General features: G+C 45.2%; 3 protein-coding genes across 3 annotated transcripts; all 3 read left to right on the top strand.

Moving 5' to 3' along the window:
• The first annotated feature begins 34255 nt into the window (after positions 1–34255).
• On the top strand, positions 34256–34666 carry LOC147088090 (histone H2B-like). Its single transcript, XM_085977909.1, has one exon. The coding sequence runs from the start codon at positions 34256–34258 to the stop codon at positions 34628–34630; it is 375 nt and encodes a 124-aa protein (XP_085834035.1). The 3' UTR covers positions 34631–34666.
• A 1293-nt stretch (positions 34667–35959) lies between these two features.
• Positions 35960–36349, top strand: LOC147088089 (histone H2A type 2-C-like). Its single transcript, XM_085977908.1, has one exon. The coding sequence runs from the start codon at positions 35960–35962 to the stop codon at positions 36347–36349; it is 390 nt and encodes a 129-aa protein (XP_085834034.1).
• A 16907-nt stretch (positions 36350–53256) lies between these two features.
• Positions 53257–53670, top strand: LOC147088088 (histone H2A type 2-C-like). The gene has a single exon (XM_085977907.1). It carries the CDS (start codon positions 53257–53259, stop codon positions 53644–53646), a length of 390 nt encoding a protein of 129 aa, XP_085834033.1. The 3' UTR covers positions 53647–53670.
• Positions 53671–72089: the final 18419 nt, after the last annotated feature.

Genomic DNA, 72089 nt, shown 5'->3' with positions numbered 1-72089 from the left:
CACTACCAGAGACTCTCAGATACAGACAGAATGCCACACTCGCACTACTGGAGACTGACAGATACAGAATGAATCCCACACTCACACACACTACCAGAGACTCTCAGATACAGACAGAATGCCACACTCGCACTACTGGAGACTGACAGATACAGAATGAATCCCACACTCACACACACTACCAGAGACTCACAGATACAGACAGAATGCCACACTCACACTACTGGAGACTGACAGATACAGAATTAATCCCACACTCGCACACACTACCAGAGACTGAGTGGTACAGAATGATTCCCAAACACTCACTACTGGAGACTGACAGATACAGAATGAATTCCACACTCACACACACTACCAGAGACTGAGAGATACAGAATGAATCCCAAACTCACTCTACTGGAGACTGAGAGATAGAGAATGAATTCCCACACTCACACACACTACCAGAGACTCTCAGATACAGACAGAATGCCACACTCGCACTACTGGAGACTGACAAATACAGAAAGAATCCCACACTCACACTACCAGAGACTGACAGATACAGACAGAATGCGACACTCGCACAACTGGAGACTGAGAAATACAGAATGATTCCCACACTCACACTACCAGAGACTGAGAGATACAGAATGAATCCCACACTCGCACTACCAGAGACTGACAGATACAGAGTGAATCCCACACTCGCACAACTGGAGACTGAGAGATACAGAATGAATCCCACACTCACACACAGTACCAGAGACTGACAAATACAGAATGAATCACACACTCACACACACACTATCAGAGACTGAGAGATACAGAATGAATTCCACACTCACACACAGTACCAGAGACTGACAAATACAGAATGATTCCCACACTCACACACACACTACCAGAGACTGAGAGATACAGAATGAATCCCACACTCACACTACCAGAGACTGAGAGATTCAGAATGAATCCCAAACTCGCACTACCAGAGACTGAGAGATACAGAATGAATTGCACACTCACACACACTACCAGAGACAAAGAGATACAGAATGAATCCCACACTCACACACCCTACCAGAGACTAACAGATACAGAATGAATCGCACACTCACAGACACTACTGGAGACTGACAGATAAAGAATGAATCCCACACTCACACACACTACCAGAGACAAAGAGATACAGAATGAATCCCACACTCACACACACTACCAGAGACTGACAGATACAGAATGAATCGCACACTCACACACACACTACCAGAGGCCGAGAGATACAGACAGAATGCCACACTCGCACTACTGGAGACTGACAAATACAGAAGGAATTCCACACTCACACACATTACCAGAGACTCACAGATACAGAATGATTCCCACATTCACACGACCAGAGACAGAGAGATACAAAATGAATTCCACACACACACACTACCAGAGACTCACAGAGACAGACAGAATGCAACACTCGCATAACTGGAGACTTACAAATACAGAATGATTCCCACACTCACACACACACTACCAGAGACTGAGAGATAAAGAATGAATCCCACACTCACACACAGTACCAGAGACTGAGAGATACAGAATGAATCCCAAACTCACACACACTACCAGAGACTGAGAGATACAGAATGAATCCCACACTCACACTACCAGAGACTGAGAGATACAGAATGAATCCCACACTGGCACACACTACCAGAGACTGACAGATACAGAATGAATCCCACACTCACACTACTGGAGACTGAGAGATACTGAATGAATTCCCACACTCACACACACTACCAGAGACTCACAGATACAGACAGAATGCCACACTCGCACTACTGGAGACTGACAGATACAGAAGGAATTCCACACTCACAAACGCTACCAGAGACTCACAGATACAGACAGAATGCCACACTCGCACTGCTGGAGACTGACAGATACAGAATGAATCCCACACTCACACACACTGCTGGAGACTGAGAGATACAGAATGAATCCCACACTCACACACACTACCAGAGAGTGAAAGATACAGAATGAATCACACAGTCACACACAGTACCAGAGACTGAGAGATACAGAATGAATCCCACACTCGCACTACCAGAGACTGACAGATACAGAATGAATCCCACACTCACACACACGACCAGAGACTGAGAGATACAGAATGAATCCCACACTCACACTACCAGAGACTGACAGATACAGAATGAATCCCACACTCACACACACTACCAGAGACTCACAGATACAGACAGAATGCCACACTCGCACTACTGGAGACTGACAAATACAGAATGATTCCCACACTCACACACACACACTACCAGAGACTCACAGATACAGACAGAATGCCACACTCGCACTACTGGAGACTGACAAATACAGAATGAATTCCACACTCACACACAGTACCAGAGACTGAGAGATACAGAATGAATCCCACACTCGCACTACCAGAGACTGACAGATACAGAATGAATCCCACACTCACACACACAGTACCAGAGACTGAGAGATACAGAATGATTCCCCCACTCACACTAACAGAGACTGAGAGATACAGAATGAATCCCACACACACACTACCAGATACTGACAGATACAGAATGAATCGCACACTCACACTACCAGAGACTGAGAGATACAGAATGAATCCCACACTCACACTACCAGAGACTGAGAGATACAGAATGAATCCCACACTCACACACAGTACCAGGGACTGAGAGATACAGAATGAATCCCACACTCGCACTACCAGAGACTGAGAGATACAGAATGAATCCCACACTCACACACTACCAGAGACAGAGAGATACAGAATGAATCCCACACTGACACACACTACCAGAGACTCACAGATAGAGACAGAATGCCACACTCGCACTACTGGAGACTGACAGATACAGAAGGAATTCCACACTCACACACACTACCAGAGACTCACAGATACAGACAGAATGCCACACTCGCACTACTGCAGACTGACAGATACAGAATGAATTCCACACTCACACACAGTACCAGAGACTGACAAACACAGAATGATTCCCACACTCACACACACACTACCAGAGACTGAGAGATACAGAATGAATCACACACTCACACTACCAGAGACTGAGAGATACAGAATAAATCCCACACTCACACACACTACCAGAGACTGAGAGACACAGACAGAATCCCACACTCACACAACTAGAGACTGACAAATACAGAATGATTCCCACACTCACACACACTACCAGAGACTGAGAGATACAGAATGAATCCCACACTCACACACACAACCAGAGACTGAGAGATACAGAAAGAATCCCACACTCACACACACACTACCAGAGGCCGAGAGATACAGACAGAATGCCACACTCGCACTGCTGGAGACTGACAAATACAGAAGGAATTCCACACTCACACACATTACCAGAGACTCACAGATACAGAATGATTCCCACATTCACACGACCAGAGACAGAGAGATACAGAATGAATTCCACACACACACTACCAGAGACTCACAGATACAGACAGAATGCGACACTCGCACTACTGGAGACTGACAGATACAGAATGAATTCCCACACTCACACACACTACCAGAGACTCACAGATAGAGACAGAATGCCACACTCGCACTACTGGAGACTGACAAATACAGAAAGAATCCCACACTGGCACACACTACCAGAGACTGACAGATACAGAAGGAATTCCACACTCACACACACACTACCAGAGACTGAGAGATACAGAATGAATCCCACACTCGCACTACCAGAGACTGAGAGATACAGAATGAATCCCACACTGGCACACACTACCAGAGACTGACAGATACAGAAGGAATTCCACACTCACACACACAGTACCAGAGACTGAGAGATACAGAATTAATCCAACACTCACACACAGTACCAGAGAGTGAAAGATACAGAATGAATCCCACACTCACACACAGTACCAGAGACTGAGATACAGAATGAATCCCACACTCACACTGCCAGAGACTGAGAGATACAGAATGAATCCCACACTCACTCACACTACCAGAGACTGAGAGATACAGAATGAATCCCACACTGGCGCACACTACCAGAGACTGACAGATACAGAAGGAATTCCACACTCACAAACACTACCAGAGACTCACAGATACAGACAGAATGCCACACTCGCACTACTGGAGACTGACAGATACAGAATGAATCCCACACTCACACACACTACCAGAGACTGAGAGATACAGAATGATTCCCACACTCACACACACTACCAGAGACTGAGAGATACAGAATGAATTCCACACTCACACACAGTACCAGAGACTGAGAGATACAGAATGATTCCCACACTCACACACAGTACCAGAGACTGACAGATACAGAATGATTCCCACACTCACACACTGTACCAGAGAAAGAGAGATACAGAACGAATCACAAACTCGCACTACCACAGACTGACAGATACAGAATGAATCCCACACTCACACACACTACCAGAGACAGAGAGATACAGAATGAATTCCACACTCACACACAGTACCAGAGTCTGAGAGATACAGAATGAATTCCACACACACACACACTACCAGAGACTGACAGATACAGAATGAATCGCACACTCACAGACACTACCAGAGACTGAGAGATACAGAATGAATCCCACACTCTCACTACTGGAGACTGACAGATACAGAATGAATTCCACACTCACACACTACCAGAGACTCACAGATACAGACAGAATGCCACACTCGCACAACTGGAGACTGACCAATACAGAATGATTCCCACACTCACGCACAGTACCAGAGACTGAGAGATACAGAATGAATTCCACACTCACACACACTATCAGAGAGTGAAAGATACAGAATGAATCCCACACTCACACACACTACCAATGACTGAGAGATACAGAATGAATTCCACACTCACACACACTACCAGAGAGTGAAAGATACTGAATGAATCACACACAGTACCAGAGACTGAGAGATACAGAATGAATTCCACACTCTCACACAGTACAAGAGACTGAGGGATACAGAATGAATCCCACACTCACACTACCAGAGACTGAGAGATATAGAATGAATCCCACACTCACACACACTACCAGAGACTGACAGATACAGAATGAATCCCACACTCACACACACTACCAGAGACTGACAGATACAAAATGAATCCCACACTCACACACACTACCAGAGACTGAGAGATACAGAATGAATCCCACACTCACACACACTACGAGAGACAAAGAGATACAGAATGAATCCTACACTCACACACACTACCAATGACTGAGAGATACAGAATGAATTCCACACTCACACACACTACCAGAGAGTGAAAGATACTGAATGAATCACACACAGTACCAGAGACTGAGAGATACAGAATGAATTCCACACTCTCACACAGTACAAGAGACTGAGGGATACAGAATGAATCCCACACTCACACTACCAGAGACTGAGAGATATAGAATGAATCCCACACTCACACACACTACCAGAGACTGACAGATACAGAATGAATCCCACACTCACACACACTACCAGAGACTGACAGATACAGAATGAATCCCACACTCACACACACTACCAGAGACTGAGAGATACAGAATGAATCCCACACTCACACACACTACGAGAGACAAAGAGATACAGAATGAATCCTACACTCACAAACACTACCAGAGACTGAGAGATAGAGAATGAATCCCACACTCACACACAGTACCAGAGACTGAGAGATAGAGAATGAATTCCACACACACACACTACCAGAGACTCACAGATACAGTCAGAATGCCACACTCGCACTACTGGAGACTGAAAAATACAGAAAGAATCCCACACTCACACACACTACCAGAGACTGACAGATACAGAATGATTCCCACACTCTCACACAGTACCAGAGACTGAGAGATACAGAATGAATCCCACTCTCGCACTACCAGAGACTGAGAGATACAGAATGAATCCCACACTCAGACTACCAGAGACTGAGAGATACAGAATGAATTCCACACTCACACACAGTACCAGAGACTGAGAGATACAGAATGAATCCCACACTCACACTACCAGAGACTGACAGATACAGAATGAATTCCACACTCACACACAGTACCAGAGACTGAGAGATACAGAATGAATCCCACACTCACACACACTACCAGAGACTGACAGATACAGAATTAATCCCACACTCACACACACTACCAGAGACTGAGAGATACAGAATGAATTCCACCCACACACACACACTACCAGAGACTGACAGATACAGAATGAATCCCACACTCGCACTACCAGAGACTGAGAGATAGAGAATGAATTCCACACTCACACACACTACCAGAGACTCACAGATACAGACACAATGCCACACTCGCACAACTGTAGACTGACAAATACAGAATGATTCCCACACTCACACACACACTACCAGAGACTGAGAGATACACAATGAATCCCACACTCACACTACTGGAGACTGACAGATACAGAATGAATTCCCACACTCACACACACTACCAGAGACTCACAGATACAGGCAGAATGCCACACTCGCACAACTGGAGACTGACAAATACAGAATGAATCCCACACTCACACACACTACCAGAAACTGACAGATACAGAATGATTCCCACACTCACACACACTACCAGAGACAAAGAGATACAGAACGAATCACAAACTCACACTACCAGAGACTGAGAGATACAGAATGAATCCCACACTCGCACTAGCAGAGACTGAGAGATACAGAATGAATCCCAAACTCGCACTACCAGAGACTGGCAGATACAGAATGAATTCCACACTCAAACACACTACCAGAGACAAAGAGATACAGAATGAATCCTCCACTCACACACACTACCAGAGACTGAGACATACAGAATGAATCGCACACTCACACTACCAGAGACTGAGAGATACAGAATGAATCCCACACTCACACACAGTACCAGAGACTGAGAGATACAAAATGAGTCCCACACTCGCACTACCAGAGACTGAGAGATACAGAATGAATTCCACACTCACACACTCTACCAGAGACTCACAGATACAGACACAATGCCACACTCGCACAACTGTAGACTGACAAATACAGAATGATTCCCACACTCACACACACACTACCAGAGACTGAGAGATACACAATGAATCCCACACTCACACTACTGGAGACTGACAGATACAGAATGAATTCCCACACTCACACACACTACCAGAGACTCACAGATACAGTCAGAATGCCACACTCGCACAACTGGAGACTGACAAATACAGAATGAATCCCACACTCACACACACTACTAGAAACTGACAGATACAGAATGATTCCCACACTCACACACACTACCAGAGACAAAGAGATACAGAACGAATCACAAACTCACACTACCAGAGACTGAGAGATACAGAATGAATCCCACACTCGCACTAGCAGAGACTGAGAGATACAGAATGAATCCCAAACTCGCACTACCAGAGACTGGCAGATACAGAATGAATTCCACACTCACACACACTACCAGAGACAAAGAGATACAGAATGAATCCTACACTCACACACACTACCAGAGACTGAGAGATACAGAATGAATCGCACACTCACACTACCAGAGACTGAGAGATACAGAATGAATCCCACACTCACACACAGTACCAGAGACTGAGAGATACAAAATGAGTCCCACACTCGCACTACCAGAGACTGAGAGATACAGAATGAATTCCACACTCACACACTCTACCAGAGACTCACAGATACAGACACAATGCCACACTCGCACTGCTGGAGACTGACAAATACAGAAAGAATCCCACACTCACACACACTACCAGAGACTGACAGATACAGAATGATTCACACACTCACACACAGTACCAGAGACTGAGAGATACAGAATGAATCACACACACACACTACCAGAGACTGAGAGATACAGAATGAATCCCACACTCGCACTACCAGAGACTGAGAGATACAGAATGAATCACGCACACACTACCAGAGACTGAGAGATACAGAATGAATCCCACACTCACACTACCAGAGACTGAGAGATACAGAATGAATCCCACACTCGCACTACCAGAGATTAAGAGATACAGAATGAATTCCACACTCACACACAGTACCAGAGACTGAGAGATACAGAATGAATCCCACACTCACACTACCAGAGACTGAGAGATATAGAATGAATCCCACACTCACACACAGTACCAGAGACTGAGAGATACAGAATGAATCCCACACTCACACTACCAGAGACTGAGAGATACAGAATGAATCCCACACTCGCAGTACCAGAGATTAAGAGATGCAGAATGAATTCCACACTCACACACAGTACCAGAGACTGAGAGATACAGAATGAATCCCACACTCTCACACAGTACCAGAGACTGAGGGATACAGAATGAATCCCACACTCACACTACCAGAGACTGAGAGATACAGAATGAATCCTACACTCACACACACTACCAGAGACTGAGAGATACAGAATGAATCCCACACTCACACTACCAGAGACTGAGAGATACAGAATGAATTCCACACTCTCACACAGTACCAGAGACTGAGGGATACAGAATGAATCCCACACTCACACTACCAGAGACTGAGAGATACAGAATGAATCCCACACTCGCACTACCAGAGACTGAGAGATAGAGAATGAATTCCACACTCACACACACTCCCAGAGACAGAGAGATACAGACTGAATCCCACACTCACACACACTACCAGAGACAGAGAGATACAGAATGATTCCCACACTCGCACTACTGGAGACTGACAGATACAGAATGAATCCCACACTCACACACAGTACCAGAGACTGACAGATACAGAATGATTCCCACTCTCACACACAGTACCAGAGACTGAGAGGTACAGAATGAATCCCACACTCGCACTACCAGAGACTGACAGATACAGAATGAATCGCACACTCACAGACACTACTGGAGACTGACAGATAAAGAATGAATCCCACACTCACACACACTACCAGAGACTGAGAGATACAGACAGAATGCCACACTCGCACAACTGGAGACTGACAAATACAGAAAGAATCCCACACTCACACACACTACCAGAGGCTGACAGATACAGAATGAATTCCACACTCACACACACTACCAGAGAGTGAAAGATATAGAATGAATCCCACACAGTACCAGAGACTGAGAGATACAGAATGAATCCCACACTCACACTACCAGAGACTGAGAGATACAGAATGAATCCCACACTCACACACACAGTACCAGAGACTGAGAGATACAGAATGAATCCCACACTCACACTACCAGAGACTGAGAGATACAGAATGAATCCCACATTCGCACTACCAGAGACTAAGAGATACAGAATGAATCCCACACTCACACTACCAGAGACTGAGAGATACAGAATGAATCCCACACTCGCACTACCAGAGACTAAGAGATACAGAATGAATCCCACACTCACACTACCAGAGACTGAGAGATACAGAATGAATTCCACACTCACACACACTACCAGAGACTGAGAGATACAGAATAAATCCCACACTCATACTACCAGAGACTGAGAGATACAGAATGAATCCCACATTCGCACTACCAGAGACTGAGAGATACAGAATGAATCCCACACTCATACTACCAGAGACTGAGAGATACAGAATGAATCCCACACTCACACACACTACCAGAGACTGACACATACAGAATGAATCGCACACTCTCACTACTGGAGACTGACGGATACAGAATGAATCCCACACTCACACACACTACTGGAGACTGAGAGATACAGAATGAATCCCACACTCACACTACCAGAGACTGAGAGATACAGAATGAATCCCACACTCGCACTACCAGAGACTAAGAGATACAGAATGAATCCCACACTCACACACACTACCAACGCCTGAGAGATACAGAATGAATTCCACACTCACACACAGTACCAGAGACTGAGAGATACAGAATGAATCCCACACTCGCACTACCAGAGACAAAGAGATACAGAATGAATCCCACACTCACACGACCAGAGACTGAGAGATACAGAATGAATCCCACACTCACTCTACTGGAGACTGACAGAAACAGAATGAATTCCACACTCACACACACTACCAGAGAGTGAAAGATACAGAATGAATCACACACTCACACACAGTACCAGAGACTGAGAGACACAGAATGATTCCCACACTCAAACTACCAGAGACTGACGGATACAGAATGATTCCCACATTCGCACTACCAGAGACAGCGATATACAGAATGAATTCCACACACACACACTCCCAGAGACTGACAGATACAGACAGAATGCCACACTCGCACAACTGGAGACTGACAAATACAGAATGATTCCCACACTCACACACACACTACCAGAGACTGAGAGATACAGAATGATTCCCACACTCACACACACACTACCAGAGACTGAGAGATAGAGATTGAATCCCACACTCACATATTGGATACTGACAGATACAGAATAATTCCAACAATTCCGCACAGTACCAGAGACTGTCAGATATAGAATTAATACCAACAGCACACACAGTACCAGTGAGTGACATGCAGGATGCAATTAAAAGTACAGATAGTTGCAGGATGAGTCTTACCAGTATCAGAAATGGAGAGATAGAAAATTATTGCCACGCATACACATACAGAACCAGAGATTAATAGATACAGAAGTATCCAACACTCACACACAATACCAAAGACTGATTGATAAACATAGAAACGTAGACGATAGGAGCAGGAGTAGGCAATTCGGCCCCTCGCGCCTGTTCCACCATGTAATGAGATCATGGCTGATCATCCAAATTCAGTACCCTGTCCCTGCTTTCACCCCTTATCCCTTGAACCCTTTAGCCTTAAGAAAAATATCTATCTCCTTCTTGAATATATTTAATGGATTGGCCTCAACTGCCTTCTGTGGTAGAGAATTCCACAGGTTCACCACTCTCTGGGTGAAGAAATGCCTCCTCATCTCTGTCCTAAACGGCTAACACCTGATCCTTAGATTGTGACCCCTGGTTCTGGACTCCCCGCCATTGGGATCATCCTTCCTGAATCTAGTCTGTCTGGTCCTGTTAGAATTTTATAAATTTCAATGAGATCCCCTCTCATTCTTCTAAACTCCAGCGAGTACAAGCCCAATCGACCCAATCTGTCCTCATACATCATTCCTGCCATCCCAGGTATCAGTCTGGTGAATCTTCGCTGCACTCCCTCCATGGCAAGAACATCCATCCATAAAGAATGAATCCCAATTTCACAGACAGTGCCAGAGACTGAAATGAATATAATTGACCCACAGTCAAACACAGTCCCACTGGCTGACAGATTCAGAATGAATCCCAAACTCTCACACAGTACCTGAGACTGACAGATACAGAAAAACGCCTCACCTACGTATACTATTTAAGAAAGGAGGGAGAGAACATGGGGAACTATAAACCTGTTAGCATCACATCAGTAGTTGGAAAAATGCTGGAATCTTTTACAAAAGATGCAATAACTGGGCCCTTCGACACTAATAGTAAGATTGGGCAGAGTCAGCATGGATTTATGAAAGGGAAATCCTGTTTAACAAACATATTGGAGTTCTTTGAGGATGTAACTAGTGGAGTAGATAATAGGGAAGCCTTACTCCAATTATATAGGGCCTTGGTGAGACCACACCTGGAGTACTGGGTACAATTTGGACCTCCTTACCTAAGGAAGCATATACTTGCCATAGAGTGAGTGCAACAAAGGTTCACGAGATTGATTCCTGGGAGGAGGAACTGTCGAATGAGAAGAGATTGAGTAAATTAGGCCTGCATTCTCTTGAATTCAGAAGAATGAGAGGGGATCTCATTGAAGCATACAACATTATTACAGGGCTTGATAGGGTGGGTGCTGGGAGAATGTTTCCCTTGGCTGCGGAGTCTAGAACCAGGGGCCACAGCCTCAGTATAAAGGGTAGGCCATTCAGGACTGAGGAGGAAGACACAGAAAAACATAGAAACATAGAAGATAGGAGCAGGAGTAGGCCATTCAGCCCCTCGAGCCTGTTCCGCCATTTAATGAGATCATGGCTGATCATCCAAATTCAGTACCCTGTCCCTGCTTTCACCCCTTATCCCTTGATCCCTTTAGCCTTAAGAAAAATATCTAACTCCTTCTTGAATATATTTAATGAAACATTCTCCCAAAAACAAACAGAAAACTATTGTCATCCAGACTCGAGTGGTCGTTGGCTTGTTCTCTCTACACAGATGCAGCCGGGCCTGCTCTGATTTCCAGCAAAAAAAATAGTTTTTTGTTTGTTTTTTGTTTTTCATACAGACCCCAGCACCTGCAACATTTGACCCCCTGTGACCCCACCTCATTGTTCTTTGATGTAATGTTTTCCTGACTGACCTGTTTGGACACCATTCACACCTTTGATTGCTGTGATTATCTCTCAGCCGAGGTGTGATAAAGGGCAGTTAGAAAGATTACCTGTAATCATCGGGCAGTATTCTCTGACTATATATGCTGTGCCTATATGCACTTCTTCACTTCACCTGACGAAGGAGCAGCGCTCCGAAAGCTTGTGATTTCAAATAAAGCTGTTGGACTATAACCTGGTGTTGTGTGACTTCTTACATATATAATACGAGCTCGGAACAGCGTTTCCTTAAATCTATTGCTCCCTGAACGAGACAATGGCTGACAAGAAGAAACAGCTGCCAAGAAGGGCGTTATGAAAATCGTCAAAAAAGCGCCTCCTAAGGGCGGGAAGAAGCGCAGAAAGTCGAGAAAGGAGAGTTACTCCATCTACATCTACAAAGTGATGAAGCAGGTTCACCCCGACACCAGCATCTCCTCCAAGGCCATGAGCATCATGAACTCCTTTGTGAACGATATTTTCGAGCGCATCGCGGGTGAGGCTTCCCGCCTGGCTCATTACAACAAACGGCACACCATCAGCTCCCGGGAGATCCAGACCGCCGTGCGCCTGCTGCTGCCCGGGGAGCTGGCCAATCATGCCCTGTAGGAAGGTACAAAGGCGGTGACCAAATACACCAGCTCCAAGTAAAACTCCACGCTGTCCTGAAAGAACAAACTGCAAACACAACGGCTCTTTTAAGAGCCACCCACAATATCTCTGAAAGAGCGACATAAACGCTTCTCCCATTACGCTCAAGTTAAACATAGAAACATAGAAGATAGGAGCAGGAGTAGGCCATTCGACCCTTCAAGTCTGCTCCGCCATTCAATGAAATCTTGGCTGATCATCCAAATTCAGTACCCTGTCCCTGCCTTCTCCCCATATCCCTTGATCCCTTTAGACTTAAGAAATATTTCCAACTCTTTCTTGAATATATTTAATGAACTGGCGTCCACCGCCCTCTGTGGCAGAGAATTCCACAGGTTCACCACTCTCTGGGTGAAGAAATTCCTCCTCATTTCAGTTCAAAATGGCTTACCCCTTATCCTTAGACTATGACCCCTGGTTCTGGACTCCCCGGCCATCATAAACATCCTTGCTGCATCTAGTCTGTCCAGGCCTGACAGAATTTTATAGGTTTCGATGAGATCCCCTCTCAATCTTCTAAACTCCAGTGAGTATAATCCCAATCAACACAATCTCTCCTCATACGTCATTCCTGCCATCCCAGGTATCAGCCTGGTGAATCTTCGCTTCACTCCTTCCATGGCAAGAACGTCCTTCCTCAGGTAAGGCGACCAAAACTGCACACAATACTCAAGGTGCAGTCTCACCAAGGCCCTGTACAACTGTAGCAAGACATCCTTGTTCCTGTACTCGAACCCTCTTGCTACGAAGGCCAATATACCATTTGCCTTCTTAACCGCCTGCTGCACCTGCATGCTTACCTTCAGCGACTGGTGCACAAGAACACCCAGGTCTCTTTGCACTTCCCCTTCTCCCAATCTATTGCCATTCAAATAATATTCTGCCTTCCTGTTTTTGCCACCAAAGTGGATAACCTCACATTTATCCACATTATAGTGCATTTGCCATGTTTCTGCCCAATCACCCAATCTGTCCAAATCGTACTGGAGTTTCACGACATCCTCCTCACAGCTTACCCTCCCACCCAGCTTTGTGTCATCTACAAATTTGGAGATATTACATCCAATTCCCTCATCCAGATCATTAATATATATAGTGAACAGCTGGGGTCCTAGGACCGATCCTTGCGGTACCCCACTAGTCACCGCCTGTCACTCGGAAAATGACCCGTTTATTCCAACTCTTTGATTTCTGTCCGCCAACGAGTTCTCGATCCAAGTCAATACCTTGCCCCCAATCCCATGTGCCTTAACTTTGCACGCTAATCTCTTATGTGGGACCTTATCGAAAGCCTTCTGAACGTCCAAATACACCACATCCACTGGTTCTCCCTTATCTATTTTACCAGTTACATCCTCAAAAATTCCAATAAATTAGTCAAGCATGATTTACCTTTTGTACTGTAATTATTTCATTTACAAGTGTGTTTGAGAACGTTTGAAGTTCCAGCTGTAGATTTAGTTTTGAATTCTCAGATAAGCAGTTTCATTGACCGGATCGACTTTAGCGTCGCTGTTGTATTTCCCGCCCAGCAAACTATGAACACGGTCCTTGGTTGCACTTTGCTCTCAGACCCGTTTATTTGTATTGGGGATGAGACTGGATTTCAGTCACCTCGTTCTCTGTCAAGACCATTTCTTTTTTTTAAAGCCAGTTGGGAGTCAATCTGTTTATTCACCGGAGGTTTGCTGCAGTGTAATAACCCAGAATGGGGTTTCTTAGAGACCAGAACGCGGTCAGTTTGAACACTCTGTCCCTCTTCACTTCTCACAGCAGGACTCCCAGATCTGGTTTCACTCCCGCAGCAGCGCCTGTGCAAAGGATCGATCGATAATCTGTGAATCTCACTTTTACACAGATTGAGCTGGAATGTGTCCCGTTACAGAATCAATGGGGATTGAATCCCGCCAGTGACAAGTTGAAATTGAATCCGAAATTAATCCTGATTGTAACAGCCTGGAATTTGCAAGGGGGAGATGTCATACAAAAGACATTTTAAAAATGTTCAGAAATCGTTGGATAATAGTGAATTTATTAACTTAATTCGCTGGTATACTGGCCTAGGAAAATATTGGCGGGCTGTTTGAAATTAAAAAATGGTTGGCGGTCTGCCTGTTGATGACAGTTATTTTTGCTCTCTTTTCATTGGCGGGAAAAGCAGACTGTGATTGGTCACCGGAAAACACCAATGAAATTCACCACAGATTGACCAATCACAAGTAGGCTGTCTTCATTCCTCCAGAAGGTATAAGAAGGGCAGATGTGGAAGGAGACTTTCATTCTTTCTCTGAACGAGTGAATTGTGGAAAGGTCTGGAAGAGGAAAAACCGGCGGTAAAGCTCGGGCCAAGGCCAAGTCTCGATCATCCCGGGCCGGACTGCAGTTCCCTGTGGGCCGTGTTCACAGGCTCCTGCAAAAGGGCAACTACGCTGAGCGTGTGGGTGCCGGAGCCCCGGTCTACATGGCTGCTGTGCTCGAGTATCTGACCGCTGAAATCTTGGAGCTGGCCGGCAACGCGGCCCGCGACAACAAGAAGACCCGCATCATCCCCAGACACCTGCAGCTGGCCATCCGCAACGACGAGGAGCTCAACAAGCTGCTGGGAAAGGTGACCATCGCTCAGGGTGGGGTGCTGCCTAATATCCAGGCGGTGCTGCTGCCCAAGAAAACCAGCACTGCCAGCCCCAAGAGCAAGTAAAGCGGATAAGATTCAATCTAATAACCCAAAGGCTCTTTTCAGAGCCACCCACTGTATCTGTGAAAGGGCTGTTTACTGTAATGTTCTGTGGCTCACAATTATCCCAAATCTAATTTAACATGTTAAATCTTAAATTCTACTTTGAATTTCAATTGCAACAGTTTTGCCCAGTAAGTTATCTATCCATCACTCACCTGACAATCAAACACTGTCATACCGTCACATAGTGACAGATACAATAGCTATCCTGTATTGATGAATATTCCTCACTCACATGCAGTACCTGTGAGTGAGCGCTGGTGCTTTTCCTAGACTCACCTGTCAATCCCACACTGACACAGTACCAGAGAGTGACAGATAATGTAGCTAGTGTAGCCTCATGAGACATTTAAAAATGTCACATTGTACTAGACAGTGTCAGATATAGTATCGTTTTCCACCAGCCAAGCAGACACTGACAATACAGGGGGTGACATATGTCTATCATATGCACTTTTGTCAATCCCAGAATGACACATTATACCAGAGTGACAGAGACAGTGCCTTTCCTATACTTCCTGTCCGTCCAACACTGACCCACTGTACCAGACAGTGACAGATACAGTATCCCATATTCAGCAGTGAATCTCACATTGGCACCTAGTACCAGAGTGACAGAGACAGTGTCTATCCCGCAATCAATGATCAACCACACTGTTCACACGAGAATCGGGTGAGCGCGTCCATCTGCTTTTAATGGTTGTTTGGAATTTTCAGCTTGACCAATAAATACTTGGCAATGGTTTTAAGCTGAACATTAGCACGGTGCTGACATATTTTCTCCCCGAAATAAAATGATTTCTGCTGAATAATTGTCTCTTGTTGCAGCACTCGCTTTCAGCCAGGAGATGGCACCAACCTCTAATAGTTTGGAGTGTGCGGATTGTGTCCACACATCCAGACCGCTGTGTGTATGGTGCTGTCCGGGGAGATGGCCAAGCACGGGGTGGCAAAGTACGCCATCTCCAAGTAAAACTCCACAATTTACTGACAAAATACCCAGAAAACACAACGGCTCTTTTAAGAGCCACCCACAACCTATGTCTGTCTTTGTCGAATTCAATAATTATAAAAAAAAGTCTGTCTTTCAATTTGGTGGAATGTTTAAAACTTAATATAACATTGATCAATTGAGGCCAACAGTTAATTCTGTTAAGGAAATGGATTCCAATCAAGCGACCAATCCGAAGTAGCCTCAGGTTATAGCGAGCTCCAACAGTTAGAACTGGAGACATTACAGTCCATCCAATGACTTTACTTAAACCCTTGAATTCCACAATCCCCGACAGTATCTGTGCAGGGCGGCACGGTGGCATAGTGGTTAGCACTGTTGCCTCACAGCGCCAGGGACCCGGGTTCAAATCCGGCCTCGGGTGACTGTCTGTGTGGAGTTTGCACATTCTCCCCGTGTTTGTGTGGGTTTCCTCCGGGTGCTCCGGTTTCCTACCACAGTCCAAAGATGTGCAGGTTAGGTTGATTGGCTATGATAAATTGACCCTTAGTGTTAGGGGGATTAAATACGTGGGGTTACGGGGATCGGGTGGGATATGTGTTGGTGCAGGCTCGATGGGCCGAAATGGCCTCTATCTGCACTGTGGGGTTTCTGTGATTCTGTGATACAGAAGGAGAATAATCTCACAAGTTGGCCTCTTGTCACAGCAGCTCCGATTAACCTATTGTGATGTTGAAAGCTCCGGTTCCCTGTTACACCATCTGTCTGATATATAAAAGCTGAATGCAAACATAGAAATATAGAAAAATAGGAGCAGGAGTAGGCCATTCGGCCCTTCGAGCCTGCTCCACCATTCAAGATGATCCTGGCTGTCCCTCTATCTCAATACCATATTCCCGTTCTCTCCCCATACCCCTTGATGCCTTTTGTGTTTAGAAATCTATCTATATCCTCCTTTAATATATTCAGTGAATTGGCCTCCACAGCCTTCTGTGGTAGAGAATTCCAACAGGTTCACCACCCTCTGAGTGAAGAAATTTCTCCTCATTGCAGTCCTAAATCTCCTACCCCGTATCCTGAGACAATGACCCGTCATTCTAGACCCCCCAGCCAGGGGAAACATCCTCTCTTCATTCAGTCTGTCTAGCCTGGTCAGAATTTTATAAGTTTCAATGAGACCCCCCCTCATTCTTCTAAACTCTAGTGAATACTGGCCTAGTCGACCCAATCTCTCCTCACACGACAGTCCTGCCATCCCAGGAATCACTCTGGTGAACCTTCGCTGCACTCCCTCCATGGCAAGTATATCCTTTATTAGGTAATATTGTTTGGTGATGCCTTGGATGATGTCACCAAGGACTTTACGGTGGCACTTGGCTCCGCCCTTTTCCCAGTCCGTTTCCTTATTTTGCTCTTCCAGACCTGACAATTCTTATTCAGGCATATAAAATGAATGATAAAGTCTCGCCGTCCTGATGAATTCATGAAGCCAGCCCGGATCTGATTGAGAAAGGCAGAGTGTGAGAGAGGCTGGGAGGAGACAGAATCAGAGTGACAGACAGAGCAGAGACAGCGTCCTCTGAGCTTCAGCTCCACCTCCAGCTTTCACGCTTCAGCTCCTCCCCCTTTCCCCACACAGTGGTTCAGCCGACAGGAAGGGCCTCTGCGAGCCCCCCTACCCCAGCTCTGCCAGCGGGGGCCGTTTCCTCTGTGCTCAGCTGATGATCGTTGAACACATCGCGGAGCGGAGATATCACGGGCCCGAGTAAGCAGCACATCCCACTGGGACTGTGTCCACAGATGGGCATTGAGTCGGGGTAAGTTCAGCAGCAGCCGGGGACTGATGAAAGAGGCTTAGTGGAGCAGGAACTAGTTCCGGAACATGTAGTGAGTGGGGGAATGGAGAGGGCAATCTCCGGCTGTGTTTGTACTGAGTTAGGTAACATTGAATAAAATCACCTCGCTCTTTCAAATCATTGCTGCTTTCTTCACCCAAAGCAGGAGTGAATGTTCCTGATTCAGTTCCAGTCTCACCGTGTTTGTTGTTCTCGGACAGCGAACAGTGGAAACACAGCCTGAATGTCAGGATGTGGGCAGTTTCACAAAGAGCTTGCATTGCAGGCAGCAGGAGAGAAGTGTGAAAGGAGACATTTCAAAACATCATTATTTTGTTCCGGTGCATTGACTTCTCCAGAACCGTGTTGCTGGTGATCGAGAGTTACATTGTCGCTCCACCAGATACATCAGGACCCGGGCTCTGTGGCAGTCTGTTAAATACACAGGCCCTCAACTCACTTTCAATAGACTGAAAACAATTGTTTGTACAGACCAGGTGCCTGTGGTTATATTCCAAGAAGCGTTCCTGAAATTTATATTTCGTCCCTTGGGAATGGGAGATATAAACCTGGACTGTGCCAGTCGGATGGTCCCATTCATGGTCCAGTGCTGGGTTTGGGTTGTGTCTGGATGCTGATAACTTAATATAGAACCGTCCAACACAACTGGTGTGGAGAATCTGAGTGCCGCTGTACTGCAGTGAGGTCAGACAATGACACTCTTTGTATCGCGGTTGCCCCTCTACAGATATTTTTATTTATTATAAACATACATGTTAATTATAACTTTATTTTTATATTCTACCAGCACCTGTCCATATATTACAACAAATGTTGTTCTCTTATTAATCTCGTATCAAAATACTTCAATGAGCCAGAATAAACGTAATCTTTCCTCCACCCGGAACACAAGGAACAGTGCAGGCAGCTCCTTCTCACACACAGTAAGTACATTATCACTCACAGAGCGCAGAGACACAGAACTGGCCTCAATCCTATTATCACAGGCAGCAGAAGCAGTCAGTCCCACAGTAATCCTAATTCCTAGAGTTTCATTATAAATCCCACAGTCACTTGCAGCAGTGGAAGAGATGTTGTTTCAATGTCCAAACATATCGCACTGACAGGCAGATCAATTTTCTCTCCCTTACACACACGAACAGAGAGACACTGATATGGATTCAATGCCCGCTGCTGGCTGTATAGAATCATAGAGAGTTACAGCACGGAAGGAGGCCATTTCGGCCCATCGTGTCTGCACCGGCCAACAGAGTAAAACATACACTCACATAACAGTGACCGGCAGATATGACTAAAATCCACATTTCTGTACAAGAAACTGGCAGGTTCTTATTAAAATCCACAATCACATACTGGAAACTGACAGTTAGAGAGTAACACTCACTCACAAATACCAGAAACTGGCAGATACTGAATAAAACACACATTCCCATATTGGAAACTGACAGTTAGAGAGTAACACTCACTCACAAATACCAGAAACTGGCAGACACTGAATAAAACACACATTCCCAGATTGGAAACTGACAGTTAGAGAGTAACACTCACTCACAAATACCAGAAACTAGCAGATACTGAATTATACACACATTCCCATATTGGAAACTGACAGTTAGAGAGTAACACTCACACACAAATACCAGAAACTGGCAGATACTGAATAAAACACACATTCCCATATTGGAAACTGACAGTTAGAGAGTAACACTCACACACAAATACCAGAAACTGGCAGACACTGATTATAACACACATTCCCATATTGGAAACTGACAGATAGAGAGTAACACTCACTCACAAATACCAGAAACTAGCAGATACTGAATTATACACACATTCCTGTACTAGAAAATGACAGATACAGTGTAAAACCCACACTCACATAACAAAGACAGGCAGGTGTAAACATTTACAAGCTCTTCCATAGGAGAAACTGATTGATACAGAATTAAACCCACATTCACGTACTTGAAACTGACAGGTACAGAAAAAAAAACCAAACTCACAAATCAGAAACTGACAGATACAGAGTCAAACCCGCACTCCCATCCCAGAGAGTGGCAACTGTCGAGTAAAATCAACTCTCACATAAAAGACACTGACAGATACAGTGTCAAACAAACACTCACACACCAGAAACTGAGAGGTACTGATTAAAACCCACACTCACAGAACAAAAATTGACAGATGCAGTGCAAAACCAAGGCTAACACACCAGAAACTGATAGGTAAAGTATAAAGTCCCCCTCAAATACGAGGAAATGAAAGTTGTACTACTCACATCCCAGAGCATGAACGATACAGAGGAAAACCACACTCACATACAAGAGAATGACAGGTACAGAGTGAAATCCATACTCACATACCAGAAACTCACAGGTATAGGGTAAAATCCACACTCACATAACAGAAACTGACAGGTACAGAGTGAAATCCAGACTCACATACCAGAAACTCACAGGTATAGGGTAAAATCCACACTCACATACCAGAGACTGACAGGTACAGAGTGAAATCCATACTCACATACCAGAAACTCACAGGTATAGGGTAAAATCCACACTCACATACCAGAAACTGACAGGTACAGAGTGAAATCCATACTCATATACCAGAAACTCACAGGTATAGGGTAAAATCCACACTCACATACCAGAGACTGACAGGTACAGAGTGAAATCCATACCACATACCAGAAACTCACAGGTATAGGGTAAAATCCACACTCACATAACAGAAACTGACAGGTACAGAGTGAAATCCACACTCACATACCAGAAACTCACAGGTATAGGGTAAAATCCACACTCACATAACAGAAACTGACAGGTACAGAGTGAAATCCATACTCACATACCAGAAACTCACAGGTATAGGGTAAAATCCACACTCACATACCAGAGACTGACAGGTACAGAGTGAAATCCATACCACATACCAGAAACTCACAGGTATAGGGTAAAATCCACACTCACATAACAGAAACTGACAGGTACAGAGTGAAATCCATACTCACATACCAGAAACTCACAGGTATAGGGTAAAATCCACACTCACATACCAGAGACTGACAGGTACAGAGTGAAATCCATACTCACATACCAGAAACTCACAGGTATAGGGTAAAATCCACACTCACATAACAGAAACTGAGAGGTACAGAGTGAAATCCATACTCACATACCAGAAACTCACAGGTATAGGGTAAAATCCATACTCACATACCAGAGACTGACAGGTACAGAGTGAAATCCATACTCACATACCAGAAACTCACAGGTATAGGGTAAAATCCACACTCCCATACCAGAGACTGACAGGTACAGAGTGAAATCCATACTCACATACCAGAAACTCACAGGTATAGGGTAAAATCCACACTCCCATACCAGAAACTGACAGGTTCAGAGTGAAATCCACACTCACATACCAGAAACTCACAGGTATAGGGTAAAATCCACACTCACATAACAGAGACTGACAGGTACAGAGTGAAATCCATACTCACATACCAGAAACTCACAGGTATAGGGTAAAATCCACACTCACATACCAGAGACTGACAGGTACAGAGTGAAATCCATACTCACATACCAGAAACTCACAGGTATAGGGTAAAATCCACACTCACATACCAGAGACTGACAGGTACAGAGTGAAATCCATACTCACATACCAGAAACTCACAGGTATAGGGTAAAATCCACACTCACATACCAGAAACTGACAGGTACAGAGTGAAATCCATACTCACATACCAGAAACTCACAGGTATAGGGTAAAATCCACACTCACATAACAGAGACTGACAGGTACAGAGTGAAATCCATACTCACATACCAGAAACTCACAGGTATAGGGTAAAATCCACACTCACATAACAGAAACTGACAGGTACAGAGTGAAATCCATACTCACATACCAGAAACTCACAGGTATAGGGTAAAATCCACACTCACATACCAGAGACTGACAGGTACAGAGTGAAATCCACACTCACATACCAGAAACTCACAGGTATAGGGTAAAATCCACACTCACATACCAGAGACTGACAGGTACAGAGTGAAATCCATACTCACATACCAGAAACTCACAGGTATAGGGTAAAATCCACACTCACATACCAGAGACTGACAGGTACAGAGTGAAATCCACACTCACATACCAGAAACTCACAGGTATAGGGTAAAATCCACACTCACATACCAGAGACTGACAGGTACAGAGTGAAATCCACACTCACATACCAGAGACTGACAGGTATAGGGTAAAATCCACACTCACATACCAGAGACTGACAGGTACAGAGTGAAATCCACACTCACATACCAGAAACTCACAGGTATAGGGTAAAATCCACACTCACATACCAGAGACTGACAGGTACAGAGTGAAATCCATACTCACATACCAGAAACTCACAGGTATAGGGTAAAATCCACACTCACATACCAGAGACTGACAGGTACAGAGTGAAATCCATACTCACATACCAGAAACTCACAGGTATAGGGTAAAATCCACTCTCCCATACCAGAGACTGACAGGTACAGAGTGAAATCCACACTCACATACCAGAAACTCACAGGTATAGGGTAAAATCCACACTCACATACCAGAAACTGACAGGTACAGAGTGAAATCCACACTCACATACCAGAAACTCACAGGTATAGGGTAAAATCCATACTCACATACCAGAAACTGACAGGTACAGAGTGAAATCCATACTCGCATACCAGAAACTCACAGGTATAGGGTAAAATCCACACTCACATACCAGAAACTCACAGGTACAGAGTGAAATCCACACTCACATACCAGAAACTCACAGGTATAGGGTAAAATCCACACTCACATACCAGAAACTGAAAGAATTTAATACAGAGAAGTGGGAGGTGAGGCATTTTGGGAGCAGGAATAGAGAGAGGCAATATACACTTAATGAGACAGTTTTAAAGAGTGTGCAGGGTCAGAGGGACCTGGGAGTTAATGTGCATTGGCCCCTCTGAAGGTGGGGGGACATTTTGAGAGAGTGGTTAGCAATGCATATGGGATCTTGGGCTTCATATATAGAGGTATTGAGTACAATAGTAGAGAAGTTATGCTGAACCTTTATAAAACACTGGTTAGTCCACAACTGGAGGACTGCATCCAGTTCTGGTCACCGCACTTTAGGAAGATTGTGAAGGCCCTTGAGAGGGTGCAGAGGAGATTTACCAGAATGGTTCCGGGGATCGCGGATCTTAGCTACAAGGACAGGTTGGAGAAGCTGGATTTGTTTTCATTAGAGCAAAGGTGGATGTGGTGTGATTTGATAGAGGTGTACAAGATTATGATGAGTTATGACAGGCTAGACGGGGAAAGGCTGTTCCCACTAGTTGATGATACAAGGACTAGGGGAGACAGATTTAAGGTTTTGGAGAAGAGATACAGGGGGGATGTGACCAAAAGCTTTTTTACACAGTGATTGGTGATGACCTGGAACTCGCAGCCGACAGAAGTGGTGAAAGCGGAGACACGCAATGTTTTCAAGGGGAGACTGGATAGGCGTTTCTTAATTGGACAATTTACAAACCCTGTGGGAATAATCCACTTGGGGATCTCACAAGGAGCAGGGCGTTTCTCACACAGCGAAATATTTTAATTCTACACGAAAGAGACGCAAACACTGCGCTTGCACTCTAAACAGAAGTCTGCTCCTCCCCCTCTCTCCCCGCACAGTGTTTAAAGCGACAGGAAGCACCATGCGGGCTCCCCTCCCCCAGCTCTGCCAGCGGGGGCCGTTTCCTCTGTGCTCGGCTGATGATCGTTGAACACATCAGGGAATAAGGGAGCAAACAACAGCACATCACATTGGGTGTGTGTCCGCAGAATGGTTTTGGTTCAGGATAAATTCAGCAGCAGTCGGGAGACTGATTGAAAGAGGCAGAGTGGAACAGGAAGTAATTCCGGAACATGGAGTGAGTGGGGGAAGGGAGAGGCCATTCTCGAGTTCTGAGACATTCTGTTAACTACTCAGGCCCTCAACTCGTTTTCGATAGATTAAAATCAATTTTTGTACAGCCCAGGTACCTGTGGTTATATTCCAGTAAGCCATCCTTGAAATGTACAGGGAGTTCCATGGGAATGGGAGATAAAAACCTGGACTGTGCCAATAGGGTGGTCCCATTCATGGTCCGGTGCTGGCTTTGGGTTGTGTCTGGATGCTGATAACTTACTATAGAACCGTCCAACACAACTGGTGTAGAGAATCTGAGTGCCGCTGTACTGCAGTGAGGTCAGACAATGACACTGTTAGTATCACGGTTTCTTCTCTCCAGGTACTTTACTTTATTATAAATAGACACATTAATTATAACATCACTTTTATATTCTACCCGCAGCTGTCCATAACTTATAACTAATATTGTTCTCATATTATTATTCTCGTAGCAAGATACTTCAGTGAGGCAGAATAAATGAGATAATTGCTCCAACCTGAACAAAAGGAGCATTGCAGGCAGCTCCTTCTCACACACAGTAAGTACATTATCACTCACAGAACGACAGATTGAGAATGAAACATAATCACTTCCAGTAACAGATTGATGACTGACAGATGCAGAGGAAAACCCACACACCCACAACAGAGGTAGAAGGTCACAGAGTAAAATCCACACTCCCAGACTGCACACAGACAGATAAACAGAAACTTACACTCACATACCAGATACAGACAGGTAGAGAGTGAAATCCAGTCATTCACCAGAAACTGAAAGGTACAGATAAAACCCACACTTGCATCCCAGTTAACGACAGATCCACAGAGAAATCCACACTCACACACTTGAATAAAACACAAATTCTGACAGAATCTGACAGTTACAGAGGAAAATCCGCATGCACATTCGAGAGACTATATTAACAGAAATAAATCTTCTCTCACATCCCAGAGATTGAAAGCTGTAGAGTCAAACACAACCTCACACAGCAGTGACTGACAGACACAGAGTAAAATCCACATTCTTGTAATAGAGATTGACAGATACATAAAAAAACCCACACACACATACCAGAAACTGACAGATAGAGAATAAAACCACACTCACATCCCAGAGCCTGACAGATAGAGAGTAAAACTCTCACGCACATCCAAGAGATGAGCAGAAATGGGATAACACTCACACTGATATCCCAGAGAGTGACAGATAATGACTAAAATCTACACTCCCTTACCAGGAACTGACTGGTACTGTACTGAATAAAACCTTTACTCATATAACACAAACTGAGAGCTACAGCACAAAACCCGCACAAACATACAATAATCAGACAGGTACAGAACAAATCCACACAGATACCAGAAACTGACAGGTACAGGGCAGAACACAATTCACATAGCAGAAACTGACAGGTACAGCGTAAAATCACACTCACATATCAGAAACTGACAGGTACAGGACAAAACCCAACTCACATACCAGAAGCTGACAGGCACAGGATAAAACACACTCGCTTGCCAGAATTTGAGAGGTACATGATATAACCACACTCACAAACCAGAAACTGAGAGGTACATAAGAACATAAGAAGTAGGAGCAGGAGTAGGCCATACGGCCACTCGGGCCTGCTCCGCCATTCAATAGGATCATGGCTGATCCGAATCTAGACTCACGTCCACTTCCCTGCCCTCTCCCCGTAACCCCTAATTCCCTTATGTGCTAGGAAACTGTCTATATCCATTTTAAATTTATTCAATGTTGCAGCTTCCACAGCTCTCTGGGGTAGCAAATTCCATAGATTTACTACCCTCGGAGTGAAGAAGTTTCTCCTCATCTCAGTTTTGAATGCGCAGCCCCTTATTCCTAGATGATGCCCCTTAGTTCTAGTCTCACCCGTCAGTGGAAACATCCTCCCCGCATCCACCCGATCAAGGACCCTCACAATCTTATATGTTTCGATAAGATCGCCTCTCATTCTTCTGAACTCCAATGAGTAGAGTCCCAACCTACTCAACCTTTCCTCATACGTCAACCCCCTCATCTCCGGAATCAACCGAGTGAACCTTCTCTGAACCGCCTCGAGAGCAAGTATAACTTTTCTTAAATATGGAAACCAAAAGCGAACGCAGTATTCCAGGTGTGGCCTCACCAATACCCTGTATAACTGCAGCAAGACTTCCCTGTTTTTATACTCCATCCCCCTTGCATTAAAAGCCAAGATTCCATTGGCCTTCCTGATCACCTGCTGCACCTGCATACTAATTATTGTGTTTCATGCACCAGAACCCCCAGATCACTTTGCAGTTTCTCTCCATTTAGATAATAACTTGCTCTTTGATTTTTCTGCCAAAGTGCATAACCTCACACTTTCCAACAGGTACAGGACAAAACCCCACTCACATACCAGAAACTGACAGGTACAGGAAATAACCACACTCACATACCAGAAACTGACAAGTACAGGGCAAAATACCACTCACATACCAGAAACTGACAGGTACAGGGCAAAATACCACTCACATACCAGAAACTGACATGTACGGGACAAAACCCCACTCACATACTAGAAACTGACATGTACGGGACAAAACCCCATTCACATATTAGAAACTGACAAGTACAGGGCAAAATACCATTCACATACCAGAAACTGACATGTACGGGACAATATACCACTCACATACCAGAAACTGACATGTACGGGACAAAGCCCCATTCACATACCAGAAACTGACAGGTACTGGACAAAACCCCACTCACATACCAGAAACTGACATGTACGGGACAAAACCCCACTCACATACCAGAAACTGACAGGTACAGGACAAAATCCCACTCACATACCAGAAACTGACAGGTATAGGACAACGCCACACTCACATACCAGAAACTGGCAGGTACAGGACAAAATCCCACTCACGTACCAGAAATAGACAGGTACAGAACAAAATTTCACTAACTTACCTGAAGCTGGCAGGTAGAGGGAAAAAACACTGACATACCAGTAACTGACAGGTACAGCACAACATCCCACTCACATACCAGAAACTGACAATACAGATTCAAATAGACACTGACATACAAGAAACTGACAGGTACTGATTAAAACCCACTCTCACATAACATAAATTGACAAGTACGATGCAAAACCTCGAGTAACTCACCAGAAACTGAAAGGTACAGAAAAAAATCCCCCTCAAATACGAGGAAATGAAAGTTGCAGTGTACACACTCACATCCCAGAGCATGAACGATACAGAGGAAAACCACACTTACATACCAGAGGCTGACAGGTACAGAGTGAAATCCATACTCACATACCAGAAACTCACAGATATGGGGTAAAATCCACAATCACGTACCAGAGATTAAGAAATAGACAGTAAAAACCAGACTCGCATACCACAGGTTGAGAGATACAGAGTAAAACTCATACTTACCGAAAAGAAACTGAGAGATACAGAATGAAACATACACTCACATATCATAAACTTACAGATACAGGGAAATAGCCAATCTCCCATACCAGAAACCGGCATGGACTGATAAAAACCCACATTTCATAACCAAAACTGACAGATACAGAATAAAATCCCACTCACATAGCAGAGTCTGAATGATACAAATGAAAACACCACTCACTTGGCAGATACTGAAAGATACAGAATAAAGCCACACACACAACAAAGACTGACAGATACAAAATAAGATCCACACTCACATGCCAGAATCTGAAAGAATTTAATACAGAGACGTGTGAGGCGATGCATTTTGGCAGCAGGAACAGGGAGAGGCAATATACACTTCACGGCACAGTTTTAAAGAGTGTGCAGGGACAGAGGGACCTGGGAGTTAACGTGCATAGATCCCTCTGAAGGTGGGGGGGGGGGGACATTTTGAGAGAGTGGTTAGCAAAGCATATGGGATCTTGGGCTTCATAAATAGAGGTATTCGTACAAAAGTACAGAAGTTATGCTAAACCTTTATAAAGCGCTAGTTAGGCCACAACTGGAGTATTGCGTCCAGTTCTGGTCACCAGACTTTAGAAAGGATGTGAAGTCACTTACGAGGCTGCAGAGGAGATTTACCAGAATGGTCCCAGGGATGGGGGATCTTAGCTACAAGGACAGGTTGGAGAAGCTGGATTTGTTTTCTTTAGAGCAAAGGAGGTTGAGGGATGAATTGATAGAGGTGTGCAAGATTATGATGGATTTGGACAGGCTAGACAGGATAAGGCTGGTCCCACTAGTTGATGGTACAAGGACTAGGGGACATATATTTAAGGTTTTGGGCAAGAGATACAGAGGGGATGTGACCAAAAACTTTTTTACGCAGCGATTGGTGAGGACCTGTTACTCGCTGCCGACGGAAGTAGTGAAAGCGGAGGCACTCAGTGTATTCAAGGGGAGACTGGATAGGCGCTTGAGGGAAATAAACTTGCAGGGCTACGGGGATAGAGCGGGGGAATGGGACTGACTGATTGCTCTTCAGATAGCCGGCACGGACTCGATGGGCCGAATGACCTCCTTCTGTGCCGTTTTGACTCCATTAACTTATGACAGCTAAAAACCGCATTCACACACCAGAGACTTCTAATACAAAATAAACCCACACTAACATACTAGAGACTGAGAGCTACAGCATTTTACCCATTGTTCCATGCCAGAAATAGACAGGTACAGAATAAAACCCACATTCACATACCAGAAACTGAGATACAGAAAAAACCCGCGCTCACATTAATGTTCTGTGATTACGATGGCCCGAATGAATTCTTTGACTAAATTAATGCTGTTTCAGAGCGTTGTGAAATGCATTTGCAATGGCCTCCGGCATTGTCCCTTCCGACACCCCGTGCTTGGCCAGCTCCCCGGGCAGCACCAGACTCACGGCGGTCTGGATGTGTGGACACAATCCGCACACTCCAAACTATTAGTGGTTGGTGCCATCTCCTGGCTGCCAGCCTGTACTGCAACACGATAACCATTCATCAGCAACTATTTTAAATTGGAGAGAAATAACCTGAACATCATGTTTATTTTCAGATTAAGATGATTGCAAGTGCTATTCGTCCTGACTAAAGCTCCAAAGACCTTTGGCGAGTGATCTGTAAATACAGAGCCTTTCAATTTAAAATTAGAGCGATGGTGGTACAGTGATGAGCCTAGCTGCCCTTCCTAGCGAGCTGACTCGGGTTCGAATTCTCGGTATCATGGGGTGAGGGCTCAGTCCAAGTGGAATGAACCTCACTCTCACACACAGTACCAGAGACTGACAGATACAGAATTAATTTAACTCTCATACACTGGATCAGAGACTAATATATACCGAATGAATCCCACACTTTCATACAACACCAGAGACAGAGAGATACTGAATTAATCTAACTCTCACATATAGAATCATAGACTGACAAAGAGAGAATGAATCTCACACTCATATACAGAACCAGAAAATGATCGAGACAAAGTGAATTCCAATCTGATACAGAGTATTAAAGACTTCTGATACAGAATGAATCTCACTCTCAAACATAATACCAGAAACTGACAGACACAGAATGTACCTCACTGTCACATAGAGCATCAGACACTGACTAATACAGAATCAATCCGCACTGAAACAGATTGTCAGAGACTGACAGGTGCAGGATAAATCTCACACTCACATACTGTATCAGAGACAGACACACAGAATAAATCTCACACTCACATACTGTATCAGAGACAGACACACAGAATAAATCTCACACTCACATACTGTATCAGAGACAGACACACAGAATAAATCTCACACTCACATACTGTATCAGAGACAGACACACAGAATAAATCTCACACTCACATACTGTATCAGAGACAGACACACAGAATAAATCTCACACTCACATACTGTATCAGAGACAGACACACAGAATAAATCTCACACTCACATACTGTATCAGAGACAGACACACAGGATAAATCTCACACTCACATACTGTATCAGAGACAGACACACAGAATAAATCTCACACTCACATACTGTATCAGAGACAGACACACAGAATAAATCTCACACTCACATACTGTATCAGAGACAGACACACAGAATAAATCTCACACTCACATACTGTATCAGAGACAGACACACAGAATAAATCTCACACTCACATACTGTATCAGAGACAGACACACAGAATAAATCTCACACTCACATACTGTATCAGAGACAGACACACAGAATAAATCTCACACTCACATACTGTATCAGAGACAGACACACAGAATAAATCTCACACTCACATACTGTATCAGAGACACTATTCACACCTTTGATTGCTGTGATTATCTTTCTGCCGAGGTGTAATAAAGGGCAGTTAGAAAGATTACCTGTAATCATCTGGCAGTATTCTCTGACTATATATGCTGTGTCTATATGCATTTCTCCTCTTCACCTGACGAAGGAGCAGCGCTCCGAAAGCTTGTGATTTCAAATAAAGCTGTTGGACTATAACCTGGTGTTGTGTGACTTCTTACATTTGTATCAGAGACAGACACACAGAATAAATCTCACACTTACATACAGTACCAGACAGTGACAGACAGAATTAAACTGATATTCACATACAGCATCAGAGATGACAGATACTCAGCATGAATCTCACACTCTCATACATAGAAACTTAGATTTTGGAGCAGGAGTAGGCCATTTGGCCCCTCGAGCCCGCTCCGCCATTTAATGAGATCATGGCTAATCATCCAAATTCAGTACCCTGTCTCTGCTTTCTCCCCATATCCCTTGATCCCTTTAGCCTCAAGAAATATATCCAACTCCTTCTTGAATATATTTAACGAATTGGCCTCAACTGCCCTGTGTGGCAGAGAATTCCACAGGTTCACCAGCTCAATCCCTCCTCAGCTCAGTCCTAAATGGCTTACCCCTTATCCTTAGACTGTGACCCCTGATTCTGAACTCCCCTGTCATTGGGAACATCCTTCCTGCATCTAGTCTATCTAGTCCTGTTAGAATTTTATAAGTTTCAATGAGATCCCCTCTCATTCTTCTAAACTCTAGCGAATATAAGCCTAATCGACCCAATCTCTCCTCATACATTACCAGATAATGACAGAGACAGAATTAATCTAAATCTAGCATACAGTACAGAATAAATCCCGAACTCACATGCCATACCAGGAAATGACAGATATAGAATAAATCTCAAACTCACATACAGTATCACAGATTGGCGGAGAAAGAGAATGAATCTCACACTGACACAGATTATCAGACGGTGACAGACCCAGAATTAATACACACTCCTACACAGTACCAGCAAATGATAGAGACAAAGTGAACCCCACATTAAAGACTGATTGGTGCAAAATGAATCTCACTCTCACATACAGTACCAGAGATTGACAGATATATAATACTCTAGCACACACATACAGAACAGAGACTGACAGACAGTGCATCAGAGGGCCTGGCAGATACAGAATGAGGCCACAATTACATGCAGTACAATTGATTTACATGTAGATTTAGTCCCACACTCACATACAGTACCAGGTACTAGCAGAAATGGAATGAATCTCAAACTAACATCAAGTGGCAGAGACTGATAGATGCAGTACGATTCCCACTTTCATAATCCGAGTGAGTAGCAGATTCATGCAGAATTCTTCGCTGAAAGACAGTACAAGAGACAGACTGATTCCGAACTAATTGGACACTAACATCCAGTACCAGAGATTGACAGATCCAGAATGAGTCCCACACTCACAATCAGTACCAGAGACTGACAGATCCAGAATGACACACACACTCACAATCAGTACCAGAGACTGACAGATCCAGAATGACTCACACACTCACAATCAATACCAGAGACTGACAGATCCAGAATGACTCACACACTCACAATCAGTACCAGAGACTGACAGATCCAGAATGACTCACACACTCACAATCAGTACCAGAGACTGACAGATCCAGAATGACTCACACACTCACAATCTGTACCAGAGACTGACAGATCCAGAATGACTCACACACTCACAATCAGTACCAGAGACTGACAGATCCAGAATGACTCACACACTCACAATCAGTACCAGAGACTGACAGATACAGAATGAGTCCCACACTCACAAGCAGTACCAGAGACTGACAGATACAGAATGAGTCCCACACTGACAATCAGTACCAGAGACTGACAGATACAGAATGACACACACTCACAATCAGTACCAGAGACTGACAGATACAGAATGACACACACTCACAATCAGTACCAGAGACTGACAGATACAGAATGACTCACACACTCACAATCAGTACCAGAGACTGACAGATACAGATTGACTCCCACACTCACAATCAGTACCAGTGACGGACAGATACAGAATGAGTCCCACACTCACACACAGTACCAGAGACTGACAGATACAGAAGGAGTCCCACACTGACAATCAGTACCAGTGACAGACAGATGTAGAATGAATCTCAGACTTGCACACCGTCCTAGTGACAGGCAGATGTAGAATGAATCTCAGACTCACACTCTACCAGAAAATGACAGATTCAGAATCAATAACAACACTGACACACGGTACAAGATAGAATCCCACCCTGACACTTAGTCATAGTCATGGAGTCATAGAGTTATACAGCACAGAAAGAGGCCCTTCGGCCCATCATGTCCACGCCAGCCATCAAGCACTCTCTATTCTATCGCCGCTCCTTCATCGTCACTGGCTCAAAATCCTGGAACTCCCTCCCTAACAGCACTGTGGGAGTACCTTCATCACACGGACTGCAGCGGTTCAAGAACCTGTCTCACCAAAAACTTCTCAAAGGGCAATTAGGGATGGGCAATAAATGCTGTCCTTGCCAGCGATGCCCACATCCCATGAACGAATAAAAATAAAGTGACGGACAGGAAACTAAAGGATTCCACACACACATACCTTAACAGAGACTGAGATTGAGAATGATTCCTACACTTACATAAATCAATTCTATTTCAATTTCATTTTATTTGTCACATAACCAAATACAACAAGTGAAATCCAGTCAGTGAAATGTTTTTTTCTTAACGAGCCGAGCGCACCAATCAACAAAGGACACTTAGCTGCCTGGGACGCACGGAGCCCGCAAGGACGGCAGAGACTGAGTGATACAGAAATATCCCCACACACACAGTATTAGAGATTGGCAGATGCAGAACTAAAGTGGCGGAGACCACACCGCAATGCGTGAATATAGTGCACAAATTGGAGGAAGTCTATCTAACTGGCTGTCCCGTCCGGAAGGAGTGTTTGCGGCCATGGAAGATGGTCTGGGAAATGGTGAATGGGCAGATGTCACACACGCACTTGCAGGGGGCGTACTGGTGGCAAACACTCAGTCTGATTGGAAACCTAAAGAAGCCAATCAGAGATATGCAGAAGAATGGAAATTGACATCATTCCTAAGCAGCCAATCACAATCATTGCCTTCACCCATCCCTCATTAGCATAGGACTGTGGGGTTGCCTATATATTCCGAGCGCGGAGCATGTTTGAGTCATTTTGTTGCTGAAATCTAGCTTAAGAATGGTGGACGCAAAGAAGACAGCTGCTAAGAAGGGCGCTAAGAAAACCGTCACTAAACCGGCAGCGAAGGGCGGCAAGAAGCGCAGAAAGTCGAGGAAGGAGAGTTACTCCATCTACATCTACAAAGTGATGAAGCAGGTTCACCCTGACACCGGCATCTCCTCGAAGGCCATGAGCATCATGAACTCGTTTGTGAACGATGTTTTCGAGCGAATCGCGAGTGAGGCTTCCCGCCTGACCCATTACAACAAGCGGCACACCATCAGCTCCCGGGAGATCCAGACCGCCGTGCGCCTGCTGCTGCCCGGGGAGCTGGCCAAGCACGCCGTGTCGGAAGGGACAAAGGCGGTGACCAAATACACCAGCTCCAAGTAAAACTCCACGCTGTCCTGAAAGAACAAACTCCAAACACAACGGCTCTTTTAAGAGCCACCCACCATCTCTCTGAAAGAGCTACACAACGCATCGCCTTGTAGATTCAATTTACTGAAATTTTTAAGAACGTTTGAAGTTCCAGCTGTAGATGTAGTTTTTAACTCTCAGATAAGCAGTTTCATTGACCGGATCGCCCTTAGCGTCGATGTTGTATTTCCCGCCCACTAAAACACAAACACGGTCCTTGGTCGCACTTTGCCTTTGCTCTCAGACCCGTTTATTTGCAGCGCCAGCCGACTAATTAAAAGTTTGTTTTAGGTGCGAGATTCCGATTTCAGTCACCTCGTTCTCTGTCAAGACCTTTGCATTTTTCTAAAGCCAGTTGGGAGTCCATCCGTTTATTAACCGGAGATTTGCTGCATTGTAACAACCCGGAATGGGAGTTCTTAGAGATTAGAACGGGGTCAGTTTGAACACTCTGCCCCTCTTTTCTCACAGCAGGACTCCCAGATCTGGTTTCACTCCCGCAGCAGCGCCTGTGCAAAGGATCGATCGATAATCTGTGAATCCTCACTTTTACAAAGATTGAGCTGGAATGTGTCCCGTTACAGAATCAATGGGAATTTATTCAGTCACCTCAATCTCTGTAAAAACATTTTCATTTTTTTTCAATGCCAGTTGTGGTCAATCATTTTATTAACCCGAGACTTCCTGCAGTCTAACAACCCAGAATGGGGTTTCTTAGAGACCAGAACGCGGTCAGTTTGAACACTCTGTCCCTCTTCTCTTCTCACAGCAGGGCTCCCAGATCTGGTTTCACTCCCGCAGCAGCGCCTGTGCAAAGGATCGATCGATAATCTGTGAATCCTCACTTTTACAAAATTTGAGCTGGAATGTGTCCCGTTACAGAATCAATGGGGAATTAATCCCGCCCGTGAAAGTGCGATATTCAACCCGAAATTAATCCTTATTGTAACAGCCTGGAATTTGCAAGGGAGAGATGAAATAAGATAAAATGAATTTTTAAAAACATGGTGAAAACTTTGGCTAATGGTATATTTATTAACTTAATTCGCTCGTTTAGGAAAATAATTGGCGGACTTTTCGAATTTTAAAAATGGTTGGCGGTCTGACTGTTGGGGACAGTTATTTCCACACACTTATCATTGCTGGGAAAAACAGACTGTGATTGGTCACCGGAAAACACCAATGAAATGCACCACAGAGAGACCAATCACAAGTAGGCTCTCTGCATTCCTCCAGAAGGTATAAGAAGGGCAGATGTGGGCGGAGACTTTCATTCTTTCTCTGAACGTGTTGATTGTGAAAATGTCTGGCAGAGGAAAAACCGGCGGTAAAGCTCGGGCCAAGGCCAAGTCCCGTTCATCCCGGGCCGGACTGCAGTTCCCTGTGGGCCGGGTTCACAGGCTCCTCCGAAAGGGCAACTACGCTGAGCGTGTGGGTGCCGGAGCCCCGGTCTACATGGCTGCTGTGCTCGAGTATCTGACCGCTGAAATCCTGGAGCTGGCCGGCAACGCGGCCCGCGACAACAAGAAGACCCGCATCATCCCCAGACACCTGCAGCTGGCCATCCGCAACGACGAGGAGCTCAACAAGCTGCTGGGAAAGGTGACCATCGCTCAGGGCGGGGTGCTGCCTAATATCCAGGCGGTGCTGCTGCCCAAGAAAACCAGCACTGCCAGCTCCAAGAGCAAGTAAAGCGGACAAGATTCAATCTGATAACCCAAAGGCTCTTTTCAGAGCCACCCACAGTTTCCAGGAAAGGGCTGGTTCCTGTTCTTTTCTATGGCTCACAATTATCTCAGATCTAATTTAACATGTTAAATCTTAAATTATACTTTGAAATTCACAGATTTGCCCATTTAGTTATCTATCCACCACTCACCTGACAATCAGACGCTGCCACACAGACAGAGTGACTGATACAATTGCTATCCTGTATGAACGAACACTCCCTCACTCACATGCAGTACCAGTGAGTGAGCGCTAGTGCTTTTCCTATATTCACCTGTCAATCCCACACTGATACAGTACCAGTGAGTGACAGATAAAGTTTCTAGTGTAGCCTCACCAGACAATTAAAAATGTCACATTGTACTAGACAGTGTCAGATACAGTATCGATCGTTTTTCACCAGCCAACCTGCCACTGACAATACAGGCAGTGACAGAGGCGTTGTCTATCATAGGCAGTTTTGTCAATCCCACTGCCACACTGTACAAGAGAGTGACAGATATAGTATCCCATATTCAGCAGTGAATCTCACATTGGCACCAAGAGCCAGAGTGACAGATACAGTATCTATCCCACAATCAATGATCAACCACACTGTTCACACCGGAATCGGGTGAGCGCGTCCATCTGCTTTTAATGGTTCTTTGCAGTTTTCAGCTGGACCAATAAACTATTTGGCAATGGATTTAAGCTGAACATAAACACGGTGCTGAAGTATCTTCTCTCCAAATTAAAATGGTTTCTGCTGAATTATTGTCTCTTGTTGCAGCACTCACCGTCAGTTACTAGATGGCAGAGACCTTTAATAGTTTGGAAAGTGCGGATTGTGTCCACACATCCAGACCGCCGTGAGTCTGGTGCTGTCCGGGGAGCTGGCCAAGCACGGGGTGACCAAATACCTCAGCTCCAAGTAAAACACTACAATTTACTGACAGAAATATAGAAATCACAACGGCTCCTTTAAGAGCCACCCACAGCCTCTCTGAAGGAGCCGTCGGTTTACTGCACTGATTTCGTCAGTTTATTCATTCCGGCTAACGTCATTTCAATCTGGTGAGGAAATGATCAGAACAATAGTATAACTGCTCCAAATTAATGTCTGTCTCAGAAGAATTTTATAATTATAAATAAAAGTCTTTAATTTTAAATTAGGTGGAATGTTTCAAACTTTATTTTAAAATTGATCAATAGAGGCCAATAGTTAGTTCTGTTAAGGAAATGGGATTCCAATCAAGCGACCAATCCAAAGTAGCCTCAGGATAGAGCGGGCACCGACAGTGAGAACTGGAATCTTTACAATCTATATTAACGATTTGGAGGAGGGGACCAAGTGCAACATATCCAAGTTTGCCGATGATACAAAGATGGGAGGGAAAGCAGTGAGTGAGGAGGACATAAGAAACCTGCAAAAGGACATAGACAGGCTAAGTGAGTGGGCAGAAATTTGGCAGATGGAATATAATGTTGGAAAGTGTGAGGTTATGCACTTTGGCAGAAAAAATCAAAGAGCAAGTTAATATCTAAATGGAGAGAAAGTGCAAAGTGCTGCAGTACAAAGGGGTCTGGGGGTCCTGGTGCATGAAACACAGAAGGTTCGTATGCAGGTACAGCAGGTGATCAGGAAGGCCAAAGGAATCTTGGCTTTTATTGCAAGGGGGATGGAGTATAAAAGCAGGGAAGTCTTGCTTCAGTTATACAGGGTACTGGTGAGGCCACACCTGGAATACTGTGTACAGTTTTGCTTTCTGTGAAAAGTCCATTAAATGGAAAAAGGACTCAAAGAGACAATATCGTAGAATTAGCACGAGTACTTTATTAACAACTGGGAAACACGTTTACAGACAGCCTGCATCAGCATCCTGGCATTCCACCTTGTGCTGACCTAACAGGAAGCAAACCTCTGACCTTAGTAGCAGCATTGGCTACAGCACCACCTGGTGGATAATCTTAATCATAACATCCCAGATTACTATATCCATCCCCCCTTAACATTTCAGTATGAATTTCTTAACAAACAACCATTCCTGAGGGTCACATAAGGAGTGTCCATTCATCACGTTCCATACTTGACGAATCTAACAGTTCAGTATCAATCTCTCTGGTGGCTTGCGAGCCCTTTGTGAACATCTAACAGTAAAGTCCCTGCTTGTTTGTGGTGAAGCCACCAGCTGCTCCTGAGCAGTGCTCAGTGTATCTGACTCTGCAACAATGGTTTCCTCTTGATGGATAGGTTCCTGTGGAATTATCTCTGTCCCTGGTGGTGGCACCACAGATGCACTTGGATAACTGGGGGCAACCCTGTCTTCAGTCGTTGCATCTGGAACCTTCATTTCAATTTCCCCTTGTCTGGGAAGTATCTGATCTACATATCTGCATATCTACCATCTCCCAACAAAACCTTGTATGATACTGGACCTGTCATTGAGTCTATGAAGCCAGGAATCCACTTTGGTCCATAACTGAAATTCCTGGTAAGGATCGCATCTCCTTCTCCAAAACTTCGGCTCTTTGTTCTTTTGTCATGGTTCTCTTTTTGTTTGTTTTGTCTGTTTTCCATTTTCCTTTTTAGGTCTGGGTGGACAAGGTCAAGAGTGGAGCGTAGTCTACGACCTAATAACATCTCAGCAGGAGAGAGTCCTGTGGTGGATTGAGGTGTTATTCTGTAGCTGAACAGAACCCGTGACACTTTGGCTGCTAAACTCCCTTTTGCACTTTTTTTCACCAGCTCCTTAAATGCTTGTACGGCTCTCTCCACAAGTCCATTCGAGGATGGATGATATGGAGCAGAGGTCACCTGCACTATGTCATTTTTTCCCAAGAACTATTTTGTCTCTGTACTCACAAAACAAGTGGCATTGTCACTCACCACGATCTCCGATAGCCCTTGATTGCCGCAGCTCCAACGCAGGCAGTCTATAGTAGTAGTGGCGGAAGCGGAATTTACAGGATAAACATCCATCCACTAGGAATGTGCATCAATGATTATGAGGAACATCTTCCCCATGAATGGACTCGCATAATCTAAGTGCAATCTTCTCCATGGTTTATCCAGCCACTCCCAGGGGTGGAGAGGAGCCGCTGCTGGTGCCTTCCGGTGTTCTCGACAAGTGCTGCATGTCTAGACTAGATTTTTTATCTCCTCATCTAGCTTTGGCCACCACAAGTAACTCGTAGCCTAGGCTTTCATATGCGAGACCCCAGGATGACACTGATGTAGTTGCTCTAGAATAGACTGTCGTGCTGGCCGTGGAATAATCACTTGTGCTCCCCACAACACGCAACCATGCTGCTCACTCAGCTCTGTTTTCCTGACACTGTAGGGTGTGAAGTCAGCCCCTTCCAGATGCTGTGGCCATCCCCTCACCACATATTCTCGAACTCTAGACAGTACTGGATCTTTACCTGTCCATGTTCTTCCTTGCTCTGCAGTCACAAGTGCCGTGTCAGTGTCCTCCAACATCAAAACTCTGTCCTCTGGAGCTGCATGGGTAGGTGTGCCTGGCAGTGGAAGATGGCTCAAGGCATCTGCGTTCCCATGGTACTTGCCTGCCTTGCAGACGATGACATACTCATATGCCCTCAGCGTCACTGCCCACCTCTGGATCCGGGGTGACACCATCTGTGGAACTGCTTTAATTTCATTGAAAAGAGAGAGAAGAGGTTTATGTTCGGTGCATATGGTGAAGTTCCTGCCATATATGTACTTGTGGAACCTCTGTAACCCAATCATGACTGCTAACCCCTCTTTGTCTAACTGGGAAAAAAAATTTCCGCTGCTGTTAGAGTTTGGGACATAAACCCTATTGGTCTTTCAGTTCCATCTTCCATGCAGTGTGAAAGAACTGCCCCCACCTCTTAAGGTGAAGCATCACAAGAGAGAATAATGTCTTTCTCTGCATTGTAGTGAACCAGCACATCCGACGACAGCATCAGTTGCTTGGACTGTACAAATGAAACCCCCTGCTCCTCTCTCCACTGCCACTGTGTCTCCTTGCACAGTAGTTTGTGAAGAGGTGCTAGCACAGTTGACAAGTTTGGTAAAAATCTCTTATAATAGTTCAGCAGTCCCAGGTAAGCTTTTAACTCAGCCACATTTGTAGGAGCAGGGGCGTCCTGCAGCGCTTGTACCTTCTCCTTGAGTGGATGGAGCCAGGTGGCATCCATTCTGTGTCCCAGGAACACTGCCTCATTCCCCAGGAAAGTGCACTTACTCCTCTTCAGCCGGAACCCTGCCCTCTCCAATCACTGTAGTACCTCTCTCAGAGTGCTCAGATGCTCCTGGCCGGTTCTTCCCTTCACCAGAATGTCATCCAGATAGATGGAAACAAGTGGAATCCCTTGCAGTACAGCTTCGATTGTCCTCTGGAAGATAGCTGGACAGATGAGACACCAAACGGTAAGCAGTTGTATGTAAACAAGCCCTTGTGTGTATTTATGGTGACACACTTCTTTGATTCGTCATCCAGTGTAATCTGCAAGTAGGCATGACTCATATCCAACTTTGTGCATATCTTTCCTCCAGCCAGGTTTGCAAAGAGATCCATTGTTTTGGGAATAGGATACTGCTCTAGTTTGGACACCCGATTGACAGTCAATTTATAGTCTCCACAGAGTCTTACCAAATTGTCCGGTTTTAACACAGGTACTATGGGAGCTGCCCATTCCAAACATTTCACCGGCTCCAGTATGTTCTCTCTCAATAGACGGTCAAGCTCAGCCTCTACCTTTGGCTTCCTAGCATAAGGCACAGGCCATTGTTTAAAAAACCTTGGCAGTGCCTCCTTGTCTACATAAATCTTAGCTGGGGGCCATTAAATGTGCCAAGTTCCTCCTTGAACACACTCTCATGTTCACTCAACACTTCTTGCAAAGTCAACTGTTTGCCCGTATCTATTTGATGTACTGCTCCCCAGTCTAATTTAAGTTATTTTATCCAGCCCCGACCTAACAGGTTTGGTCCGGTACCCAATACTATAACTACCGATAGCTGTTCCACTGTGTCTCTGTGTTGCACAGTTACCTTAGCTGTACCTAATCTCGCTACTCATTCACCTGTATATGTTTTAAGATGCAGGGAGCAAGGCTTTAACTCTGGAACTTTTGCACGGTTCCATAATTTTGAGTACTCTGCCTTGTTCATTTATTCACGCCACACCCTGTATCCACTTCAAAGTTCACCTTAGATTCATTTACTCTCAGTTGCAATGTGATAGGAGCCACTTTTGGAAAGTTCTCTAACATGCCATACATTATGAACATGTCCTCTTCTTCCTCAGCATCCCCGCTGATGTGGTGTGCTCCATGTATTTTCACTTCTCTCCCTTGGTTTTGCTGTCTTCCCCCTTTTGGTTTGGATTCCACCACAGGTGATTTCACCCTGCAAGCTCGTTTTATGTGTCCTCGTTTCACACACTTGCAGCACTTTTCCTCCAGAAAACAGCATTCAGTCGCCAGGTGATCGCCCTTGCATCTATAACATGCCTTCACAATTTCACATTGTGGTCTCTGACGCATGTTCAACTTGTGCACAACAACCTGACCTGCAACATGCGTAGCATTAGCGCTTTCTGAACCCTGTACTTCTTTTACATCTCGGTTCACTGTCTCTATGGCTTGTGCAAGTTCCAATGCTTTTTCATAAGTAAGTCCAGTCTCAAATAATAATCTACGTTGCATTCAGTTGTCCATAATTCCGCAAACTAGCCTATCTCACAGCATTTCCTTCAGGTTGTTCCCATAATTGCAATCTTGTGCTAATTTACACAACACCACTACATAGTCGATTATGCCCTCTTCCTCTTTCCTGTTCCTTGAATTAAACTTGAAACACTGTACAATCTCACTAGGCTTAGGGTTGAAATGTTATTTTTAGCAAAACCACTAATTCACCATATGGTTTGTCTCCAGGCTTTTCAGGACTGAGCAGATTTTTTTTATCAAACTGTAGGCTTGGCTTCCCACTGAACTAAGCAGAATGGCTTTCCATTTACCGGCATCATTTATTTCATTTGCTTCGATAAAATAACCCAACACTTCACAGTATTCTTCCCAGGTTTGAGCTTGAATATCAAAAGCAGAAACCGTTCCTATCATGGCAGCCATGCTCTCTTCCAGCTTGTAGCTAACTTTAGCTCGTGATTTTGTTGCTTAAATATCCCGGCAGACTTTTCTTCTTTATGCAGCATCCTTAAGTTGCCTCGTCGCCAAATGTGATAAATCCATTAAATGGAACAACGACTCAAAGAAACAATATCGTAGAATTAACACGAGTACTTTATTAACAACTAGGAAACACGTTTACAGACAGCCAGCATCAGCATCCTGGCATTCCACCTTGTGCTGACCTAACAGGAAGCAAAGCTCTGACCTTAACAGGAAGCAAACCTCTGACCTTAGTAGCAGCATTGGCTACAGCACCACCTGGTGGATAACCTTAATCATAACATCCCAGATTACTATACATTCCATATTTAAGTAAAGATATACTTGCTCTCGAGGCAGTTCAGAGAAGGTTCACTCAGTTGATTCCAGAGATGAGGGGGTTGACTTATGAGGAAAGGTTGAGTAGGTTCGGCCTCTACTCATTGGAATTCAGAAGAATGAGAGGCGATCTTATCGAAACATATAAGATTGTGAGGGAACTTGATCGGGTGGATGCGGTGAGGATGTTTCCACTGATGGGTGAGACTAGAGCTAGGGGGCAGGATCTTAGAATAAGGGGCTGCCCTTTCAAAACTGAGATGAAGAGAAACTTCTTCAGTGGGTAGTAAATCTATGGAATTTGCTACCACAGAGAGCTGTGGAAGCTGCGACATTAAATAAATTTAAAACGGAGATAGACAGTTTCCTAGCTGATAAGGGAATTAGGGGTTACGGGGAGCGGGCAGGGAAGTGGACGTGAGTCTAGGTTCGGATCAGCTATGATCCTATTGAATGGCGGAGCAGGCCCGAGGGGCCTTATGGCCTACTCCTGCTCCTACTTCTTATGTTCTTATGTTATGTTTATCATTACAGTCCATCCAATGACTTTCCTGAAACCCTTGAATTTCACAATCCCCGACAGTATCTGTGCAGGAAGCAAACTTCAGAAGGAGAATAATCTCACAAGTTGGCCTCTTGTCACAGCAGCTCGGTTTAACCTATTGTGAGGTGGAAAGCCCCGGTTCCCCGTCACACCATCTGTCTGATGTATAAAAGCTGAATGGAAACAGGACACTGAGCGCATGGACATCCAGGAAGACTAAAAGAGCATTTCACTGTGAGGGGAGAATACAGGGTCCGGGCCAAAGAGTCACTTGTAACCCCATAGTCCTTATAATTCTGAAGCTATTCCCCACCCCAATATATCCCCGCTCCCTTTCCCAGGGCCCTGTTCTCTCTCTGAGGCGGTGGGTGGCTCTGAGAAGAGCCTTTGTTTTGTGCGCTGGATGTTGTCACTAATTACTTTACGGTGGCGCTTGGCTCCGCCTTTTCCCAGTCCTTTGCCTCCTCTACCTCTTCCAGCTATGACGATTCCTCACAGGAATATAAACTGAATGTATTTATGAAGCCAGCCCGGGTCTGATTGAGAAAGGCAGAGTGTGAGAGAGGCTGGGAGGAGACAGAATCAGAGTGACAGGCTGAGCAGAGACAGCGTCCTCTGAGCTTCAGCTCCGCCTCCAGCTTTCACGCTTCAGCATTTAAATATTTGCCTGCTCCTCCCCCTCTCCCCGCACAAGCGACAGGAAGGGCCCATGCGAGCTTCCCTCTCCCAGCTCTACCAGCGGGTGCTGTTTGCTTGGTGCTCGGCTGATGATCGCTGAACACATCATAGAGCGGAGATATCACGGGCAGAGTAAGGGAGCAAACAGCAGCCTCTTCACAGCAACACATCGCATTGGGACTGTGTCCGCAGATGGGCTTTGAGTCGGGGTAATTTCAGCGGCAGATTGGAACAGGAACGAGTTCCGCAACATGGAGTGAGTGGGGGAAGGGAGAGGCCATTCTCGGGCTGTGTGTGTACAGTGTAAGGTAACAAAGAAAGTAAATCACCTCGCTCTTTCAAATCATTGCTACTTTCTTCCCCCAAATCAGTAGTGAATGTTCCTGAATCGGTTCAAGTCTCACCGTGTCTGTTGTTCTAGGGCAGCGAACAGTGGAAAGTCAGCCTGACTGTGAGGGTGTGGGCAGTTTCACAAAGTGCATTTATTTCAGGCAGCAGGTGAGATGTGTGAAAGATCACATTTCAAAAATCGGTTATTTTTTCGGTGCGTTGTGTTCTCCAGAAACGTATTGCTGGAGATGGGGAGATACATTGTGAGTCCCCCAGATACACCAGGATCCGGGTTCTGTGGCAGTCTGTTAATTACACAGGCCCTCAACTCGCTTTCAATAGACTAAAAACAATTGTTTGTACTGACCAGGTGCCTGTGGTTATATTCCAAGAAGCGTTCCTGAACTTTATATGTCGTCCCTTGGGAGTGGGAGGTATAAACCTGGACTGTGCCAATCGGATGGTGTCATTCATGATCCAGTGCTGGGTTTGTGTTGTGTCTGGATGCTGATAACTTACTATAGAACCGTCCTACACACCTGGTGTGGTGAATCTTAGTGCCGCGGTGCTGCAGTGAGGTCAGACAATGTAACTTTGTATCGCGGTTGCAAATAGAGAAACTGACAGGTGCATGACAAAACCCCATTCACGTACCAGAAACAGACAGGTTCAGGAAAAAACACAACTCACATACCAGAAACTAATAGGTACAAGCAAAATCCCACTTACATACCAGAAACTGACAGAAACAGGACAAAATTCCAGTCATATTCCAGAAATTGACAGGAACAGGGCAATACCACTTTGACGGACAAGAAAATGACAGGTACAGGACAATATCCTATTCACATACCAGAAATTGACAGGCTCAGCACAAACCCACTCACATATCAGTGACTGGCAAGTTCAGGACGAACATTCACTCACATATCAAAATCTTATAGTTAAAGGTCAAAACCCCACTCATATAACAGGTACAGATAGGTACAGGGCAAAACTCCACTCATATCAGAAACTGACAGGTACACGAGAAAACCAGTCACATACCTGAAACTGCCAGGTACAGGACAAAGCCCCACTCATATACCAGTTACTGATAGGTACAGGACAAAACTCTACTCACATATCAGAAATAGAGAGGTTCAGGACAAAACTCCACTCACTTAACAGCAACTGACAGGTACAGGTCAAATCCTCACTCACATACCAGAAACTGACAGGTACAGGACAAAACCCCACTCACAAATCAGAAAATTACAGTTACACGTCAAAATCGCACTCTGATATGTGTGAGGTATTGTATCCAGTTACTGTCAGTTTCTGGTACCTGAGTGTGGTTTTGTCCTGAACCTATCAGTACCTGGTATATGAGTGGAGCTTTGTCCTGTATGTGAATGGGCCTTTACCCTGTAACTGTCAGTTTCTGGTATGTGATTGGGCTTTTGTCCTTTACATGTCAGTTTCTGTTATGTGAATGTGGTTTTTTCCTGTTCCTGTCAGCTTCTGGGATGTGTGTGGGTTTTTTTCCTGTACCAGTCCATTTCTGATATGTAAGTGGGGTTTTGTCCTTTAACTCTCAATTTCTGTTATGAGAGTGTGGTTTAGTCCTCTACTTGTCAGCTTCTGGTATGTGAGTGGGGTTTTGTGCTGCAGTTGTCATTTTCTGGTCAAGGGTACAAATTTTAATAAAATGTACTGTCTTAAATTGTGCAAATTTTTCCACAGCATTCCTTGATTCCGGTGTTGTCCACGTGCCGCCCATCTCAAAGCAGCCTTTTGCGGTTCTGGGCACGTTTTAAAACATTGTCCAACCCAGAGGCAATTTAAAAGCACGCACAGTCTCCATCCACGATGTGGATTAATATCTCCAGTATCTTCGGGGCTGAGGGATTTTGCAAACCCTTACGCACACCAAAAATTGACAAGTACAGCACAAAACCCCACTCACATACCAGAAATTGAGAGGTACAGGATAAAACTCCACTCACATACCAGAAAATGACAACTGCAGCACAAAACCCCACTCACATACCAGAAATTGAGAGGTACAGGATAAAACTCCACTCACATACCAGAAAATGACAACTGCAGCACAAAACCCCACTCACATACCAGAAGCTGACAAGTAGAGGACTAAACCACACTCTCATAACAGAAATTGAGAGTTAAAGGACAAAACCCCACTTACATATCAGAAATGGACTGGTACAGGAAAAAAACCCACACACATCCCAGAAGCTGACAGGAACAGGAAAAAACCACATTCACATAACAGAAACTGACATGTAAAGGACAAAAGCCCAATCACATACCAGAAACTGACAGTTACAGGGTAAAGGCCCATTCACATACAAGAAACTGACAGGTACAGGACAAAGCTCCACTCATATACCAGGTACTGATAGGTTCAGGACAAAACCACACTCAGGTACCAGAAACTGAGAGTTAAAGGACAAAACCTCACTCTCACACCAGAAAATGACAGGTACAGGGCAAAGCCCCATTCTCATACCAGAAACTGTTACATACAGGACAAAAAACCAACTCACATACCAATTACTCAAAGGTAGAAGACAAAACTCCACTCTTATATCTGAAACTGACAGGTACACGCGAAAACCACACTCACATACCAGAAACAGCCAGGTACAGGACAATGCCCAACTCACATACCAGGAACTGATAGATACAGGACAAAGCCACACTCAAATACCTGAAACTGAGAGGTAGAGGACTAAACCACACTCAATTATCAGAAACTGACAGGTACCAGACAACACCACATTCACATAGCAGAACCTGACAGGTACAGGACAAAACATCACTCACATAACAGAAACTGACAGGTAAAGGACAAAAGCCCACTCACGTACTGGAAACTGACAGGTATGGGACAAAACCCCATTCACGTACCAGAAACAGACAGGTTCAGGACAAAACACAACTCACATAACAGAAACTGAAAGGTACAGGCAAAATCCCACTTACAAAGCAGAAACTAACAGGTACAGGGCAAAATCCCAGTCAAGTACCAGAAGCTGACAGGTACAGGACAATACCCCACTCACATACCAGAAGCTTGACAGATACAGGAGAAAACGCCACACACATAACAGAAACTGATACGTATAGGACATAGCCCCACTAACTGATAGGTATAGGACAAAGCCCCAATCACGTACCAGAAACTGATGGGTACAGACAGACCCCTGCTGACCCATGAGAAACTGACAGGTACAGGACAAAATCACAATCACATACCAGAAACTTACAAGTACAGGACAAACCCACCACTCACACACCAGAAACTGGCAGGAACAGTAAAAAAACACACTTATATACCAGAAAATTACAGGTACAGGAAAAATCACAAATAACATAAGGGAAACTGTCAGGAATAGGTAAAAACCTCACTCACATTCCAGAAGCTGACAGGTACAAAACAAAACTCCACTCACATAACAGAAACTGACAGGAACAGGACAAAATCCCACACATTACAAGTCAGAAGCCCACTTACAGACAAGTAAATGACATGTACACGACAAAAACCTTTTCACATACCAGATACTGAAAGGTAGAGCACAAACACAATCACATATCAGTAACAGGCAAGTACAGGACAAAACCCCACTCACACATCAAAAACTTGCAGTTACAGGTCAAAACCGCACTCACATACCAGGAACTGATAGGTAAAGGACAAATTCACACTCACATACAAGAAACTGACATTAACAGGTAAAACTCCAATCACATAGCAGAAATTGAGAGGTACAGGACAAAACCCCATGCACGTACCAGAAACAGACAGGATCAGGACAATACACAACCCACATACCAGAAACTAACAGGTACAGGCAAAATTCCACTTACATACCAGAAACTGACAGAAACAAGTCAAAATTCCAGTCATATTCCAGAAACTGGCAGGAACAGGGCTATACCCCACTTACAGACAAGAAAATTACAGGTACAGGACAATATCCTATTCACATTCCAGAAATTGACATGTTCAGCACATACCAACTCACAGATCAGTAACTGGCAAGTACAGGACAAAACCTCACTCACATATCAAAATCTTACAGTTACAGGTCAAAATCCCACTCATATACCAGGTACTGATAGGTACAGGAAAACAACCCACACTAATCTATCGGAAACTGACTGGTACTGAATAAAACCAGATAGCATACAAGAGATCGATGGGTACAGAATAGAACCAACATTCACAGACCAGAGACTGACTGGTAGAGTAAAACCTAAAATTCACGTATCAGAAGCTGCCAGTTACAGTGTATCACCCACACTCTCTCATCAGAGACTGACAGGTACAGAGTAAAACCCACATTCACCATCCAGAGACTGACAGGTGCAGGTTGAATTACAAACTGACACAGAGTATCGGAGTGTGACAGACTCAGAATGAATCCCACATACACGTGCAATACCAGAAAATGATAGACACAATTAATCCCACACAGACATTGATTATTAAAGACTGACTGGTTAGGAATGAATCTCACTCTCACACAAAGTCCAGAGACTGACAGAGAATTTACCTCACTGTCATATAAAGGACTAGACATTGAGAAATACAGAATCAATCACACAATGACAGGAGTTTCAGAGACAGATATACAGAATGAGAGGTACAGAATTAATTTAACTCTCACACACTGTATCTGAGACTGAAATATACAGAATGAATCCCACAATTAGATACTCCACCAGAGAGTGACAGATACTGAATTAATCTAACTCTCGCATACAGAATCATAAACTGACAAAGAGATAATTAATTTCACACTAACTCAGGGAATCAGAGACAGACAGATACAGAATGAATCCCGCACTTTCATACAACACCTGAGACTGACAGATACGGATATACTGAATTAATCTAACTCTCACATACAGATTCAAAACGGTAACACTAACTTATTAAATGATCGAGTCAAAAGGATACTCACACTGACAGAATGTAGAACAGACTGACTGATAATCAATGAATCTCACTCTCTCACATAGTATCAGGGACAGACAGATAAAAAAATCTACCTCATTTTCACTTACAGTACCAGACACTGACAATACATAATCAATCACACACCAGCACAAATTTTCAGAGACGGACATACAGATTGATTCTCAGTCACACACATTACCCAGACTGACAGATACAGATTTAATCTGAATCTCAAATGTTATCCAGAGATTGACAGTTCCTGAATCAATCTCTATCTCACATACAGTATCAGACTCACAGGTGCATAATACATCCCAATCAAAGATACCGTACCAGAAACTGCCTGTCTTTGGTATTGTTATGTGATTGTTATATGCAATCTTTATCTCTTAGACTTTGATACACTTTGTCAGTGTTTGTTAAATTCTGGATTTGTCAGTTTCTGGTTCAGTATGTGACAATGAGGTGCATTCAGTATCTGTCAGTCTCACGTAATGAGTGAGAATGAGAATAATTTGTTACTTCAATCTCTGATACTGTGTATCGGTGTGTGATTGATTCTGTATTGTCAATGTCTGGTGCTGTATGTGACAATTAGGTAGATTTTGTATCAGAGACAGGCAGTTATAGAATGATTCCCAAATTCATATGCCGTGCCAGAACTGAATGATATTGAATATATCTCAGTCTCATATACAGTATCAGAGACTGACAGATACAGAATTAATCTGACACTAACAGAGTATCAGAGTCAAACAGATACAGTACCAGAAAATTATAGAGAAAAATGATCCCCACTCTGACACAGAGTATTAAATACTGACTGATACAGAATGAATCTCACTCTCAAACATATTACCATGGACTGAGAGATACAGAATATATCTCACTGTCACATAGAGTATCAGACACTGACTAACACAGAATCAATCCCACACTGACACAGATTATCAGAGACTGACAGCTATAGAATTTCATGCTCACATATGGTATCGGAGACTGACAGATACATTGCATGAATCACACACTCACATACTGTACCAGATAGTGACAGAGACAGAATAAATCCCCAACTGACAGATATAGAATAAATCTCAATCTCACATACAGTATATCAGATTGGCAGAGAGAGAGGATGAATCTCACACTGACAGCGTATCAGATGGCGACAGACCCAGAATTAATACACACTCGCTCACAGCATAAGAAAATGATAGCGACAAAATTAACCCCACATTAAAGACTGATTGGTACAGAATGAATCTCCCTCTCATATACAGCACCAGAGATTGTCAGATATATAATTACTCTAACTTGCAATTACAGAACAGAGGCTGACAGGCAGAGATTGAATCTTACAGTAACACAGAGCATCAGAGGGCCGGCAGATACAGAATGACTACACGATCACATGCAGTATAATTGATTTACAGATAGATTCAGTCCCACACACAGATACAGTAGCAGATACCAGCAGAAATGGAATTAATCTCAGTGCCAGAGTCTGATAGATGCAGTAAGAATCGCACTTTCATAAACCGAGTAAGTAGCAGATTCATGCGGATTTCTTCGCTGATAGACAGTACCAGAGACAGACAGGTTCAGCTCTAATCCAACACTAATATGCAGTCCCAAAGACTGACAGATACAGAATGAATCTCACACTCACACTCAGTACCAGATACTGACATCTTAGACTTAGACTTGCACACCATCCCAGTGAATGACAGATATAGAATGAATCTCAGACTTGCACATCCCAGTGACAGACTGACACAGAATTAATGTCACACACTCGTACACTACCAGAGAATGACTGATTCCAAATGAATTCCAACACTGACACATGGTACCAGAGTCTGACCGTAACAGATGGAATCCCGCACTGACACATGGTATCAGTGACGGACAGGAAACAAATGGGTCCCACACTCACATACTGTAACAGAGACTGAGATTGAGAATGATTCCAACATTTACATAAATCACCAGAGAATGAATAATACAGAACTATTCCAATACACACATTCACAGTACTAGAGACTGGCAGATACTGAACTAAAGTGGCGGAGACCACACCGCAAGGCGTGAATATAGTGCACTGGTTGAAGGAAGTACAATTAATTGCTGTCACGTCCGGAAGAAGCGCTTGGGACCACGGATAATGGTCTGGGATTTGGTTAATGGGAAGATGAAGCTTCCTCTGCTCTTGCAATGACCTTTCTGACTGCAGGGGGCGTGCTGGTGATAAAAACTCAATCTGATTGGTTAAATAAAGAAGCCAATCAGAGACCTGCAGAACAATGGAAATTGACAGCATTCCTAAGCAGCCAATGACAATCATTGCCTTCACCCATCCTTCATTAGCATAGGGTTGTGGGGGCAGCCTATTTAAGCCGAGCGCGGAGCGGGATTGCGTCATATTTGTATTTGAAATCGACTTTGAGAATGGTTGACGAAAAGAAACCAGTTGCCAAGAAGGGCGCCAAGAAACCTGTCACTAAACCGGCAGCGAAGGGCGGCAAGAAGCGTAGAAAGTCGAGGAGGGAGAGTTACTCCATCTACATCTACAAAGTGATGAAGCAGGTTCACCCTGACACCGGCATCTCCTCCAAGGCCATGGGCGTCATGAACTCGTTTGTGAACGATATTTTCGAGCGTATCGCGGGTGAGGCTTCCCGCCTGGCCCATTACAACAAGCGGCACACCATCAGCTCCCGGGAGATCCAGACCGCCGTGCGCCTGCTGCTGCCCGGGGAGCTGGCCAAGCACGCCGTGTCGGAAGGGACAAAGGCGGTGACCAAATACACCAGCTCCAAGTAAAACTCCACGCTGTCCTGAAAGAACAAACCCAAAACACAAAGGCTCTTTTAAGAGCCACCCACAATCTCTCTGAAAGATCTACACAAACGCATCTCACTTTGGAATCAATTTACTGTAATGTTTCTCCTTAACAAGTGTGTTTGAGAACGTTTGAAGTTCCAACTTTAGATTTGAGTTTGAATTTTCAGATAAGCAGTTTCACTGCCCAGATCGACCTTAGCGTCGTTGTTGTATTTCCCGTCCAGTAAACTACAAACACGGTCCCTGATCGCTTTCCCTTTGTTCTCAGACCCGTTCAATTGCAGCGCCTTCCGACGAATTAAAAGCTTGTTTTCGAGATGAGACTCGGATTTCATTCCCCTCAATCTCTGCAAAAACATTTTCATTTTTTTCAATGCCAGTTGGGAGTCAATCCTTTAATTAACCCGAGAATTACTGTAATCTAACAACCCAGAATGGGGTTTCTTAGAGACCAGAACGCGGTCAGTTTGAACACTCTGTCCCTCTTCTCACAGCAGGACTCCCAGATCTGGTTTCACTCCCGCAGCAGCGCCTGTGCAAAGGATCGATCGATAATCTGTGAATCCTCACTTTTACACAGATTGAGCTGGAATGTGTCCCGTTACAGAATCAATGGGGATTTAATCCCGCCCGATAGAGTTTGAAATTGAACCCGAAATTAATCCCAATTGTAACAGCCTAGAATTTGCAAGGGAGAGATGGAATAAGACAAAAGGAATAAAAAACAGTCCGGAAATCTTTGGCGAATAGTTCATTTATTAACTTAATTCGCTGGTTTAGGAAAATATTGGCGGGCTTTTTGAAATTAAAAATCGTTGGCGGTCTGACTGTTGAGGACAGTTATTTCCGCACCCTTGCCATTGGCGGGAGAAACAGACTATGATTGGTCACCGGAAAACACCAATGAAATTCCCCACAGAGCGACCAATCACAAGTTCGCTCTTTTCATTCCTCCAGAAGGTATAAGTAGGGCAGATGTGGGCGGAGTTTATCATTATTTCTTTCAACGGGTGAATTGTGGAAATGTCTGGAAGAGGAAAAACCGGCGGTAAAGCTCGGGCCAAGGCCAAATCCCGTTCATCCCGGGCCGGACTGCAGTTTCCTGTGGGCCGTGTTCACAGGCTCCTGCGAAAAGGCAACTACGCTGAGCGTGTGGGTGCCGGAGCCCCGGTCTACATGGCTGCTGTGCTCGAGTATCTGACCGCTGAAATCCTGGAGCTGGCCGGCAACGCGGCCCGCGACAACAAGAAGACCCGCATCATCCCCAGACACCTGCAGCTGGCCATCCGCAACGACGAGGAGCTCAACAAGCTGCTGGGAAAGGTGACCATCGCTCAGGGCGGGGTGCTGCCTAATATCCAGGCGGTGCTGCTGCCCAAGAAAACCAGCACTGCCAGCTCCAAGAGCAAGTAAACTGGACAAGATTCAATCTAATAACCCAAAGGCTCTTTTCAGAGCCACCCACTTTATCTGTGAAAGGGTTGTTTACTGTTCAGCCGTTCTCGGCTATGAACAGGACATGTAGAACTGTAAATCCACAAACATTACAGCGGGTTTGTTGTTACCGAATATTCAGATCAGCGATTCAATACAGAGGGGGACTGGCTTCAGAGAAAAACAAAACACACGGAAACTTAACGTGAGACCGGCCCTAATTAAACACATTGGGAGAGCCGAATATGAACGCATGTTAAGAAGCGATTATTAAGCCAGTGAGCGGTTGATGGGCGAACCGTTCCTTATTGGGCCAATAATTCCATATACATCCTGAGCACATTGATCTATACTAACTTTTCCCCTTTTAATTTGCAGACATAGAAACATAGAAGATAGGAGCAGGAGTAGGCCATTCGGCCCTTCGAGCCTGCTCCGCCATTCAACGAGATCATCAACGAGAACATCGAACCAGAATTACAGCTCTGGTTAATATAAAATATTCCAAATAGTAACTACCTCTCCCCGCAGTAAGAGTTGATTTTAAAAGTGAGCTTCAGACTTCAGGCACCTCGTTCTCTCTCGATGATCAATCCCGGTATGTGGAGTTGGATCAGTGCTCCCACTTATAGTTTCCTACAGGGCGGGTGCAGTCAGTTTACTGGGCAGATCACTCACATTTAAACCTACACCATACCCAGACATTCACTGCCCCTACTTTATAAATCCCAATTACATTAACACTGCAAGAGCAGCACGGTGTGTGCACAGTCCAATTTGCCTTGGGGCGATCGCAGCTCTTTCCTTTGCCGATTTGGTGGCTCTTAAAAGAGCCGTTGTTGTATTTGGTGCTAAAGTCTAGAGCCAGGCAGGGTGAGTTTAGGCGCGCTCCCCGCGGATGCGGCGGGCCAGCTGGATGTCTTTGGGCATGATGGTGACTCGCTTGGCGTGGATGGCGCACAGGTTGGTGTCCTCAAAGAGCCCCACCAGGTAAGCCTCGCTGGCCTCCTGCAGGGCCATGACGGCCGAGCTCTGGAAGCGCAGGTCGGTCTTGAAGTCCTGAGCGATCTCCCGCACCAGGCGCTGGAAGGGCAGTTTGCGGATCAGCAGCTCGGTGGATTTCTGGTAGCGGCGGATCTCCCTCAGAGCCACAGTGCCGGGTCTGTAGCGATGGGGTTTCTTCACTCCGCCCGTGGCTGGAGCGCTCTTCCGGGCCGCTTTGGTCGCCAACTGTTTGCGAGGGGCTTTCCCTCCGGTCGATTTGCGCGCTGTCTGCTTGGTCCTGGCCATTTTCTGAACCGATCTCAGCAAAATCTGGATCACACGGACTGTTAATGCGGAGTCTGCTGTGTGTCCGCCTTGTTATACTCAGTGAGGGACCGCCCCGAGCACTGATTGGCTGGAGACCGGCGCCCACCCACTTCAAACCCAACTCTGGCCAATCAATGAAACGCTGGAAACACAGGCCCCGATTGGCTGAGCTGTGATTAATCGCCCATTTCAAAAAGTCCGCCAAATTTAGTGCAGGAAATAAGCGTTTTGAGACAAATCGATTTTATTCTGCACATATTGAGACGATCATTGCCAGAATCATTGAAGGTTTTAAATGTTCCTTCCTGGGCTTGGTGCTTTAGGGCCCTTCCCATTGCCCGCACTCTGGGCTGTTGATGCTGACAGGAGCGGGGAAAGGGCCCCGCGCCAATCTCCCGCTCTTCCACTCGATTCCTCTCCCTCTCCTCTCCAGCCCATTCAGAATTTCCCTCCGCCCGTCCCATTGTGACGTTAGCCGCCGCTTTCAGGGGAGAGGATCAGAATTCAGTCGCTTCTCTCTGTCCCCGTGGAGCCTGTGAGAAGGCCTTGGCCAATAATCTGTCATTGGGTAACTGTGCAGTCAGCGATCTGATACTCGGCACATTTCAGATTGCTGAATGGAGACTTATTGGCGCCGGTTACAGATAAGAGGCTGACAAATTAAACCTGTTCATAGAACAGCGGCAGGAATTACTGACGGTGAACGCAGAATAACAGACCAAAAGGACCGAGATTTTAAAATCATTCCATTGAAACTAGACTTTAGATTAATTCGCTTCCACCCGGCACTGGAATTGGCGGGCTTTTTCTCAAACAAAAAATTCAAACATTTCGCCTGGTCGACAATTTCAACCAATGATGTGCTTACTTTCTAATGTGTGATTGTAGTTCTGTGATTGGTGAAGAAATGGGACTGTGAAGGAGACCACCAATCAGAAGTAAGGTCGGGTTTGACCTGACTGAGAAAGGCAGGGAGGGGGGGGGGGGGGAGACAGAGTGAGAGATTAAACAGAGAGAGCGGGAGGGGAGGAGACAGTTTCAAGAGTGACAGACAGAGCAGAGAGCGGCCTCTGATCTTCCAGCTCCACCTCCAGCTTTCTGTAACCGCCAATTTCAAACCGTTTCTCGACAGTAGAACCGAAACACAGCGCTCCGCACAAACCCTTACAGACTCGGACTTCATATTCAAGGGGTTCCTGAAACCAGAATCTTTTACATAAGTTCCGGTTACAATTAACAATCAGTAATATTCGCGCCTATATACAGTCCCTTCAACCACAAGTCGACCCGTCTCCTTCCATGTCAATCTCTGACCTTATTCCATCTCCCCACACAGACGGGTTCAGCAGTTTACAAACTGATTTGGAGAATCTCATGTGTTGGGGTTTGAGTTGTGACGCGGGGTATCCCCAGTGTCACCGTCTCACAGAGACCCTCACCCTGAACCTGTGAACTGAAAATGACCCTGAACTGAGACTGCAGCCGAACACCCCCCCAGTTAGAGTGAGGCCCGACCCGGACATCCCATTGTGTTTTATTAGACACTGGGGGAGGGGTGGGAGCTGCGAATGTCAGCGAGTCACCAGGAAGCCGGGTTTCATTTGAAATGATTTCAATCGGGAGTCTGAGCCCAGCCCCGGGACATGCATCATCTGATTCCGCGATCAGCTCTTTTTGGAATGATGTGGTGGCTCTGAAAAGAGCCTTTGGGTTCAGATGTTTACAAGTTGTCATTTTTACTTTCTTTTGCTCGCTGCTTTGGGAGACTTTGCTGATTTGGGCTTGGCCTTGGGTTTTTCCACCTTCTTGGCTGCCTTCACCATTCCGCCTGTTGCCTTCTTGGGGCTCTTGGGCTTCTTCACCGCCGCCTTCTTCCCAGCCGCCGCTTTCACTGTCTTTTGTGACCTTGGTGTCTTCTTGTTGCTCGTTTTTTTGGCTGCTGGTTTCTTGGCTGGAGATTTCTTGGCTGCTGGTTTCTTGGCTGGAGATTTCTTGGCTGCTGGTTTCTTGGCTGGAGATTTCTTAGCTGCCGGTTTCTGTACTGCAGATTTCTTGGTTGCCGGTTTCTTCACCGTCTTTCCCTCTTTCCGCTGGGATTCCTTCTTAGCGAGCCTGAAGGAACCCGAGGCGCCCGTGCCCTTGGTCTGCTCCAGGGAGCCGTTTTCCACTTTCCTCTTGATACTTAACCTGATCTGGGAACTTAACTTCAGCACATCGACGCCGTTGGCAGCCAGAGCCTTCTTTACCGCGACCAGCGACATCCCCTTGCGACCGCTGCCACTCGCCACAACCTCGAGGATCTGCTCGCCCAACGTGGGACCGGCTGGCTTGGAGCGGGGAGCCGCCTTCTTCTTCTTGCTGGGAGACTTGGTTTGAGCGGCGGCGGCAGGAGGAGCCGTTTCGGCGGCTGCAGTCTCAGTCATGTCGGCGACTCTGTCGAAAATCTCTCTGACAGTCAGAGCTGGGTCAGGAATGAAACGAGAGGCGGCGACACAGAGCAACTTAAAGGCAGCGAGCGGACGGGGCGGAGACATCCTGCTGTCAGCTCCCGGCCCTCCAGCCTCTCTGTGTTTCTCTCTCCTCATTAACTCTCCGATTCCAATTAAATTCGGGCACTCCACATTCCCAGGCTGGCCTCTGTTTCTCTCGAAGACCGGGATGTTTGCTGTCGAGAAAGTTTCATCAGAATTAAAGGCAGCAATTTCGATTTAAAGCCGTTTCATTTCTGCACTGATCGCGCTCTCTCACCCGATCGCGCACATGTTCGCTGTTTTTTGACTGAAATTTGAAATCAAATAAAGCTTCACGTTTAATTCCCACTGCAGGGCTGAGCAGGGAAGCAGGACGATCCTATGACAGGGAAATCTTTGAATTTTACACAAGAGGGTCTCTGAATTCCGGCGATGAGAGCGGACACACAAACACAGTGACATTAGTCTAACCCACCCGCCCCTTTAACACACTCTCGCTGACACAATGTTCACTCTGCTCATTCACAGCACAATCTGTTCCCAGATTTACAGTTCACAGGACAGGATTTCCTCTCCGCTCGGCCTGTGCTGCCGATTCTCGGGGTTAGTTGGAGTTTCCCAGCTCAGCCAGTGTTAAACACTCTGAGGCCGGCGCTCTGTTCCCCAGATTCAGGGGCAGCACCAGAGAGAGAGAGAGAAACAGACACAATATCAGTGTTGCACTTTCAACAGTGCTTCCATATCAGGCTCAACTGTATCCCGCTCTGACAAACAGTACAAGAGAGAGCGGATAGCGAGAGAGTGAGAGAGACAGTGAGAGAGAGAGAGATTGGGCTGAGCGAGAGACAGGACAGAGCGAGGCAGGGCGGTGAGAAAAACATACAGCCTATCAGTTCCAGGCTGGGCTCTCCAGTCCCGTGAATCCAGAGAGATCCCACTGGGGAGGCAGAGGATGCAGACTCACCTCTCACTGAGAGTTACAAGATTCACAGGAATGGTTCCACGGATGAGGGACCTCAGTTCCGGGGAGAGTCTGGCGAAGCTGGGGTTGTTCTCCTTCGAGCAGAGAATGTTGGGAGATTTGATCGAGGAGTTCAAAATCAAAAAGTGCCTGGACAGAGTAGACAGCGAGAAACTGTTCCCATTGGTGGAAGGGTGGGGAAGCAGAGGACACAGATTGAAGGTGATTGATAAATGAACCAGAGGTGCGCTGAAGACACAGTTTTTGATGCAGTGAGCGGTTATGATCTGGAATGCACTGCCTGAAAGGATGATGGTGGCAGATTCAATCCTGGCTTTGAAAAGGGAATTGGATAAACACCTGAAGGAAATACATTTGCAGGGCTCCGGGGAAAGGGCGGGGGATTGGGACAAACTGAAGGGCCCTTGCTGGCACGGGCTCGACGGGCCGAATGGACTTCTTCTGTGCTGGAAACATTCAATGATTCTAGGCTTCTATGATATTGTACCAGAGACAGACACATTATTAACCCCACACTGCGGGACAATATCAGAGAGTGAGAGGAACAATGTCCCATATTTAACCCTCTCTTCCCTGTTGTACTCTCTTACAATCTCGCAGCTCAGGGTCGTTCGGTGTTACTCTCAGTAACCGAGTGATTCTCTCCGATTAAATTAATCTGGTGCTGTTCCTGTCAGATATTAACTCCTGCACGGTCTCAGCAAACACTCCGACTCCTTCGTTCCTCAATAGTTTCTGCAGGATTGCTTTGTGAAGACGCGATCATGAAGAACAAACAGCCTGCACGGAATGATCCCAAATTGAGTATCTTAAAGGGGCAAGCCTCCAGCTTTAAACATTCTCTGTCCTTTTTCCCCCAGGCCCAGTTCATTTGCTCAGATTCTGATAAAAGTGAGTTGGGGAAAGTTCCCTTTGATTATTGTGCTCAATTAATGCAGGGAGTTGCGCTTGCGCTGTTTAGCCCCGCCCCCTCAATCAATTTCCAGTGAGCAGTAGAGCGCATGCGGGTCCCCTCCCCCAGCTCTGCCTCTGTTCGCCATTCACTCAGTGAGCGGAAGAAGATGGCCCGGAATGTAGACATCAGGGCCCCGGAGGAAGGCAGCAAACAGCAGCCTCCTTACAGCAGCACATCACTTTGGGAGCGTGTCCGCAGATGGACTCAGAGATCGGCATTGAGTCCGGGGACAGTTCAGGGGGAGTCGGCATCTGTTTGTAAGAGCCGGAGTGGAACAAGAACTGGTCTCAGAGCAAGGAGTGAGTGAGGGAAGGGAGAGGCCGTTCTCGGGCTGTGTGTGGCCAGCGTGTGTCCAGGGTAAGGGGGACAGAATGGGAAGGATCTGCTCTTTACAATCATTGTTGCTTTCTCTCGGCAAACCAGTAGTGAATGTTCCCGGTTTAGTTCCAGACTCGCCGTGTTTCCTGTCATTGGACAGTGAGCAGTGGAAGCAGAGCCGGACAGTAAGGATTGATACAAAGAGCATCTATTGCAGGCACCAGGTGAGAAGTGTGAAAGACACGTTTCAAACAGGGGCTGTTTGTTTTTGTTTGAATGGTTAGTCCCATGGGAGAGGGACTTAGCATGGAAACATCGAAACATAGAAGATAGGAGCTGGAGTAGGCCAATCGGCCCCTCGAGCCTGTTCCGCCATTCAACGAGATCATGGCTGATCATCCAAATTCAGTAACCTGACCCTGCCTTCTCCCCATATCCCTTGACCCCTTTAGCCTTAAATAATATTTCTTACTCCTTCTTGAACATACTTAATGAATTGGCCTCAACTGCCTTCTGTGGTAAAAAATTCCACAGGTTCACCACTCTCTGGGTGAAGAAATTCCTCCTCATCTCTGTCCTAAATGGCTTACCCCTTATCCTTAGACTGGGAAACCTGGTTCTTGTCTCCCCGGCCATCGGGAATATCCTTCCTGCATCTAGTGTGTCTAGTCCTGTTAGAATTTTATAAATTTTAATGAGATCCCCTCCCTTCTAAATTCCAGCGAGTATAAGCCCAATCGACCCACTCTCTCTTCATACTTTATTCCTGCCATCCCAGGTGTCAGTCTGGTGAATCTTTGCTGCACTCTCTCCATGGCAAGAGCATCCTTCCTCAGATAAGGCGACCAAAACTGCACACAATACTCAAGGTGTGGTCTCACCAAGGCCCTGTACAACTGCAGCAAGACATCCTTGTTCCTGTACTCAAACCCTCTCGCTACGAAGGCCAACGTACCATTTGCCTTCTTAACCACCTGCTGCACCTGCATGCTTACTTTCAGCGACTGATGCACAAGGACACCCAGGTCTCATTGCACTTCCCCTTCTCCCAATCTATTGCCGTTCAGATAATAATCTGCCTTTCTGTATTTGTCACTAAAGTGGATAACCTCGCATTTATCCACAGTATACTGCATCTGCCATGTTTGTGCCCAATCTGCCCTGTGTAAATATCCCTGCTCCATCGGGTAGTCCCATTCACGGAGCAGTGCAGCGGTTGGTTTGTGGCACTGAATTGCTGTAAAATTGGAAAACACACTTGGTGTACAGAAGCTGATTGCTGCAGTACTGCAGTGGAGTCAGACACTGACACTGTTTGTATCGCTGGCTTTCCTCTGTGAATGTTCATAATGATTGTTAGCAGAGAGATTATAAATTGACCCAGAGAGTGGTGAACCTGTGGAATACTCTACCACAGAAGGCAGTTGAGGCCAATTCATTAAGTATATTCAAGAAGGAGTTAGATATATTTCTTAAGGCTAAAGTGATCAAGGGATATGGGGAGAAGGCAAAGACAGGGTACTGAGTTTGGATGATCAGCCATGATCTCATTGAATGGCGGAACAGGCTCGAGGGGCCGAATGGCCTACTCCTGCTCCTATCTTCTATGTTTCTATCACCTTTTTATTTTTTACCTCATCTGATCTTGATTTATAAGAAATACTTTTAATCCCTACAGGCAAGTATTTGAAGTAACCGGATTAAATGTGAAGCTCCCTCCACCTGAGGCATGAGGAACAGTGCAGCCAGCTCCATCTCACACACAGTAGGTATGTTATCACTCCCAGAGTGCAGAGACACGGACAGGTTATCAGTTCCACAGTCACAGACAGCAGCAGTGGTCAGTCCACCACTGCTCACAGTTTACAGTGACACATTTTCAATCCAGCAGTCAAACAGATCAGGAGAGACCGAGGTTGTTTCCATTTCACCACAACTCAGTACTGCTGACAGGTAGATACATCAATCCCAGCCCATAATCACACCCACTATCAGGTTGAAAGGCTCTGTGTCAATCTCACAAGAGTGCAGCCTGAGCTACAAAATAAATATCCAATACGACAGACTGGTTGAAAGTTACAGAATCCAACGCAATGAAATAACCCAGAGTGCAGACTGATAAGAACATAAGAAATATACGAAACAGGAGCAGGATTGGGCATTTGGCTCTTCGAGTCTGCTCCGCCATTCAGTGAGATCATGGATGATACTCTGACTCATCTCCATTTTTCTGCATTATCCCCATATCCCTTTATACTCCTAATATTCAAAAATCTATCGATTTCTGTCTTGAATACACTCAACGACTGAGCCACCACAGCCCTCTGGGATTCAGAATTCCAAAGATTCATCACCCTCTGAGTGAAGAAGTTTATCCTCATCTCAGTACTAAATGTCCGACCACTTATTCTGGGACTGGGACCTCTCGTTCTAGACTCCCCAGCCAGGGTAAACCTCCTCCTTGCATCTACCCTGTGAAGTCTGATAAGAATTGTGTATGTTTCAATGAGATCACCTCTCATTCTTCTAAAGTCTGGGGAATTTAGGCCTATTATGCTCAATCTGTCCCCCAAACCAGGAACCAGTCTGGTGAATCTCCGTTGCACCCCCTCTATGACATTACATATACACATTACATACCAGTCCAAAAATCTCATACATAAACATATTGAAAGATATAGTATCAATTCCATTAGTACTGACAATGCTACACAGTACATACCACTCGAAAAATCTTAAACAGTAACAGATTAAAGGTATCATGTCAATTCGATTATTACAGCCTGAACTACACAATCACACAGAGTACCACAGACTCACTGATACAGAATTTATACCACAATCACACACAGTACCATAGACTCACAGATACAGAATAAATACCACACTCACACACAGTACCAGAGACTCACAGATACAGAATAAATACCACACTCACACACTGTACCAGAGACTCACAGACACAGAATTTATTCCACACTCACACACAGTACCAGAGACAGAGAGATATAGAATGTATCCCACACTCACACAAGATACCAGAGACTGACAGATACATAATTAATCCCACACCCAAACACATTACCAGAGATTGACAGATGCAAATGGATCCCACACTCACACAGTTCCAGTCACCAGTACCAGACAGAGACACAGTATCAGTCTTACAGTTTCTAACAGTGTATCCACAGGACATTAATTAAAATATCCCTCCTTCATGTACAGCATGAGAGAGAGAAAAGCGAGTGAGAGTGAGAGTGTCGGTATTAGACTTCCTGTCAATGTGCCAATTTCACGTTCAATAACAGCATCCCACCTTCTTAGAAAGTGCAACAGAGAATGAAGAGAGACAGAGCAAATGGTTAGAGGGAGAGACAGAGTGAGGAGGACAGTGAGAGGGAGAGAGAGTATCAGTTCCAGACTAAACTGTGAAGTTTAGTTTATTTCCACAAAGCTCCCATTGGAGAGACAGAAGATGTGGTCTTATACTGATATTGCACCAGAGACAGACACATTATTAATCCCACACTGCGGGACTGTGTCAGAGAGCGAGACAAACAATGGTCAATATTTAACCCTCTATTGCCTGTTTCACTCTCTGCATTTCGCCGCTCAGGGCCGTTTGGTATTACTCTCAGTGACCCAGTAATGTAGGACTGTTGCTATCAGATATTAACACATGCCCCGTTCCAGGAAACACTCCGGCTCCCTCGTTCCTCCCATGCTTCTGCAGGATTGCTTTGTGAAGACGGCACAAGATCAGCAAACACCCTGCACGGAATGATCCCAAATTGAGCACCTTAAATGGACAAGCCCCCAGCTTTAGACATTCTCTGTCCTTCCCCCACCCCCCAGGCCCAATACCTTTGCTCAGATTCTGATAAAAGTGAATTGGGGAAAGTTCCCTTTGATTTTTATGCTGAATTATGCAGGGAGCTGCGCGTGCGCAGTTAAGCCCCGCCCCCTACGGCGAGTCCCAGTCAGCAGAAGAGCGCATGCGCAGTCCCCTCCCCCAGCCCTGCCTGTGATCGCCGTTCACTCAGTGAGCGCAAGAAGATGGTTTAAAAGAACCGGGACTGGAGACATCAGGGCCCCGGAGTAAGGCAGCAAACAGCAGCCTCCTTACAGCAGCTCATCGCTTTGGGAGCGTGTCCGCAGATGGGCTCAGAGATCGGCATTGAGTCCGGGGACAGTTCAGGGGGAGTCGGCGTCTGTTTGTAAGAGCCGGAGTGGAACAAGAACTGGTCTCAGAGCATGGAGTGAGTGAGGGAAGGGAGAGGCCGTTCTCGGGCTGTGTGTGGCCAGCGTGTGTCCAGGGTAAGGGAGATAGAATGGGAAGAATCTGCTGTTTACAATCATTGCTGCTTTCTCTCTCCAAACCAGCAGTGAGCTTTATCCGCTTTAGTTCCAGGCTCACCGTGTTTCTTGCCAGGTAAGAAGATTGAAGGACACGTTTTAAACTGTGGCTGTTTGCTTTTGGTTGAACGGTTAGAAGCAGCAATCTGGCTGGTGTGAGATTCCCTGCTCCATCGGGTAGTCCCATTCATGGAGCAGTGAAGGGGTAAGGGTTGTGAGCAGATGTCTGTAAGTTGCTGTAAAACTGCACAACACACTTGGTGTGCAGAAGCTGATTGCTGCAGTACTGCAGTGGAGTCAGACACTGACACTGTTTGTATCGCTGGCTTTCCTTTGAGAATGTTCATAATGAGAATTAGCAGAGAGATTATAAATTGATAATTTTTGTATTTTCTACCTCATCTGTTCTTCATTGATAAAAAAAACATTTTTTCCCTACAGGCAAGTACTTGAAGGAACCGGAATAAATGTGAAGCTTCCTCCATCTGAGACTTAAGGAACAGTGCAGCCAGCTCCTTCTCACACACAGTAGGTATGTTTTCACTCCCAGAGTGCAGAGACACAGACAGGTTATCAGTTCCACAGTCACAGACAGCAGCAGTAGTCAGTCCCGCACTGATCCCAAGTTTCAGAGACACATTTTCAATCCAACAGTCAAACAGAGCAGGAGAGACAGAGGTTGGTTCCATTTCACCTCAACACAGTCCCTCTGACGGGCAGATGCATCAATCCCAGCCCAAAATCACACCCAGATTGAAATTCACTGAGTTAATCTCACAATAGTGCAGCCTTAGCACCAAATTAAATATCAGATAGAGCAGACGAACGGTATCTGAATGAAAGGTATAGAAAAAAGTTGCATAAATATTCCCCAGACTGCAGACTGAGCAATACATTACCTACGAGTCCAAAAATCTCATTTAGAGTCAGACTGAAAGAAACAGAATTAATACCACACTCACACACACTACCAGAGACTGAGAGATACAGAATGAATCCCACACTCACACTACTGGAGACTGACAAATACAGAATGATTCCCACACTCACACACACTATCAGAGACTGAGAGATACAGAATGAATCCCACACTCACACACACCACCAGAGAGTGAAAGATACAGAATGAATCACACACTCACACACAGTACCAGAGACTGACAGATACAGAATGAATCCCACACTCACACACAGTACCAGAGACGGAGAGATACAGAATCAATCACACACTCACACTACCAGAGACTGAGAGATACAGAATGAATCCCACACTCGCACTACCAGAGATTGAGTGATACAGAATGATTCCCAAACTCTCACTACCAGAGACTGAGAGATACAGAATGAATCCCACACTCACGCACAGTACCAGAGACTGAGAGATACAGAATGATTCCCAAACTCTCACTACCAGAGACTGAGAGATACAGAATGAATCCCACACTCGCACTACCACAGACTGACAGATACAGAATGAATCCCACACTCACACACACTACTGGAGACTGACAGATACAGAATGAATCCCACACTCACACACACTACCAGAGACAGAGAGATACAGAATGAATCCCACACTCACACACACTACCAATGACTGAGAGATATGCAATGAATCCCACACTCACACACACTACCAGAGACAGAGAGATACAGGATGAATTCCACACTCACACACACTATGAGAGATATACAATGAATCCCACACTCACACACACTACCAGACACTGACTGATACTGAATGAATCCCACACTCACACCACTGGAGACTGACAAATACAGAATGATTCCCACACTCACACACACTACCAGAGACAGAGAAATACAGAATGAATTCCACACTCACACACACTACCAGAGACTGAGAGATACAGAATGAATCCCACACTCACACTACTGGAGACTGACAGATACAGAATGAATTCCACACTCACACTACCAGAGACTGACAGATACAGAATGAATCCCACACTCACACACACTACCAGAGACTGAGAGATACAGAATGAATCCCACACTCGCACTACCAGAGACTGAGAGATACAGAATGAATCCCACACTCACACACACTACCAGAGACTGAGAGATACAGAATGAATCCCACACTCACACTACCAGAGACTGAGAGATACAGAATGAATTTCACACTCACACTACCAGAGACTGACAGATACAGAATGATTCCCACACTCACACTACCAGGGACTGAGAGATACAGAATGAATCCCAAACTCGCACTACCAGAGACTGACGGATACAGAATGATTCCCACACTCACACACACTACCAGATACAGAGAGATACAGAATGAATCCCACATTCGCACTACCAGAGACTGAGAGATACAGAATGAATCCCACACTCACGCACAGTACCAGAGACTGAGAGACACAGAATGATTCCCAAACTCACACAAGCAGAGACTGAGAGATACAGAATGAATCCCACACTCACACACACTACCAGAGACTGAGAGATACAGAATGATACTCACACTACTGCAGACTGACAAATACAGAATGATTCCCACACTCACACTACTGGAGACTGAGAGATACAGAATGAATCCCACACTCGCACTACCAGAGACTGACAGATACAGAATGAATCCCACACTCACACTACCAGAGACTGACAGATACAGAATAAATTCCCACACTCACACACACTACCAGAGACAGAGAGATACAGAATGAATCCCACACTCACACACACTACCAGAGAGTTAAAGAAACAGAATGATTCCCACACTCACACACAGTACCAGATACTGAGAGATACAGAATGAATCCCACACTCACACTACCAGAGACAGAGATACAGAATGATTCCCACACTCACACACAGTACCAGATACTGAGAGATAAAGAATGAATCCCACACTCGCACTGCCAGAGACTGAGAGATACAGAATGAATCCCACACTCACACACAGTACCAGAGACTGAGAGATACAGAATGATTCCCAAACTCACACTACCAGAGACTGACAGATACAGAATGATTCCCACACTCACACACACTACTGGAGATTGACAGATACAGAATGAATCCCAAACTCACACTACCAGAGACCGAGAGATACAGAATGAATCCCACACTCACACTACCAGAGACTGAGAGATGCAGAATGAATCCCACACTCGCACACACTACCAGAGACAGAGAGATACAGAATGAATCCCACACTCACTCTACTGGAGACTGACAGATACAGAATGAATTCCCACACTCACACACACTACCAGAGACTCACAGATACAGACAGAATGCCACACTCGCACTACTGGAGACTGACAGATACAGAATGAATCCCACACTCACACACACTACCAGAGACTGACAGATACAGAATGAATCCCACACTCACACACACTACCAGAGACTGAGTGGTACAGAATGATTCCCAAACTCACACTACTGGAGACTGACAGATACAGAATGAATTCCACATTCACACACACTACCAGAGACTGAGAGATACAGAATGATTCCCACACTGACACACTCACTACCAGAGGGTGAGAGATACAGACAAAATGCCACACTCGCACACAGTACCAGGGTCTGAGAGATACAGAATGACTCCCACACTCACACTACCAGAGACTGACAGATACAGAATGAATTCCACGTTCACACACACTACCAATGACTGAGAGAAACATAATGAATTCCACACTCACACTACTAGAGACTGAGAGAAACAAAATGAATCCCACACTCGCACTACCAGAGACTGAGAGATACAGAATGATTCCCACACTCACACTACCAGAGACTGAGAGATACAGAATGAATCCCACACTCACGCACAGTACCAGAGACTGAGAGATACAGAATGATTCCCAAACTCACACTACCAGAGACTGAGAGATACAGAATGAATCCCACACTCACACTACCAGAGACTGAGAGATATAGAATGAATCCCACACTCACACACACTTCCAGAGACTGACAGATACAGAATGAATCCCACACTCTCACACACTACCAGAGGCTGAGAGATACAGAATGAATCACACACTCACACTACCAGAGACTGAGAGATACAGAATGAATCCCACACTCGCACTACCAGAGACTGAGAGATACAGATTGAATCCCACACTCACGCACAGTACCAGAGACTGAGAGATACAGAATGATTCCCAAACTCACACTACGAGAGACTGAGAGATGCAGAACGATTCCCAAACTCACACTACCAGAGACAGAGATACAGAATGAATCCCACACTCACACACACTACCAGAGACTGAGAGATACAGAATGAATCCCACACTCACACACAGTACCAGAGACTGAGAGGTACAGAATGATTCCCACACTCACACACAGTACCAGAGACTGAGATACAGAATGAATCCCATACTCACACACGCTACCAGAGACTGACAGATACAGAATGAATTCCACACTCACACACAGTACCAGAAACTGAGAGATACAGAATGAATCCCACACTCACACACACTACCAGAGACTGACAGGTACAAAATGAATCCCACACTCACACACACTACCAGAGACTGACAGATGCAGAATGAATCCCACACTCACACACAGTACCAGAGACTGAGAGATACAGAATGAATTCCATACTCGCACTACTGGAGACTGACAGATACAGAATGAATCCCACACTCACACACACTACCAGAGACAGAGAGATACAGAATGAATCCCACACTCACACACAGTACCAGAGACTGACAGATACAGAATGAATCCCACACTCACACACTACCAGAGAGTGAGAGATACAGAATGAATCCCACACTCACACTATCAGAGACTGAGAGATACAGAATGATTCCCAAACTCGGAGTACCAGAGACTGACAGATACAGAATGGTTCCCATACTCACACACACGACTGGAGATTGACAGATACAGAATGAATCCCAAACTGACACACACTACCAGACACGAAGAGATACAGAATGAATTCCACACTCACACACAGTACCAGAGACTGAGAGATACAGAATGAATCCCACACTCACACACACTACCAGAGAGTGAGAGATTCAGAATGAATCCCACACTCGCACTACCAGAGACTGAGAGATACAGAATGAATTCCACACTCACACACACTAGCAGAGACTGACAGATACAGAATTATTCCCACACTCACACACACAGTGCCAGAGACTGAGAGATACAGAATGAATCCCACACTCTCACTACCAGAGACTGAGAGATACAGAATGAATCCCATACTCACACACAGTACCAGAGACTGAGAGATACAGAATGAATCCCACACTCTCACTACCAGAGACTGAGAGATACAGAATGAATTCCCACACTCACACACACTACCAGAGACAGAGAGATACAGAATGAATCCCACACTCACACACACTACCAGAGAGTGAAAGAAACAGAATGATTCCCACACTCACACACAGTACCAGATACTGAGAGATACAAAATGAATCCCACACTCGCACTACCAGAGACTGAGAGATACAGAATGAATCCCACACTCACGCACAGTACCAGAGACTGAGAGATACAGAATGAATCCCACACTCACTCTACTGGAGACTGACAGATACAGAATGAATTCCCACACTCACACACACTACCAGAGACTCTCAGATACAGACAGAATGCCACACTCGCACTACTGGAGACTGACAGATACAGAATGAATCCCACACTCGCACTACCAGAGACTAAGAGATACCGATACAGAATGATTCCCACACTCACACACACACTACCAGAGACTGAGAGATACAGAATGAATTCCACACTCACACACACTACCAGAGAGTGAAAGATACAGAATGAATCACACACTCACACACAGTACCAGAGACTGAGAGATACAGAATGAATCACACACTCACACTACCAGAGACTGAGAGATTCAGAATGAATCCCACACTCGCACTACCAGAGACTGAGAGATACAGAATGAATTCCACACTCACACACACTAGCAGAGACTGACAGATACAGAATTATTCCCACACTCACACACACTGCCAGAGACTGAGAGATACAGAATGAATCCCACAGTCACACACAGTACCAGAGACTGAGAGATACAGAATGAATCCCACACTCACACACAGTACCAGAGACTGAGATACAGAATGAATCCCACACTCACACTACCAGAGACTGAGAGATACAGAATGAATCCCACACTCACACAACCAGAGACTGAGAGATACAGAATGAATCCCACACTCACGCACAGTACCAGAGACTGAGAGATACAGAATGAATCACACACTCGCACACACTACCAGAGACTGACAGATACAGAATGAATCCCACACTCGCACACACTACCAGAGACTGACAGATACAGAATGAATCCCACACTCACACACACTACCAGAGACTGAGAGATACAGAATGAATTCCACACTCGCACACACTACCAGAGACTGACAGATACAGAATGAATCCCACACTCGCACACACTACCAGAGACTGAGAGATACAGAATGAATCCCACACACACACTACCAGAGACTGACAGATACAGAATGAATTCCCACACTCACACACACTACCAGAGACAGAGAGATACAGAATGAATCCCACACTCACACACACTACCAGAGAGTGAAAGAAACAGAATGATTCCTACACTCACACACAGTACCAGACACTGAGAGATACAGAATGAATCCCACACTCGCACTACCAGAGACTGAGAGATGCAGAATGAATCCCACACTCACACACACTACCAGAGACTGAGAGATACAGAATGAAACCCACACTCACGCACAGTACCAGCGACTGAGAGATACAGAATGAATCCCACACTCACTCTACTGGAGACTGACAGATACAGAATGAATTCCCACACTCACACACACTACCAGAGACTCTCAGATACAGACAGAATGCCACACTCGCACTACTGGAGACTGACAGATACAGAATGAATCCCACACTCACACACACTACCAGAGACTCACAGATACAGACAGAATGCCACACTCACACTACTGGAGACTGACAGATACAGAATTAATCCCACACTCGCACACACTACCAGAGACTGAGTGGTACAGAATGATTCCCAAACACTCACTACTGGAGACTGACAGATACAGAATGAATTCCACACTCACACACACTACCAGAGACTGAGAGATACAGAATGAATCCCAAACTCACTCTACTGGAGACTGAGAGATAGAGAATGAATTCCCACACTCACACACACTACCAGAGACTCTCAGATACAGACAGAATGCCACACTCGCACTACTGGAGACTGACAAATACAGACAGAATGCGACACTCGCACAACTGGAGACTGAGAAATACAGAATGATTCCCACACTCACACTACCAGAGACTGAGAGATACAGAATGAATCCCACACTCGCACTACCAGAGACTGACAGATACAGAGTGAATCCCACACTCGCACAACTGGAGACTGAGAGATACAGAATGAATCCCACACTCACACACAGTACCAGAGACTGACAAATACAGAATGAATCACACACTCACACACACACTATCAGAGACTGAGAGATACAGAATGAATTCCACACTCACACACAGTACCAGAGACTGACAAATACAGAATGATTCCCACACTCACACACACACTACCAGAGACTGAGAGATACAGAATGAATCCCACACTCACACTACCAGAGACTGAGAGATTCAGAATGAATCCCAAACTCGCACTACCAGAGACTGAGAGATACAGAATGAATCGCACACTCACACACACTACCAGAGACAAAGAGATACAGAATGAATCCCACACTCACACACCCTACCAGAGACTAACAGATACAGAATGAATCCCACACTCACACACACTACCAGAGACAAAGAGATACAGAATGAATCCCACACTCACACACCCTACCAGAGACTAACAGATACAGAATGAATCGCACACTCACAGACACTACTGGAGACTGACAGATAAAGAATGAATCCCACACTCACACACACTACCAGAGACAAAGAGATACAGAATGAATCCCACACTCACACACACTACCAGAGACTG

This window comes from Somniosus microcephalus, unplaced genomic scaffold, assembly GCF_052327205.1.
Source record: "Somniosus microcephalus isolate GS21.2 unplaced genomic scaffold, FLI_Smic_1.0 unresolved_chr5, whole genome shotgun sequence".
Classification (NCBI taxonomy): domain Eukaryota; kingdom Metazoa; phylum Chordata; class Chondrichthyes; order Squaliformes; family Somniosidae; genus Somniosus; species Somniosus microcephalus.
Note: the sequence above shows the minus strand (reverse complement) of the source record. Positions and strands in the feature narration are given on the sequence as shown.

Excerpts from the sequence above, each read along its gene's own strand:
- LOC147088090 (XM_085977909.1), top strand. The coding sequence starts at position 34,256 with ATGGTGGACGCAAAGAAGACAGCTGCTAAGAAGGGCGCTAAGAAAACC.
- LOC147088089 (XM_085977908.1), top strand. The coding sequence starts at position 35,960 with ATGTCTGGCAGAGGAAAAACCGGCGGTAAAGCTCGGGCCAAGGCCAAG.
- LOC147088088 (XM_085977907.1), top strand. The coding sequence starts at position 53,257 with ATGTCTGGAAGAGGAAAAACCGGCGGTAAAGCTCGGGCCAAGGCCAAA.